At 46.5% G+C, this 72,089-nt stretch overlaps 1 protein-coding gene across 1 annotated transcript; it reads right to left on the bottom strand.

The window, feature by feature from the left end:
• Window positions 1-3,230: 3,230 nt before the first annotated feature.
• MCM2 (minichromosome maintenance complex component 2) lies at window positions 3,231-51,824 on the bottom strand. Its single transcript, XM_069643374.1, has 16 exons — window positions 51,710-51,824; window positions 44,430-44,614; window positions 43,537-43,706; window positions 42,658-42,924; window positions 30,733-30,952; window positions 29,955-30,162; window positions 29,068-29,202; window positions 26,007-26,198; window positions 24,704-24,797; window positions 22,954-23,204; window positions 22,516-22,642; window positions 21,526-21,638; window positions 12,486-12,728; window positions 9,983-10,165; window positions 8,845-9,000; window positions 3,231-4,530 (listed from the first exon to the last, which is right to left on the bottom strand). The coding sequence occupies exons 1-16, from the start codon at window positions 51,713-51,715 to the stop codon at window positions 4,420-4,422; spliced, it is 2,661 nt and encodes an 886-aa protein (XP_069499475.1). The 5' UTR covers window positions 51,716-51,824; the 3' UTR covers window positions 3,231-4,419.
• Window positions 51,825-72,089: the final 20,265 nt, after the last annotated feature.

A 72,089-nucleotide genomic window follows, 5' to 3' on the forward strand; every position in this document is an offset into this window, starting at 1 on the left:
TCACTTGGATGGTTGAACATAGGTACAGTATTTTTGGTGCAGGTTCAATGGTTAAGGCACATAGGGTACAATGTTCCATGGTTACAGGGGAACAGCTGAGTGGGTGCGGTCTACTTGAATAGTTTGGTTTTCAATGCCTTTCTGAAAGCCATGAGGGAAGATTCTGTTCCAAGTTTGAGTGGTAATGAGTTCCAGGATTTTGGTGGTAATACTTCAAAACTGGAACCACTAGCTTTGGCTCTGTTAAGGCAGGAATTGTGAGTTGGTATGAGCAGGTGTCACGTTTAGGTTCGAATGTTTAAACTTGTGTATTCGTTCCAATAGGTAGGTGGTGCTGATTGAGATAGGCATCTGTGATTGATTGCTAGTGTCTTGAACAGTATGTGTACTTTGACCGGGAGCCAGTGGGCCTCTTGTCTTGCCCGAGAGATATGCTCTCTCCTGGGGATGCGGAGAGCTGCTCTAAGCGCATTGTTTTGTGCAATTTGTAATCTGTTAATGTTTGTGGTGGATGTGCACAGTAGGAAGACGTTCCAGTAGTGCAATTTTGCACCTACGGTAGCCCTAGCAATGTTGAGGCAGTTCTTGGCAGAGAGGTGGGGTTTTACTGCATTGAAAAAATAGATGGACGACGCCAGAGACATGGGCAAACCAGCACTTCTACTTCTCGACCTATCGCGGCCTTTGACCTCGTAGACCATGACGTCCTATGCCACCACCTCTCTGCCACCGCTAAATTCTCCCCTGAGGCCACAGCATGGATCACGTCCTTCCTACAAGACAGAACCATGCAAGTATTATCTAACTTAGCCTCTGCCTCACCCACCATCTATTCTCTGTGGTGTGCCCCCAAGGCTCCTGCCTCTCCCCCACTCTCTACAACATCTTCACACGGCCCCTCTTCCTCAACGCCATGGGCATCTCCTACACCAACTACGCTGACTATACCCAGATCCTCCTCACCCTCACTGGCAACTATGACACTGACTCACTGACCCTCAACAACCTCTACAACACCATCCAAGCCTGGATGGCAGACAATGGACTATGCCTCAACTCCGACAAGACCAAACTCCTACTGGTAGGCTCCCCGACACGCTACAAACCTAGCCAGAGCAATCACCGGCTCCAGGCTAGATTACTGCAATGTACTCTTCCTAGGAACTTCCAACAAAAACCTGGAAAGGCTACAAATCATACAGAACAATGCCCTCCGCGCTGCCCAAGATATCACGAAAAGAGAACACATCTGTGGCCAGAAAACTAGCCCACTGGCTACCAATAAGGGAAAGAATCATCTTCAAAGCTCTGACACCCACAAGTGCATCCACCTCACCGCCCGGTCTACCTCACAAAGAATCCACCCCGTCTCCTCAACAAGGCCAACCAGGTCACCATATACCAACATGCGTTTTGTGCCACTAGTAAAAAGAGCCAGAGCTGGAGGATCCAGCTTCCCTTATCTCGCACCATCACACTGGAATGCCCTATCTCCCACAATCCGAGGTGAGCCCTCCTCATTGCCTTCCGGAAAGCTATGAAAACCATCCTCTTCACATAAGGTCTCTCGCAGCACCATGTTTGTCAATAAACTGTCTAATGTAATAACCAAAGACGCATGAGCTGTAATGACTAAACGGTTTGTAGCTATCATAATGTGCCAACGACTGCTACCAATCCAGTACCCCCTGTAACTAAGTTCCTGCAAGTAACAGCGCCACAATGCCCCTGGGCTGTCTGCGCGCTATATAAATAATTTTAGTTGCAAGTGCTGCTGAGGATGAGATATAGCTGACCTGTCTATCCATAGACAAGGTTGAGTTTTTACAGCAGGCGAGACTGATTACAGTGTTCTCTATTTTGAAGTTGCCGTCTAGTTTTTTGAGGGTCTCCTTGGGGCCTACTAGTAGGATTTCTGTTTAGTCCCTATTGAGAGAGGCCATTTGCCGCCAGATAGCATATGTGTGTTGTAGGTTTTTGAGGTCCTGCTCAGAGACACCAGTCAGTGGGAGAAGAATTTGGGCATCATCGGCATAATTGGTGAACGTTATGCCAAATTCTTCTAGGTCATTGAACAGTTGTAAGGTGAAAAGGTTGTAGAGCGTTGGGGTGGTGCATGAGCCTTGTGGAACGCCACAGGCAATAGGGGACGGAGCGGCTGATGCCTGGTCTGAGAAGACCCTCATGGCTCGGACCTCGAGGAAGGATGTTATCCAGGTGGTGGCCTCATGGGAGAAGTGGGCAGAGTCTGTGAGGTGTTTCCATAAGATCTTGTGGTCAAACAAGTCTAACACTGCCGACTGGTCGAGGAGCAGAAGCACAGATTTGTCTTTGTCCACGTTTCCTAGTAGTTGATTTTTTAAAGTCAAGCAGGGCTGACTAAGTGCCATGCCGAGGACGAAAACCAGATTGCCTCTTTCCCAAGATGTTGTGCAATTCCAGAAAGGATTACATCTGCAGATATGCAGCCTGGTCAGGAATTTTCAACAGGAATGGCACAGTGGCGATAGGCCTATAGTAGTTTGGGGAATCCAGGTCCAGTGTGGGCTTTAACAGGGGCCGGACCCATGCTGCCTTGAGGGAAGAAGGTACCATGCCAGGAGTGAACAATGCATTAATAAAGGCTGTAATGAATGGAGCTAGTGTAATAGCACAGTCTTCGATTATGTTTGCTGGACATATGTCACCTTTGCATAGCAATGGTTTTATATGCTTCATGATTAGGATGACATCAGGAATGGTTACTTTTCTGAAGGTAATAGGTGACAGGGGCATAGAGTCAAGAAGGTTTGGGTGATCTGGTTCAGAAACTGTCTCTCGGGGGGCAGCCAAGTTATGCCAACTCTGTCCAAGAAACTAGTGTAGTTTCTCATTATTTGATATTGTTCCTCCAAGCACATCTTCCATTGAACGCTTCTCAACACCAAACTCTGTACCTTCCCCATGTACTAAAGCTTCTTCTAACCTGTACTGTAGGAAACCAAATTGTGAGCCCTTAATTTTCTAATTACCAGTTGCTCAGTCCTACTCCGTCAAAGTGTTAGTTCGCAAGTAATAGCTATGCAATACCAAAATTATCTCAGGCTGAGGCTATGCCATAAGTGAACAAAAATAAACCATTCAGAGATACACCGATTGCGTTAGGGATCTTGCAAAATCTCTGCTCAATTGACATTGAGCCAAGCACTCATTTGCAGCATCGAGTTGAACAGGAGAATAAAAGGAGACAGTTTCTGGTGAAAAAAGCATTTATTTCAATAGAAAACTACACAATAGCATCGTCTCATCATAAAAAAGTGGCAGTAAAATAGAAGCCCAAAACCATGTGTGGCAAGGAGAACCTCCCTCCTTAGAAAGCAAGCGTTTACTGATCCTAAATTTAAATCTACAGGAGGCCCCCCTTCACATCACACCCCTCCACTTATTCCATTCAACATTTCACAGCATTTCCACACACAGTGCTGGTCTCGGCCGCGTACTGCACAGTACACAGAAACCTTGTGAGGTCTTTTAAGAATAAATCCTTATTTTATGTACAGACAAAAATTCACGTTCGTCAAGATTACTTTTCTGAAAACTCATCTGTAACCATTTTGGAAAATGGTTTAATAACCAACAGGCAAGCATAGCTGTAGGAGGCAAGAACGTTTAAGTATTCTGCTTACTAATTAAATTCACTCCATGACTGCAGAAGTTCAACAAAATTGATATATGCAGAATTAGAATATGGAGTATCGCTTACAAATAAGTGGTAGCTCATGAAGGAAATTGGCTCCAAGTAACTTATTAAGTTAATCCCCAGCACTGATTTTTGGTCCATAGAATACAATGTGCAGTCCTGAAAATGTAATTGTTAAACATCCATTTGCAAACAAGTTAATGAGTCTTAAAACATTAAACCCCAGTGCGATTTTACAAGCATCTCTTTTCTGCATAAATACATATTGGAGTAAACGTCAACACATAAGCCTGATTTCGAAACCTAGCACCCTTTTCGAGGGTGGTAGTGAACACTAAAAGCAGGGCGGTGAAATGGGGTGAAAATGCCCACACTATTTAGGAAAGTCATATACGAAGATCTCCATTGCCCAACAAGTGCTTCCATTCTTACTCCTTCCAACGCCAAGTACTTAATTGGTTAATGTTTCTCAGAAACAGTAATGGCACCAAAATGGGAGGCAGAGTAAAGAAAGTAGCAGAACTCTCAACCCCCTCCCAATTTAATACCAACCAAAAGTTTGAGAACGAAGCCCTTTCTTCCAGTAGGCAGCCAGAGAATTCATAAATTCCCTACCACCACTAGTGCCAAGCAGCCTAAGGTGGTGGTGGTTTCCAGGCACTTGGGCAATGTTCAGTAGTCTGCAATGTCCACAGCAAACCATTAAGGCAACGGCAGTGATATCCAGGTCTTCTAGGCCCTTAGAACTGCTGAACGATGAGTTTCTTTTTCAGGTCATGGCTGAACCGGTTCATCTTAAACATCTCGCTATCGTAGAACGCAGACAGGTTGTGAATGTTAATTTGGCGAGCCTAGACCGCAAAAACAAAAATGTGTTTACCAAAACGCACATGGAGTCACTTGCAAGACAGCGCCGCAGGTCTCAAGACTAAAACTAGAGCTTTCATCTCCAGCTTTGCTTCTAGGCACATTCCCCAGTATAACAAATTTACCACAATGCAAAAATTCGGCAAAAACAAGATTGAATGTGAGCCCACCGGCATTAACTTCCCCACGCCACCAGGCTGAATACATCCCCACCATGACCACCCTGCTTAATTGCCTTTAAGTATTAACACTAGAATGGATAATTGCATCCCATCTCCAGGTCTGCAACCTTTGGGTGTCCAGATGTTTTGGACTACAACTCTTAACAGCCCTAGTCAGCGTAGTCAATTGTAAGGGACCATGGAAATTGTAGTCCAAAACATCTGGAGAGCCGCAGGTTGCAGACACCCGTCTAATGCTAGGGATCACCTTTTAATGCATGTTTCCTAACTTGGCTGTGCCTACAAAGTAAAACTAGTATTAATATGTTCAGCTGTAAATATTTTGGGGATGTATAAGGTGTAAACATTTTTTTTTTTAAAATACTACCCAGAGCTCCAGCTGTGACCAGAAGTAACATGATGAAGTCAAACGACAGCTATCACGTCACTACTACACAACACGCTTGTATGGTGAGAATATCCTGCGGCCGAAATGGGGTGCTTAAAATTCACCCCGCCCTAGGAGCCAAATGGGCCATCATACTACAGCATATACTGCTGTAGTGGCAGGGCTGCTTGCCTAGAAGTCTTTGTACAAAGTCTAAGACCCAGGAAAATCAGGGGGAAAGCAAATGGTTTCCAGGTCTCACAAGTAGGACGGAACCACAAAAAGGCAACTGTCTTAACAGTGCACTTCTCGCTTTGTGTGCTGCGTCTCATTACTTCGCTTTCTATGGACTGGCATGTTCCTAAAATCTTCTACTTGCTTAGTTTTTTTTTTATTTTTTAATTTATTGACTTTAGTTTGAAAAAATAAACAAAACTTTGTGTCACGAATTTTTCATCATTACATTCCAATTTCCTGAGAGAACGAAAACAGAAGAAAAAAAATGGAGCAGAGAAAGGAAGAGGAAAAAAAGAACGTGGACGTAGAGACAAGGAGTGTAGGAGTGGAAATAGGCGTGTCTAATAGAAGTTAAAGTAGAACTCCACTCTTCTCTCTTGAATTCTCTGCCAATGTTCCAGTCATCAATATCGACGTCGTTTAGTTCTGAATTCTCAAATCCTCTATTCCTTTCTCCTCACCGGATCCTCCCATTTGAGTTTGATGCTTCACGTACCAATTTCACCCAGCTTCACTGAACATGGGAGGAGTGTAGGAGTGGAAATAGGCGTGTCTAATAGAAGTTAAAGTAGAACTCCACTCTTCTCTCTTGAATTCTCTGCCAATGTTCCAGTCATCAATATCGACGTCGTTTAGTTCTGAATTCTCAAATCCTCTATTCCTTTCTCCTCACCGGATCCTCCCATTTGAGTTTGATGCTTCACGTACCAATTTCACCCAGCTTCACTGAACATGGGAGGATCATGTCAACAGAATTAATGATTGAGCACGTTAAGTTGGTATTAGTTCCGGATATTACATAGCTCCACCAGCCATGTTTCCATTCTTTGGCGCAAAACGCGCTAAGTGCAATGAACGCTGGTTGGCAATGTTTGGGCATTCAATTATCAAATGTTTCAATGATTCAGCCTCTGTCAAGCAGGATCGACAGATTTCACTCTGTCGCCGGATCTTTCCTTTTCATCAGGATCTCACGAGTGTGGTAAAGATTAAGTCGCAGTCTTAGGAATTGGTTGCTGTGGTATTGTGATGGAAGTCTGGTAAGATACTTAGGTAAATCTCCTAATTTTAGCGAAGACATAGACAAGTCAATGGCTGTCGACAATAAAACTTGTATTGGTATTAATGATCCAATTCCATTGGTTAACTTTCGCTAATTGTGGAGTATTCATTACCAGTGACATGGTTATGTCTGCCACTGCTAGAGTTAATAGTTTCTCTTCCCAGCTGTTTAGCAAAAGCGCTGATGGATCTGAGCTTTTATTGTTTAAAATCAAATAAGGTTTTGCTCCAGGTGTTATCCTCATTTTACTGAGCAAACTTATTGACTTCCACAGAACTACAGAGTGTAAGGAATTAAGTCCCAGCTCGTGACGAATTCCTACCATTGAGGCACACTGTGGTAATTTAAGCACTTTGCGCCAAAATTTGCCTTCCAATTGGGCCCAAAATTTTGCATCAATATTCCAGCTCGTTTCACTGCCAAAACATACTATTGGGCCCACTTTTTGGGAGTAGAAAGTGATTATTGGCTGTAATGAGAACTTCCCTTATGTAGCGTGTAGTTTTGCTCCTTGTAGAGCTAGAATTCTCATTCGCCAAGATACTTAATTTGTCCTGCTCCACTCTCTTATCGAGATATTGAACACAACTCCCAGGTAACGGATTGTATTTGCTTTACACAGGTCTTCGTTGTTTAATTTCCACGTACATTTTTTGGGCTTGGCGTTTGTTTTTGGACCCAATCCAATGACCTCGATTTATTAACATTTATAGTCCTCTGATTTGCCGATGGATATATTTGCAGAGAAGACAACAATCTTTGAAGTCCAATTTCCGTGCTGTCTAATACGACATCATCAGCATATATTAAGTGGCTTATCTGGTTTCCGTTTATTTTTTGGGGGAAACACCTTGTTTGCGGCTGCTGGAAGGTCGGCTATAAACAGTTTCAATAATAGAGCAACAAGGGAACAGCCTTGTTTCACCCCCTTTGTGGTTTGTATTTCCTCTGTTAAGTCCCCTTCCATGTTTAGGCGTACTCGAATGCTGGTGTTTGCATAAAGTGCTATTAGTGGAGCCAAAAGTTGCTAAGGACAGCCCCAGTTTTTCTATTTCTTCCAGAGGAGTTGGTGGTTAATACTGTCGAATGCTTGTTTTAAAATCGACAAATGCCAAAAACAGTCTCTTCTTCTGTTTTAAAGCATTCAGTTTGGCCATGTTCAATAGCACTAAATTTAATTCCACTCCAACGCCTTTGGTTAAAGCCTGTTTGTCTGCTGTCAGATATTAGTGCATCTTCAGCCCATAAAGCATTTTTTTTTGGGATAAAAGTGGCAAATAAAATGTCCCCATGGTATCTAACAACGCAATAGGGCGATAGTTCTCTGGATCATCACGGTTTCCTTTTTAAAAATTGGTACTACCACCGCGCTAGTCCAGGAGACAGGGATCTTTCTCATGGCAATGTGGTCAAAAAATATTTTAATAAATTTTGCCCAATTTTGTTTGCTTTGAGCATTAGGTTTGAGATGCCATCTGGTCCAGCGGCTCGTGAAGTCAATTTCTGAATCGCTGATAAAATGTCTTCCACTGTTTCAATGACATTCCAGCTTTCTGATACTACCAAAGGGTTAGATAACTTCATACTAACATGGTTGTTGAATACTGCTGTGAAATGGTTTACCCAACTGGCAGTGTTTACTCCATTCGATAGTATGCTTGTCTGGTTTAATTTGCCAGTATAATTTGCTAGATGTTACGGCTATCTTTTTGAATTAATAAAACAAAGCATCAGTTCAGCTTGTTCTTGTGTTCGTATATGATTGAATGACTTCAGCCAATTGCGCTGTCGTCTTCCCTTCAGCAACGACTTTTCATTAGGTCCACCTTCTTTCTTCATCTGCTTCAGATCTTGTTGCAGCGGTTTCTTTGAATCATCTAATACTGGACTGAATTGATGCCTATTTGAGACACTTCTTGCTTTTGGTTTGTTTGTATAAGTACTTCTTTAATAATGATATATATTCCACTTCTGTGTTTGGATATACCCAGTTAACTTGTCGATCTGCTTGCTGTTTATTCGTAGTCGATTTTAGGCATTGTTAACGCCTAGTGGAAATATATATCTGTGCAGCTGCTTTTTGTGAGGGATCTCCCACGACAGCACTAGCGGATTGTGGTCGCTTCTAGTTGTCTTCGTTATTGCTAGATTTGCAATGTGGGGATGAAGATTTTCAGAAGCCCATATACAATCAAGGGTTTTTGACGTATACCCTATGTGCCACGTGTCTGCTGCGGGGATGTCACCATCGATACACCGTTCAACATTACGCAGTGCCTCAACATCAATCTACTCCTTGCTAAAAACAAAATGGGAACTCATAAATCAAGACCGCACAACAGAATTGCTTTAGTGCTCCGGCACCAGGTAGTGCATGTGTGCATGCACGCAGGGCTCAGGTGAGCGGGGCAGTAATGCTGTACATGCAACTATACACCACAAGCCTCACCTTATCCACCAGATCCTTCTCCGGTACTTCTATGCTGTCCTGCTGGGCTCCGTAGCGGTTCCGCTGGTACGTCACCTGTTCAGCCACCAGCTGCTTCAGGACGAAGAGCAGCAGTTCATTGTTGTCTCGTCGGAAAGCCAGGTAACGGGAAAATGTCTGCATTGGAGGAAAAAGTAGGGTTGTCAAGCTACGTCAACCATTTCAAGCTTTGCTAAAATAAGAGACTTGGTGATCCGATTCCCCGCTGTTTTCTCCCTAGGTTGCTTCTAGATGCATTGCTGAAAAAATGCCCAGCCTCCTGCTGCCATTAGCTTCCCACTCCCTGGTGTTACCGATTCCCTCACCATGTTCTTCCCCCTAGGATTGCAAAGCGCTCCGTTGCTTCCCGAAACTGGGTCCCTGCTCTATAAACACCCAAACATTACAAAGATACAGCCAGGTAGCACATGCCACCTGGAAAGCAAATCCCAAAGCAGAAAAGGTACAACAGTGACAAGTCAACTTGTAAGAGGAGTGATATGAAATGTACAGAAATGGTAATTCATGTGATTATTCCAATAGGATCCAGAATCAGTAACTTATTTAGAGAGAACAATGAGGCTGGCTGGCCTTCTGCGATCAAATAAAACGCATGAAGACCACGGGGCCAGCGACAGATGAAGGAACGACCAGTAACCAGGTTAGGGCACGTGCAGGTAACAGGCCACCTAGGACCGAACCTATCAAAGGTTTACGTACATGGAGCTCGACCGTCTTTGGTAGCCAAGAGGTATGGGGAGGCAAAACCCCCTGTTCAAATCTGGCCACTCCCATGCATGTGGCAGCAAACTTAAGTCCAAATTATTACTACAGGACAAGCACAAATTGCATAAGTGAAAGCTTATCAAAAAAAGCTTATCAAAAAAGCGTAATATTACAAGTCTACTTCTGAAGAACAGCTTACGATTTAAGCTGGCACAGCTCCTGTCTGGAATCCATACATGCGATTTTGCACTGCAGGGTCACAATTACCATTAACGGCCCCATGTTGCCAAAGAATGGCAGGAAGGTGAGAGAATACCCTCTACCCCTTCAATTACCGCTATTCAGGAGTACATGAATGGAGTCTGCCAACAGGCCACCAGCTGTTCCAACCTACCTTCCTCATACTCCTCATGACGCTGAACTTCTGGGTGTCGATGAAGCTCTCCAACATGACACGGATGGCCATGTTGACGTCGTCCTCCACCACGTAGTCGCGCAGGTGCATGCGGGCGTGCGCCTCGGCCATCCGGATCATGGATTCTATGTGGCGCACTGTGATGGGGATACTGCCTGTAGCCTAAGGAGAGAGAGAGAGTGTGAGAGAGAGAGAGATCACACACCACGCCAAGTGGCAGGACATTGCGTTTGCATGTAGCGCAAAGCCCGCTTTGTAGCAACAGATCACTATACATGCTTGCGAGAGAACAAGAGGGATACATTTATAACACAACCTCAGATCTGGTAACCCCGGAACAGAGGATTCCAAGTCACTCCCAGGAATCTCTAAACAGCAGTGTGTTCAGTTCTCTTATGAACTGCAGAGCACTTGGCGCGGGGCCGATTTGAAGTGGTATGGTAATCCACAGGGCTGGTGGGGAGTGGGGGCTAGCAGGGCGAGAGACTCTTGCCTGGTCCGCTGGACATCATGTTGGAAAGTAACCTTGTCGGGCTCCAGATACATTTAGGCGCATATATCCCAGTTATTAATTACATGTCCTCCAGCCCGCACACACATGCAGCAGAAGCCCCCCAATTTAACAGGATTGTGATATGAACACTGCAGCAATACAAATGTTGCACATCCACAGAATGTAAGTAAAATTAGATAGTCTACAAGCCAGTTGGTTTAAACTAATCGGCTATGGTACGAGTAGCAATGACGGGGTGCTGCCCAACCAATAGCAACAGAACACACCACCAAGCTACGTGAACAATTTTTAAACAAAGCACCACGTGTAAGCAGAGTAATCACTACTACACAGATTTAGTGCCAATTTTTTCGCAAATCCTTTTTATACCTGCCTTTTCTTCCAACATCTCAATGAGTGAAAACAATACATGAGTGATACAAAGCGATGGCTTAAGCTGCCGAGGTGTCCAGCTGTGCAAACTTCCGCCCCAAGTCCAACTACAACGATGCTGTTGCACACAGATGTCTAAACTGGACTAGGGGTTGGGAAAGGGACAGGCTCTTTCACCCTAGAGGTCAAGCTAGCTCCAGGCGAAACTAACGCCACCCTCTTCTCTCCCTCCCCCCCCAAAAACTTCAGCACAGAACCACTAACCCTGTTCGTGAGGATCCACTCCATTGAGCGAAGAACCAATCTAAAACCCAAATACTCAGGTCATCGGCAGAGTCTAAGGCAATGGCCCTCATTACAACACCGGCGCTAAACCATGGCGCTATTAGCACCATGGTTGGTGCCGGTGTTGTAACGGGTCCGCCATAGTTCAATGGGGAATTACCACCCCATTCCAAGGTTGGAGGGGCAGTAATTCCCCATTGAACCATGGCCCTTACCCATTTTCGCTTAATGGGACTGGGGAAGGCGCTAAGTACGGTACCGCAAATTGCAGTACCGTACTTAGCACCAAGGTCCCTTTGCGGGTCCCTACTTTAACAGCTGGTGTAGACCAGCCGTTAATGTCGGGTCCCGCAAAGGCACCTCGTAAGGCGCCAAGTGGTTAACGGTGCCGCAGCCTTTTACGGCGCCGTTAACCACTTAGCGCCAGGGTAGTAATGAGGCCCAATATCTTTTCGCAACACCTTAAAAAAGAAAGCACAACAAACATGCAGTCTGTAAGGTTCGGTGCTCAAGAAGGATACATTATTCAGAGGCAATTCTTTGTCCAGCATTAAAACCATCCGCTTGAAAAATGCACTCCTAGATGTACTGACTTGGATCAATGAAATTCTTTCGCGACCATTAGCTTTAGTAGGCTTGCAGCAAAACCAGGTCTTTCAACTTATAAGACGGCTTCATTCTTAGCAAAGATAAAATGAGGCAATGGCTTCCCTCTACAGGTTTATCAGCTGACTGGGTAAATTGGGGACAGTGACTGGTAGAAGAGGCACACTGCACCGATTTCTACAAAAGAAAGAATCTTTTTTGTCACATTAATACTAACGCAGTGCAATATCCCTTGTTTTTGCTAATTAGGCTGTAGAACATCTTATCAAAATGATTGAGGATACAAAATATCGGTCAGGGAACACACTGCCCAGAGACTGTTGCAGTAAAATAAAAAATAAATATCAAAACAAATCGACTAAACCCATCTTATGCATCACAATAATCGCTTAGAAGTCCTTTGAGACAGAGGTGAGGGTTGGGAGGGGTTGTGATTAGCAGTAAAGACAGTCAAAATAATATGCAAAGAGTACTCCCTTCTGCTTACACCCACACCAATAAGGATATTTGGTAGTAATAATAGATTAAGAATCAAATGTGAGCAACATGACATTTTTCAATAGGATGTAAGTGGAGACACTACCCCAACCACAGGGCCAGGCTGTTTGATAGCGCACATCACATGCTCCATCTCAGAAGCACGTAGGGTGTAGTGCTAGTGGGGGTAGCTCTCCGGTCCCCCAGAGCCCTCACTGGGCTTCTTACCATGGATTCCTTCCTGAGGTCACTGTACATCCGGGCCACCTTGTCCTGGTCCATTTGGTTGAGCTTGGGGCGAACCTTCTCTTTGGCATATATAATGTATTTCTTCAGCATCTCCTGGGGGATGGGCTCGACCCCGTACGTATTGGGTAGGACCATCTCCTCGCCTCCGGCGTTCACAGCCTCCTTGCTGCTGGGGTGGTGCTTGATGTGGCTGCCGACGACAAACCGAGCCAACATCTCGTCCTAAGGAGAAATAAAGTAAAAATGGGTAAAAATAAAAGAACTGAACATGGAAACAAAGTGGCAGGGCACGCAAGTGTGTGCATGTATGCTCTACATCGAACTGACTCCAATTTGAAACTTAATTCACCACAAAATGGTAGAAACTCCAGGGTGGTTCTTAATTGCTGGAACGCTACACTTTAACAACTTGTAAAGAATACATCTTTCAAGAAGTCTTAGTTGACAACATTTGATGCACCAAGCAGGATGTCATTTAGGGGTAGCCAAGGTTCCCCAGCTCCTGCTCCTAGTCAGCAGCTCTGGGCCCCTGCAATGTCACATAACCCCCCCCCCCTGCGACTAAGATATGAGCGAAGAACAAACCGCCTGACCCCATGTTTTGTATTTGTATTTATTTATTTGTATTGCGCAGCCTGCCCACGGGCATCAGGGCGCATGTTTAGAAAGGTTACAAGTGAATGTTACAGCAGGCAGTTAGAGGTTACATTTATATAAACATATATATATAGTTATGTACAAACATATATAATGATGAACAACATTTACAAGGGTAATAAGCAAGTGAGCATGTGAACACTTTAGGGCAAGCGCACTTAACATTGCACACGTCACTTAGAACTTATGTGCACCAAATTCATTGCATTTGTACAATACCTCGCTTGTATACATCAGTAAGGACCGCAAAAGAATCCTCTTCAAGGAGCAGCTCCTCCCCAGGAACTAGGTCTACACACCATCTAACCCGAGATGGATAGCTCTCGCCCCACCCCTCCAGTTTCTTCCACTGGTTGCTTGAAGATGCCTTCCTGCTTACTTGCCTGCCCTCCTGCTCTGCTGTTTGTTCCCCCTCTCCTTTGCATCTCTACAAGTCATGCAGGGAAGTACACAGCGAGGGAAGCACAGCGCAGTTTCTTTCCGAAGCTTGCTGCGTGCTCAATAAATACCGCAATAATCTCACACCACTTATTACAATCTCTAAATTTGGGCAAGAATACACCTTGGGTTCGGTTTCCTAATTCGGTCAAAAGAAAGCTATGGTAAATAGAGCATTTCAAAGCATTAAAAATTACACTGCACTATAGTAAGAGCCCATAGCTTAGATGCCAACAACGTTTTATTCAAATCGGTCTTAAATCCTGGAAAAGGCGTCAGCTAATATGTTGGTATGCCAGGGTAATTTGGATGGGAATTGCTTGGTTGTGAAGAGCTCTACAGAACCATTAACATAGCACATGCCAGCCATTGGCTAGATGCAGGGTCACTTGATCCGTAACAAAGTTACACGGACAAATGCAGATAAACAAAATCTAGAGCTTTAGAATCACTTTACATCGAGGGAATAGTGCATCCCCCACAGTGATATGCCGACATGCAGAGCGGCAACCAAATCCACACGTTCAAGGCATTGGTTGTACCGAAGCCTTGCATGACGGCATTGGGATCGATGACTGTTCTCAAAATCTTTCAGATCACCAGGGAAGGAGTTACAAATGGCACATGAGGTACCTTTGCCATACCCCTGACATTTTGCTGAATAGATATTACGTTAAAGGATATTTATACCGCGCACTATCACCACCAGAGCGGTCCCTGGTGCAATGGCGGATCTGAAAGGTAAACAAGGTCGGGTTGGTTAGTAGGTGTGCCCCCAATGATCTTTGTCTGAATGCCAGCAAGACGCGAATCCTCATCTGCACACCTTAACCATCCTTTCCCCTCACCGTCTGGCCGGCCTCCCTTGGCCCTCCTCCTACCCTCGCCTGCCCCTGCCTACGAGGCTAAGAACCTCGGGTCATCTTTTACTCCTTACTTTCCTTCCCCACCCACATCTCTGATGTCTCTAAAAAGTCAAACTTCCCACTGCACCTCAGAGGTACTCTGCCTTTCCTCTACTTCCCCCAGATGCTCAGTGTCGCCCAAGCTCTGGTTCGCTCTAGGTTGGAGCAGGGGTGTTGCTAAGTCTGGAAAAATCTGGGGCTACACTAAGGTCAGGACTGCGAGGACTCGGGGCTAGCTAGCATTTTGGTTAGCCCGAGCTTTTATTCGGGGCTACAACCAAAAGAGCCGGGGCTATAGCACCCTAAGCCCTCTCCCCCCAGAAACGCCCCTGGGTTGGACTATTTTAACAGCCTCTTTCTAAATCTACCTGCCTCTACTCTCTGCCCTCTGCAACTAATCCAGAACAGGACTGCGAGACTTGTCCTTGGCCTCAAGCCCTGGGATCGTATCTCTCCAGCTCTGAAATCTTTCCATTGGCTCCCAGTGGATGCAAGGATTACATTCAAAACCCTCTGCATGGTCCACAAGGCTTTTCTAGGTCCAAAATATCTTGAGCTATACCTCTGCATACACCTCCCCTCTCGAGCACTTCGCTCCTCTACCTCCAACTCCTTAGGGTCAGTCGTTTTTAAAAAACGAGCCGGCGGTAGATCTGTGTCTTCGGCTGTGGTCTCCTCTTGAACAGCATCCCTGCCACTCAAACTTGAGAACCATCACTGGTTCCGGAAGCACCTCAAGACCTTCCTCTTCTGCCTTCGCCCCCACCTCTCCCTTGCTGATCTGTTCTCTCTTGACACCATGCACCTGGCCACCCTCGTCCTCCGGGCCCAGGTACCTGCTCACCCTGCCACCCTCCCGCACTTCCTCTGGGCCACCCCTTGCACTGGGGTCTGTTATCTGTACCCATACAGCCTCTGCCCCCCTCCTTTTCTTCCTGCACTTATCAGACCTACCCTGTCTGCTGTCTTAAACCCAGCACTTGCCACTTGCTGGCTGCACTACCATTGCTTGTTGCTTTTATTTATTATTTATGTTTCCCCTTTGCTCCGCACTTTCCACTTCTCCCCCCCCTCCATGCACAACTGCACGTTCTCAATGTCGTTTGACAATTGATGTAGTGCATGAGTATACAAGCGGAGGTGCAGGGTGGAGTGAGGGAGAAGGAGGGGAACAAAACAATCGACTATCAAAAAGGTCATGACGATTCAGAATAGTGTGGGGGGAGTGGGAGAAGAACAAGGAGGGAAGGGGGAGACATACAAGCTGCTATCAAAAGTCACGGGACAAATGAGTAAGTGCTAATGGACATTAAAAAAAGGGGGCGGAAGAGAGGGCAGGTGGCTGCAAAAGACTATTGAGGTCGTGCCAGAGATTTACAGGAGGGAAAAGGAGGTGAGGCGGTCACTGGGGTATAGGGGCACAAAGACATGGCGGGGTGGATGGGGGCACAAAGTCACATGGAGGGCACAAAGGTGGTCATAGGGGGTGGCAAAATGCAGCGTACTGTGGTGGACAGGGGTAGCCAGGGCCTTTGATACAGTAGTATTCGGAAGGGTAGCTGGTTACTGCCTTGCTCTGCCCAGGTCGGTACAATAATATCAACAAACGAATGAGCAAGGTCAGGTCGATCTCTCCTGAAGAGTAACCACTGCTACACTCTGAGTGGGTAACCCCTTGTGTGGGTGGTCACAGAATTCTCATGAAACTGTTCTTCTCAAAAGGGTTTTATTTTGAAGTGCAGTGGTGTAGTAATACACTGGTATTTTTCAAAAACTTAGGCCCTTCACATTTGAGGACATACAAAGTGTAGTACCTAAGCACAAAGGATCAAGTAGTCAATATTTGAGACATCTACTTGTACAGTTTGTTCATTCTCTATAGGTTCCTTGGGAAGGAAGCTCAGAGAATTCAGTGGAATCAGACAGGTAAGGGGCCCATAGTGTGTGGGCACAATCAAGAGTTGAACAACATATAATACATGTCAACACAAGTGTTTCGGCCATTTTGTGTGGAGCTAGGTGAGCTCTAGTGGTGTAGGCCTTCATCAGGACATGAGTGTCTTTACAAGTGGAGGGTCCTATGTGGTCTGTCGGAGTGAAACAGACAAAGAACGTGTCAGGATGTACGTGGTCAGCAAAAGATCTAGCAGAGAGAAAAAGAGAAACACAGAAGAAATACCAACAAAACCTCACCCCATATATCACATAAGCATGCATCCTAGAGAAGTGGATCCTTCCACCTCTGAATCTGAACCACAAATCTCCACAGATTCGGTAAGCACCGGCATCCGCCTTACATAGTATTCATAACTTCTCTCTGCTAGATCTTTTGCTGACCACGTACATCCTGACACGTTCGTCTGTTTCACTCCTACAGACCACATAGGACCCTCCACTCGTAAAGACACTCATGTCCTGATGAAGGCCTACACCACTAAAGCTCACCTAGCTCCACACAAAATGGCCGAAACACTTGTGTTGACATGTATTATGTTGTTGTTCAACTCTTGATTGTGCACACACTCTATGGGCCCTACCTGTAGGATTCCACTGAATTCTCTAAGCTTCCTTCCCAAGGAACCTATAGAGAATGAACAAACTGTACAAGTAGAGGTCTCAAATATTGACTACTTGATCATTCGTACTTCGGTACTACACTTGGTCTGTCCTCAAATGTGAATGTCCTATGTTTTTGAAAAATACCAGTGTATTACTACACCAATGCACTTCAAAATAAAACCCTTTTGTGCAGAAGAACAGTTTCATGAGAATTCTGTGATCACCCACACAAGGGGTTACCCACTCAGGGTGTAGCAGTGGTTACTCTTCAGCAGAGTTGGACCTCACCCTGCTCATTCGTTTGTTGATAGGGCCTTTGATACAGGCCTTAGATCGAAGCGCTGTCTCCCGCTTCCCGTTGTAATCGATTGGCTAAAGATGGTAAGCTTAGCCAAAGGGAGCGGGAGCCAGCCAAGCCTTAGGGAAAGAGGGGGGGCAGCGGCACAGTGGAGCGGCCATTTTAGAGGGCCAGACAGACAATGAGGCAGAAACACTGTTCAAACAGGCAAAAAGTCTAACACATTGAAGCTGCACCTTCCAAACGAACGAAGTGCGTGCCTTTTCCATTTTGCAGAAAGTAAGAGTTAGTGGCAAAGAAGTTTCGAAATTGAAAAAAGCTTCATCAAGGAACAGGCTAACCAACGACAGGGCACATGGATCAGAGCCCATAGATGCTCACCCTGCTGCCGGCAGTCCGATCAGCTGAGAACAGATCATCTCACGCCGCTGTTGCTGATGAAGATGTCGTAGTTTCGTGGTTTTTAGTTCGATTAGCGATTTTTGTCAGTTTGCGTTTTCTTCGAACCAGATGTTGAAGTCTCCAAGGATTATCAGATGTTCATGATGGGTGGATATGTTGGTGATGGCTTCTATGAAGTTGACGAAAGTTGCATTGTACGTCGGTGGTCTGTAAATCACTATGAATTTATGTTTGTTTTTGGGTTTATTTCCAAGTGAAGGACCATGGACTAATAGTTTGAAGTTTTGTGGTTCGTCTGTTTTTATTTTCAGGAGTTACTTGAATGCTATTGCAAGGCTGCCTCCTTTTTTCCCCTGTTCTGTTTAACTGTGTGCACTTGAAGTTGTCGGGTAGGCAGTGGTGCAGTGCGATTTTGTAGTATCCAACCAGGTTTCTGTGATGAATAGGATGTTGACGCAGTCGTCACAGAGCAGGTCATATCTGTGGCGTGTATTGACATTGATCTTGCGTTGATTAGGTTGCAGTGGTTTTTTTGGCTTGGTTTTGTCTTGATTTTGGTGTTGTCTTGCTGTTGCATTGGTTTGTTCCCATGTTGCTCTCAGGGTTCTTGTTTTCTTCAAGTTCCTCTTGTAGTTGAGGGAGGTGTCCTCATGCTTATGTGATATATGGGGTGAGGTTTTGTTGGTATTTCTTCTGTGTTTCTCTTTTTCTGTGCAGCTCCGTTATGTTGTTGATCCATCTCAACGTTGGCCGAAATGACTTGTTTCCGTGGAGTTATTGTTCACAAGGTATGGTGTTGGGTATAGAGATTTTTCTCTTGTTTTGGCGTTTGTCCTGTTGATTCCGTTGATGCTGCCGTGTGCTTGTCTTTCCGAGACGCGTCCTTCTAAAAAGGCTAATGTAGCCCGTTAGTACAGATTCACAAGCCGCAGGCGGTTCTTTCTGTGTTAATACCAATTTGATTGCAGTGGTTCGGGACAATAAACGAATCCTAGTAGAGACACTGCTGGGACCCTTTGGTCCCGCTTCCAGGCTACACCAACTGCTACCGGAGGCTGCTTGACTCCTGGCCATGAACATTCACCCACTTATTTATATGGCATTTATAATGCGCATATACGCCAAGTGTTTCGAGGCGCAACAAGGGTGCGAGAACAGGGAGGTAAAAAACGATCCTACTAGGGCTTGCGACATTCGGATTGTGCAAAAGCAGTAACGAGAAGTGCAGGGGAGGAGGGCAGCAGGGCCAGTGAGAAAAGAGATTGCCAGGGAAGAGGTCAAGTGGACAGAGCCAGGGGAAAGCAGAGTGCAGGGGAAGGAAGGGTTACAAGGCTGCAGCCCCAGTCAGGCTAGTGCAGGGGCCTGGAAAGTGCAGATTGGGGGGGGGGGGCAAGTGCAGGGGTAGACCTGAAAAGGAGGGGCCTGGTGCCCTGTAATACTGTGAAGGAAACAGGCAGCCAGTCAAGAGGCAGAAGGGACATGATCAGGGGAGAGGGAAGGAAAAAGAAAAGGAAGGTCTTGAGAAGATTCTGGAACTTCGAGGTTAGGCTGAGAGAGGCAGGAAGGCCATTCCAGAGGGAGGCACCTGCAGAAGAGAGGGACCTACCCACCACTCTGCTTGGAAAAGCGCCTGATCTGCAGAGAGTTAAAGCTAGACGACCAAAGGGCTCCAAGTAGGGAAATATTTAGGGAGAGAGTTGGATGTGGAAGGGTTCCCGCCCCAGAAAGCCTGGTCAATGAAGCAGAGGGTCTTGGACTTGCTCCTTGCAGCAACCGTGAGCAAGTGGAAAGATTCTAGGGCTGGAGAGATGCAGTCCCTGTGCTTGAGGCAAAGGATGCGTCTCAGTCCGATTCCGGATTAGTTGAAGGGGGCAAAGGGAGGAGTTAGGCCGATTGAGGAAGCAGTAGTCCAGCCTGGAGAGGACCAGAGCTCTGGAGACAGAGTTTCTGGAGAAGATGAGGAAAGGGAGAATGCCTCCGAGGAGGTGCAGCTGAAAGTGAGCCTTCTTGGCAAGGTCCATGATGTGAAGAAAGAAGTAAAAAGGAGTTGAAGATGAAACCAAGGTTTTTTGCCTCATAGGAGGGTGAGGGGAAGAGGCCCATAGAACGGGGCCAGAGTGAGCAGGGGTACCAATGAGAAGCATCTTGGTCTTACTGGAATTAAAGCAGAGATTGTTAGCAGTGCACCATGCCTGAATAGTAGACAGGCAGAGAGAAGAGGAAGAAGAGAATGGAAGCTTGAAGGAGAGCTGCGTGAAATCTGCATAGCACTAGATGTTAGGAGAGAAGGTGGAGATCAAGTTGGTTAGAGGGGCCAGTTAAAGTTGAGAAGGCGGGAGGATAGAGCCCTGGTGGGGAGAAAAGGGCCAAGTTGAACCTGGAAAGGTCGGTCTGAAAGGAAGGTGGTCAACCAGTCCAGAGCCAGGTCTGTGATGCCATGGGTATCACTGAGACGATGTATCAGGGTGGCATGATTGATGGTATCAAAGGCAGAGGAAAGGTCAAGAAAGAGGAGAACGGAAGGAGAGCTGGAATCGAGGTTAGAGAGCAAGTCTTAACGGGTGTTCAGGAGTGCAGTTTCCGTGCTTCTGGCTGCTTTGAAACCAGACTGGTGGTCGTGGAGACAACCCATTCAGTGTGGTGGATAAGCTGGGAGATGGCCAGCTTCTCCAGGAGTTTTTACTTGACATTAACTTTGTTTGAGAATGTTTTAAAAAGGGAGCATTACACCCAAACTACACTACATTTAAATGGGCCAAAACAGCGAACAGAAGTTAAAGTCGGCCTTCATGTGGACTGATCAATAGTATTCATCCATCATTTGATATGAGTGACATTCACTCTCTTGGTGATGATATAGTCAGTAAAAAAAGGTTTATAGACATTTACAGCTAGGTAAGTGATGCTGAAACATGTAGATGTGTCAAGATCCAATAGTAGAGAACATGGGAGTATGCGAGTGGGCTTAAATCACACCAATTATTTATATACAGTCCTCAACCGCTACATTTCTTTATCTCACACGTTGCATAAATAATCTAGCAAGCTGGTGTATGGAGTGGAAAGCACCAGGAACAGGGACAATATTTTCAATGTGAAATTGTTTAAAACATTCAATATGTAATACTGGGGGTGATTTGTTCCAACAAGTTACATTTGTGGCATCTATGTACTGGCACCTTCCCCCCAAAGTAGCTCCTGCTCATCGAACCCTTAATTTTAATCACCGTACAGACACATGCGTCCCTTTTGATGGCATGGCTAATATCTGCTTGAATCCTAGTATAATTTCAGAGTTCAACATGTTAAACACCTAGGAGAAGCTGCAGAAGCTGAAATCAAGTCACTTCAGCTTTGCATCCAGCATGCATAGAACAGTCTTGTTTGGCCATGCTCATCTCAGGAGGTCAATCACTGCCATTAGGAATGAGTTACCATAAGATGAAACCAATCTTCTGTACATCTTCATCCAATGGATGTCCAATGACAGGCCCTACAAAGGTCCCCTTTGCCAAACAAAAATGAAGAAAAATACTGCTTTAAAGTCAGCATTGCCCTCCCAAAATAACTGGCAGTGAAAGAAGCCGCTCTCTTCTAGTCGCTATAATTGCCTTAATAAAATGTCCACCTATGGGCAGTAGTATAGTGTTCTTTATGAATCTTTAAGTAGCCAGATTGGCTGTACAGATACGCAGGCTGCTTTCTACTTGTAAGTTACCAGCGAGAGACTGCACATTGCTAGGATCCGCGAATCACATACCTGCACTGGGTCCACCGTGTCCCTCACCACGCACAGAACGTCAAATCGAGACACTATGGGCTCCGTGAGGTCAACATTCTCCGAAAAGGTCAGGGATGGGTCATAACGTCCACCTAGGAGAATAAATTGTTTGACATTAGTAACACTGCTCTGAAAAAATGCACCCCAAATATTGAAACCGGGGGTGCACAGATAAGATTGCTAAAGCACATGATCATTTATATCGCGCCTATACACACACGTGTTTCATGGTGTGGAAGTGAACGAAAAAGGTGATTTAACTTCAGGAAATGCACAAAGGGACCACTATTAAACTTGAGGGTCCCTTTTACGCCAATGTTCCCCAGCCCTCTCTTGTCCAGAATACCAGTGTACCAATTCCATTTGTCCGAATCTCAAGTCCTTTTTTTCCCCTTCTTGGAATTCTGGGATTTGCAATCAAATTTAAAATGCAAAAGACAAGCTTCAGTATTCCAAGAATACAAAAGAAAAGGACGCATGACTTCCTTATACATGAAGGCTCGGCAAAGCCTCAAGGCGCACGTAGCTGGCAACCAGAATGCCAAGACTTGATTGGCCAGTCCTTCGATGGAATTTACGATGGCCGATCAGTGAGCTCCTTTGACAGGTCGATGTAGCTCCTTTGAGTGCCGAGGCAAGCATGGAAATCAAACCGTATTACAGGGCATACAACCAAGACTGATTTAAAAGAAAACATGTCTACCTTCTAAAAACATATTTTCAGTCTTGCCTGCTGTTACCTTAACAAGCACATCAACAGTGGACCAACCTAAACAAGCCACTCAACTCCATCAGAGGAGAACAGAGGGGTCAGCCAGTCAGTCCACCATCGCCTTTCTGAGTTGAAGTCAAGATTGTCCGAGTCAATTTTAGTTCTCATTGCGGACACAGCTCAAAAGTAACCATTCCTGAATGGTTACATGCATGCCACTGGCAGCTGCAAAACATCTCGGCACCTTTGGCACTTACCAATTGGGTTAGCAGCTGCAATGATGGTACAGCGAGCCTGCAGCGATGTGACTATGCCTGCCTTGGAAATGGATATACTTTGCTGTTCCATGGCTTCGTGGATGCTGGTTCGGTCCTGGTCGTTCATCTGCAAGAGGAACAGAAGATGCTCAGGAGGAGGTGCAATAGGAGCAGACCGAAGATAGTAGGCAATTGCTCTAAAGGCACCTAGAACGGTTCCATGTGATTTTAACAAATGAAATTACTGAGAATAAAGTTAACTTTAATAACGCCAAAAATAGAGATTTTTAAATGTGAGGGTGTCCCCTCTCTTAAAACCCCCTAACCCCATACTTAAAAAAACAAAAACGATTTTCGTTGCTAATGCATTGTTTTTAATTCATTATAATTCCTGGATACCCACTAGAACAAATACAATTAAATCAGCCAGTGCCTTACCTTATCAAACTCATCAATCAAGCAAACCCCTCGATCTGCCAGCACCAGTGCTCCTGCCTCCAGGGTCCACTCCTTCGTGACTGGGTGTCTCTGGACATAAGCCGTCAGACCGACAGCAGAGGCACCCTGGCCAGTAGTGAACACAGCACGACTTGACACTTTCTCCACGTATTTCAGGAACTGGGACTTGGCTGTGCCAGGATCGCCGCATAGCAGCACGTTAAGATCTCCTCGGACCTTGTGCTTGCCACCTGTGAAGGAGAGTCTGGCAAGTTAGTGGATACGCTTCAGGTCGTGGGGTGGGGAATTCACCAGAGGTGGGTAATTTCAAATATTAATGGATTCATTGAGCGAATCAATTAGTTGGCACAAATGAACAAACTGTCATGGCAGTCAGCGGGCTAAACCCCTCTATGCATGCTTCATGAGGTACGAATAGGATCACCCCTTCGCAATACCATCAATCGAGAGTTCAAATCTTCATTGATCCAACAATGGCTGTGACACAGACTTTCAAACATAATTGCCACACCAGCAAGCGAGGACCAGTTTGCGAAGGAGCCACATTTTACAAGTATATAATTCCATTAGTCTGTGGCAGAATTAACATGCCTTCCTACTTTTAGGGACTTCCTCAACCCGTGGGATAAGGAAAAGCACAGACAACCCAAGCTAAACAGCCAAAGCATTCAGAATATTCACAATGATCATAATAGTGGCAGCAGACCCTAGAGGAACCTCAAAACAACGAGACTCCGGGGCACATAAAAGGAGCGATGTGCGCAATTCACATGCTCTGAACTAAATATTTACCAGCGGATGAACAAAAGCCAGGACACTCACCTTCATCTACCAGAGACAGAGTACAACAACTGCAACTTCACCAAAAGAAGGCCACCAGACGAGGTGTTCTCCTTCAAACCATGGGACTCATCACACCCACCTTGAAATGGCTCCAGGTTCACGCCAAAGACTCTCTGGACCCCCCATAAAAGCCCCTCTAGAGATCAGAAGCCACCTCACGCCCAACACTAAGAAACCAGTCCCCTTTGAGATATCTCAGATCAGCTTCAACAAACCTTCAACATTCCGCAGAAATTGACATAATGGTCACTTCCCAGGCAGGCCACGGACCCAGAATTTGGCAATGTTCCCCCACCTCGCTCATCCCATCAACTTGAAAATCCAAACCGTCTCACTACGAAACTCCAAAATATACAGCACTATAAGGCACAGCAAAACCTGTACCCTAGTAGTGGCCTACCGTGGAAAGGTTGGATGTCAAAGGAAAAGTTAAACCATATTGCTGGAAACCAGAGCTAAACCCTACAAAACAAATCTGAGTATTAAATAAGCGCTGTGCGTGGCTCTACCACTACTCAAAACAAAAATCACCAACTGAAAGTTGAAGACCAAATGGCAAGTAAATGGCAAATTGTAAACATCTGGATGTTAATTCCAACCTTTCACACGCAGGTGACAAATCAAAGGAATAGACATGGTCTGCCAACTACGTAAGCAACCAACTATGGAACTGGTAAACTGGGTGAAAGTTAACCTGGGACCAAACCATAGTTTAGTCTTGAGGCGCAAGTTCTGACTAAGGTCCCAGATAAAACACTTGAAAAACCAACAAAACCCAAACTGATAACTAGCAACAATTCGTATGCAGGCACTAGAGGGGAGGGAAGAGAGGAGGGGGGGGGGGAGAGAGAAAAAAAATAAAATAGGAGAGGATGTGCATACACACCTGGATTTTTGGCTTCTCCCCCAAACAAGGCCAGCGATAGACCCCGCTTGATGTCTTCATGGCCATAAATGGATGGAGCAATGCTGGCAAAAATCTGCAAGTTAAGAGAAGTCTTAGTCCACTAAAGATCATGGTTAGCGATTTCACAAAGTTTAACAAAGTAGAAAATGTGAAGTGGCTGAAATAGGTAAAATTGACCAGAAAAAGAAGCAAGCCTGTTAAATGTGGGGCATCACCCATAATGCCAAGAAGCCGATAAATCGTAAATCCTTGGCCAAGTTATTATGCTGACCGAGAATGTAAAGTGTGCACCAAGTCATCTGTTATGAACCTTTCAGATTAAGCACCCATGCGCGTTTATTCATGAGGTCCTCTTAGTAGATTTAGCATGAATAAAAGAATGTACTAAGGGACAGGGAGTGGGGAAAGAAAACATCTAAAAACCTACAACCCTCTTGAAGTTTTAGACTACGACTCCTATGAACCATGACCATGCACCATGTTGGCTACAGCTCATGGGAGTTATAGGCACTTGGTGTGCTTCGGTCGATTGCTTCGGTCGATTTATATAGCAACATTTTTTTTTAAGTGGGGGGGGTTTGGGGTTTTGAAATGCTGAATGCTCTGTGTAGAACAGTTACGGACTAATTGGTATAAAACTTTATTCCGCAGGCTCAATGACTGGACCTAAATGTGGGAATAAATCGGTGTTTTATGACTAGTGTTAACAGTTGAGATGCTTCCACTGTATGCCATGTATAGATATTAACCAATTGTAACTAATCTGCGAGTCTAATAAACTGATCAGTGCTGAAAAAGTGCATGATGGCACCAGTGTTTGCTAATCACACACATTGATAGGATTCCTTGCACTACATGGACATACTTTGTGATCCTTCACAGTTTCTAAAAGACTTGCATGAATGTTAAGTGTTCTGGAATCATCAGATTTACAGAAAAACAGCCAAATTACCTGCCATCAAATGTTGGTTTTCCTTCTACTTTGACACGTGCCCCTTGCCTTGAGCTGAATCTTACTTAGTCCATAGCACTATCAAACCTTACGCCCTGAGAAATACGGAACTCATAAGGTTTTCTCATGTAAGATGCTTAATTATCAAGACTAAAATACCAATCCCTTGCAGCAGATGGTGTCTTTTACAAGCAAAGTATGAGCAAAGAAGAAGTGGTGTACCTACCAAAAGCTAAAAACGTGCTGAGACGCATTGCTGAATGTATCCTACATCCCACACACCAGACAGCCATGCCATCCCTACACATTCAAATGCTCAAGTGAACCCACCCTTTCTCCAATCCGCTCGTCCTTTGAGAGCGCCACAATGCTCTTAACATCCTCATCAGTGAGCTCGCCAACAGCCAGCTTGTCGTCCCTCTTGGTGATGTGGTTGGCCATGATCACAGTAGCAAACACCGGGAAGCCATTTGCGGTGTTCAGTGAGCCATCATAGTTGTTGTGGTAAATGCCAGTCAACTCCTTAAAAGTGAGAAAAGAAACATTAACATGAACCTTTGTACTAATAGTATTGAGGGCAAGGATGGCAATGCACTCAAATTACAAATGTTTGGTGACTATTACATAATGGCAATAATCACTTACAAACAAGCAGCCTTTCTAGCAAGTCTATAAGACTTAAGCACTGTCATGACAGAGGCTTTGCTTCACCGGCTGAGCAATAACAAAATGAAAGACAAAATGAAAGAAACAATCATGTTCCCATAGCCAACCACACAACAGCACAATGTTATCTTTTAGGAACTTAAGGGGTAAAATAATTCTTGCTTGAAATGAAGACTAACATTTATGAACAGGTCTACAGCAAAATGGGAGTGGTCTGTCACAATATGTGGTGGCCAAGAATTCAATTCTAGTCCTTTCTGGTGCAAGTCGTTGGGCATATGTGATATTGAATAAACAGTCTACACTACACAACTCTGAGCAAGTGGATCTGCAAAGAACAGGTTACATATTGCATTGGCGAGTAGTCCAAATTGGCAGGTGTTTAGTTGAGGAGAAGTGGAGTGCAGGCTGGGTGACTACCCCTTGGTTAGCTGGCTATGGCTGTATTTATCCAAACTGGCATCCTATGGGATGCACGATATGCTTAGCACGGCGTGGCTCCGGGAAAGAAATCTATACTAGAAAATGAAACCATGATACTAAGTAAAGAAAAAGTGAAAGAAGTGCATGTTGGTGAGTAAAGAAAGCCAGTCGCCTTGCGATGGGACTGCTCATTTCACAAATCGGTTGTTAAACACACGCGTGAGCAGGAAATATGGCATTGGCATTAGAGTATATGGCATGTGCAAGGGAAGGTAAACCAGGTGATAGGTGGTCAGGTGGTGGAGGAGATGCATGCTAGTTTCAAGAGGCCAAAAGAAGAAAGACGGTGGTGGTTGGTAGAATTACATTTTTGGAGGAGACCGATGCTGAGGTAGTGACAGTAATGTTTTGTGTAGAAGGTATCCTTAAACACTCCAAAGTTTTTGCCTAGGTGGAAGGAGACTGATACACAGGTGGCATGATTGTTGGCATAAACTAAAATGTAGTCAAAATAAAGAGGAAACCTTTAAGAGGGGTTCCCCTGCCTCAACTAAGGAACTATGGGTTCGGTCAGAATGTCGAAGCTAAGAGTCGACCTTCGTGTGCCAAAATGCCCACTTCCGTCCTTCACACTTGGAAATAACTAAGTGGTAGTGGATATTCTTGATCCAGAAGAATGGATCCCTTCTTCTGGACAATGGACTACAGTGGACTCCCTTCCATGGGTCTCAGTTCCTTTCCAAAAAGCAAAACAAAGTTCCAACTTGTGATGCTGTACATTTCCCAGTTCCAACTCAAACATCATCCCTTATTGCCCATAGCTTTCTTCACTATTGGGTTCCTGGAGAATACTTCACTGTGCCAGGGGAATGACTCCCGTCCCGGGTTCTCTTCTGCTCGACTTCATGATACACAACAACAGGGTGGTATGGCTTCCTTCACCTGGTCTCTCTTGGCTTCATTGTAGTGGGGGGTGGGGGATTACTCCCTTCCCCATGCCCTTCTCAGGCCCTTTACCACAGTTCTCGAAGGCTAGGGGACTGCCTCCTTTCCCCAAGGCCCTACTCAAGCTTGTCCAGACCCGTGTTGGCGGACCTGGTTTACTTCCTTGCCAGGTACTGCAACGAGGAAAAGTGATTGTGATGCTCTTCCTATGTGGGTGTGGGTCCCAGACCCCGGTTGGCAGACCTGGTCCACTTCCTTGGAAGGTATTGTGACGACTTTCCATTGCCAGCACCAGACCAATCCTGCTCTTTATATCTCATTGGTGATAGACCTGGTTCACTATCCTGTCAGGTACTGTTGTGTCTCAGATTATTTAAGGCCGTCTCTCAAGTTATGTATGGGTCCCTAACACTGGTTTCCACACTTCTCTTTCCCTCTTTCCCTCCTTCCCCCTCAGCCCCAGACAGCCTTTGCACCTTTTGAGTCTCCGTCTGGTCTTGTTCGCCGGTTGCAAGCACTTGTGTGCACTCTCTCTCCTTGCACCACCACAGCTCTGCAGTGTTTGGTGCTGGGTGGGTGACAAGTCTCCCCACGACCGCGCAGTCCGACTGCTCATCTCCGGACAACTGCTCCACCACCTGTATACAGCAGAGCAGGTAGGGACATCTCGTCTCCCGTGCCCTGGTCAGCGGCTACCTCTCTGCTCCACACCAGACATCCTTCAGGGTCATGCATCCTCCTGGGGCCAATAGGAATGTGTAAACCACTAGACTGCTCAGTGGTGTTTCGAGGAGTGCTCTTCCCGCCTCTGCACCTACTCATCGTCCCAGCATTTCCCTTGGATCTCTCTACGGTTGACCCGCCTCCTCTTGGCCTCAGTGCTGCTACTACGTGTACATGACATGTACATGGAATGGCATGGTAAAGGAGGTTTGGTGAGGGGGTTTGATGTGAAATACATCACATTCTGCTTGGATAGTGGTCCGTAGATCTTTAAGGGTACCACCCCCAGGGGGACTATCGGGCAGCAGCCTCACCTTCCTAGCCTCATGGGAAGGGGCTCCCTCTTGGGGTGAAGTGACAATACCCAGGGATTCGTCAGTGTTTATCCAATCACAATTAAAACATTGAAGAGGCGATTGAATTTTGTGAGCGATCAGGAAACTGAGGAGTTAAGTAGTGGAGAAATCTTCCTGGAGTCAGATGTGCAGTTGCTAGTTGCCGCCATAACCAGCTATAATGCGTTAAGCCAATTGTGCCCATCCTGCCCCACAACCAATAAACACAGATTTGCTCTTGATAAACACTCCAAACTGTATTTTCATGGCTATGTTATTCACAAGTGCTGCCAACTTACAATTTCGTCTCCTGGCTTACAGCTGTCCACCAAGTCTGAAAGCAGAATAGCGTCTTTGGAGCGGGGCAGTCTGCCAGCAGCCACCTTGCCAGGGCTCTCCTGGATGGTAATACGCTGGTAGTTCTGATACACAGTCTAAGTGAATAAATTGCAACATTAAAGGTGTAGCCATTGATACAAAAAAGGTAATTTAACCTAGTAACAAAATTGGTGGCACAGAAAATCTCTAGGTTAGATAGTCATATTGTTCCCCCAGTTTTCTTTAGGAACCCACAGAATTAGCAAGGACAGGCTGGCCTGCAAAACTAAATTGCATGACAAAAAAAAATTATAGGATGGAATTTCCCATAAAAAGACTGAAAATGTACTTAATAGTACACGCGCGACTTGCCGCAGCTGTGCCATGGCGCACAAACACTATGGTGGACATCATGAACATCGAGTAGCTAGTGAACTGAAGTCGTGCCATGGGCATATAGAACCAATCTATGCTCAGACAAAAGAACACCACAAGTCTGCTTGTCTAACGTACACCAGCAGAAGGAGAGATTAAGTAACATTTAATTATACGCTTGGGAAAAGCCTACAAAGATGTCATCACATTGGCCTTCTACAAGTCTGATGCCACTTATGTACGATTAGGCAATGTAAAGAAACAGGCAGAATGCCCTATTTTTGTTTAGGGAGCGCCTTGCAATATAAGATTAACACGGCATGATCAGCGCTGAAGTCATTTGGTTAAAAATCAGTTGTATGGGATGAAACATGCATACGTTTTAAAGCTCACCATTTGCTAAGTACTTCGAATAGCTGACAAAATGGGCATAAAACTAACCTGCAAGCTTTTAAGTAGCTCATTTATTATAAGAATTCTCAAACAGCCTTACCTCCTCCATGTTAATTTCAAAGGGCCCAAGAGACTGGCACTCTGGACAGGAACCCGGCTTCACCTCCTGATTCTGAGACTGGAAAAAGGGCCCCAAAATGAAGTTGCATTTGGAGCAGTTGTACTTCACCATGCTGAGCTGTGGCAAAACGCCTGTGCAGCTAGTAAGAACACCGCTTGTACGGATTAACTGATTCAGGTGGAGCTGCCTGGACAAAGTAGTAACAGGAACAAGTGTGTAGTACAGGTATTACAAATTCCGATAAGCAATTTACCATAAACACTCAGGCACATCTCAAGAAAAGCTCTTGCAGACATGCTGCTTGAAACAAAACTACACGTCAACGGTTCCCTGGGGTAGTGTATTAGATAAATGCAAACATTTGACAACATCAGGGCCTAGTGTGTGCTGAGCTTTGAGTAGCAGCTAGTGAAAATACAGAAAGAAAAAAACAAAACCTCGAATTTTAAGAGGCAGCATGAAGAGAAATTAATATTAAACATCCAAAGAGTGTCAATGAACAGCAAGACAGATCTAGGTACGTTTTATATTAGGGAACAAGGAGAGCCGGGATTAACCAAAGATTTTACATTTTGGTTTAAAAAAACTTTTATAATGCCAAAAAGCTATTACTTGAGATTCCATTTTTTGCCCCTCAATATATTTACATTCTTTAGACCTATGTGAGCGGGGGAAGCCAGTCATGAATACCCCAACCAAAGGACATTTGCAAATTCAATGCGTAATGCAGCCCATAAATTCCTTGTTTTTCCCTTACCTCAAGGACCGCAACTCCTCCACCAGAGGCAAGTGTGATATGCGCACGTGAATCTCCCTGGCAATGCGATCGTACTTCGGGAATTTGGCGAGTACCACTTCCTTGGCGGCTTCATCGAAGATCTTCAGCATCTCAGCGGGTGCTTCGGGGAGGAAGTAGGCCAAGACATGCTCACGAGCAGCTAGGTCTTCATAGTTAACCACCAGGCTTTCCTTATTGTCTACAAAGAGCAAATGTTACACTTAGCTTTGAAATACAATGTGAAGGTGGGCACCACAATGGTTGGGTCCTTTAATATAAATAAAGTTCATTTAAGAAAATTGTGTAATATTTTAACCTGGAGCTGCCAGTCTATAAGTGATCCTGTGGCATCCGGATCGCACTAAACAAATTGCAAGAAAAAGTAAGGTAATAATACCGTACTTAAGACTGGTGCTTCTCAGTTGACCTTAAATAAGGTTGCTCAATCATATATAGCTCTTGCGTAAAATAGTTCAAATGTCAAACAAAATATATTTCCAAATGGTACAAAGTTTTCCAAGAGAAATGTTTAATTCACATTTCTTGGTTTTATATTTCTTGATTAGTTCAGATATTACGAGGCAACTCAAAATCGATAGGTCAATTATTCACAATAGTACATATGCCAATGCATTTCGGTCTGAGACCATCTTCAGGGCTGTACTGAAGTGAGTGTAGAATCTACACAATGTTAACATCAAACATTCATCGCAATACACATAAATATAATCGATAATTCAAAATAAAGCAAAGCACATACCCCAAATAGATCCAAATAGATGTTGAACATGTAGGAGAAAAATAAGTATGGAAAATATGTCAACACACGTCATATCTCTAACCAATCATAGTTGTTTACCATCTTTGTATCCCGTGCCCTGTACCTGCTGATTGTGAGTTGTCCTCTCCTGTGTATGCGTTCGTAGAACGTCTCCAATATTCCTGTTAATTGTCAGAGGGGAAGTATGTATTACTATTACTATCGCTATATCCAAATATTTAACTATTTGAGCCGAAGTGGTTAAATGGGCTCTTACCTGCACACGTATGTTTCGCGCGCGGGACCGATCGCGCTCGCTGTACAAGCGAAAGTGAACTGTGCGCGGCCAATAATGCTTTTAAGGGTAGTCATGGGAACCTGGGCGGGGCGTCGAGCCGCAGCAATGTTGCTGCTGCACGTACGCCTGTACGCCTCGGGACCCACCGCCCTACAGGAGCGCAGGGGGGCGGGACTTTTGCCATGACTACAAAGTGTGTGTATGTAGTGTGTTGCTAATGATGGAATTAACTTGTGTGGATAGGGGAGGAGAGGTGTGGACAAAGCCTAAGCAATTAGTTAAAACAATCCACGTGACTTCGTTCTATATCCGTGTACTTGTTCTGCGAATGTCAACAAACGTAGGTATTAAATTAGGTTAGAACCTGGGTATATGGAGTGGATCATGTGACCCATACATGCATTTCTAAATATTTTAAACTGTTTCATAATGTGCAATTAGTGCATGTTCATGTAAGTACAAGAATACCAGAATACATCATCAAAATCAATCACACATTTACAATGTGTCCTCAGTTGTGTCTGGATCTCAGTCCATAGCGCTTCTCTATCCAGGAAAATAAAATAAAAAATAAAAACCATATTCCTGAAAAAACCGTGAATCTGGCTTTTTTAGAGAAAACACATAATTAATCTCTTCATTAATTCCCTTCGGTGTAAGGGAACTTAGTCTGTCTATCCAGAACGTTTCTCGTTGATCAATTCTTTTTTGTAGATCCTCATGTCTTTCTCTTCTTTGGACTCTTTCCAGGACTACAAATTTGATCTGTGCCAGATTGTGTTGTTTACTCTGCCAGTGTCTTGCTACTGCAGAGCTTGCAGTCTTGTTCCTGATACAAGATCTGTGTTCGTTCCACCTGATCTTTGCTGTGCGTTGTGTTTGTCAGACGTAGTATAAACCACAAGGACATTTAATTCCATATATGATTCCTGCCGTGTCACATGTGGCATAGCATTTCAGTTTAATTTTTTCTCCAGTATATGGATGATTTATGGTTTGTCCTTTCATGATATATCCACAGTTGCTGCAGTTAAGGCATGGAAATGTACCTATGCGGTCTGTGCTTCTCTTCTTTTGTGGGGGTCTGGTGTGGACTAATCTGTCTTTCAAATTGGAACTTCTCTGGTAAGCAAATGTAGGGGGTTCTTTAAATAGGTGTTCTACCCTCTTGTCACATGTTACAGTGTTCCAATTTTTCTTTATGATTGACTTAATCCGATTGCTTTGGCGTGAATATTTCGATACAAACACCAGTGGGGGACAGATATCTTGTTTGTGTATTTTGGGTTTGAGTAGTTCTTCTCTATCCTGTGTAACCGTGCGTATTTCTGCTGATGTAACTTCCTCTGTTGAATAACCGCGGGCCAGAAATTTCTTACCCATCTCTTTTACAGCTCTTTCGTATTCACTCTGGTTACTCACAATCCTTTTCACTCGAAGCAATTGACTGTAAGGTAAATTCTTGATCAGACTGGGTTGATGAAAACTAAGTCTGTGTAACAGACTGTTCCTATCTGTGCTTTTCCGATAGATAGTAGTTTGATATTCTGTTCTGTGACAGTGATCTCAACGTCTAGAAAAGGAACAAGTTACTTACCTGTAACTGTTGTTCTCCAGCATGGGTCTGGCATGGATTCACATGCTCATGAATATTCCCCGTCGTCAGGCTGGGAATCCTCGGTAAAGAAAAAACCAGTATCAGTTTCGTTTCTGATCTGTCTTTCGTAGTAATAACCAATCACTGGTCTCTGCGTCATACTGACCACAGCCAATGACTGCCCTCTACCTAAGCACCGCCTCTGGCAGCCATCTTCAGATTTGGAAGCACGTAAAGTGGCAGTATGACCAAGTGAAGAGCCGCAGAGGGGTAGGCGGGAGGGTTCGCATGTGAATCCATGCCAGACCCATGCTGGAGAACAACAGTTACAGGTAAGTAACTTGTTCCTTCTCCAGCATGGGGTCTGGCATGGATTCACATGCTCATGAATAAAGAATACATAGCAGTACACACATGCACAACCACGGGAGGTGGCAAAGGCTCAACATTAAGCATTACATCAAACTCAACATTAAGCATCTTACCTCCTCACCAGGCTCACCTCAGGCGAACAGGTTGCGCAGCACTGCTTGGCCGACCCTGGACTCCTCCCTGGAATCCCGGTCGACGCAGTAGAATTTCGTGAAGGTGTGCGTCGACCTCCACGTAGCAGCCCTGCATATGTCCAGCAGGGGCACACCAGAAAGGAACGCCGTGGTAGCTGCGATCGCTCTGGTGGAATGGGCTCTCGGACGGCCAGGCAGCGGTCGGTTTGCCAACCGATGACAGTACATGATACAGCCGGAGAGCCATCTGGAAATGGAAGCCTTCGAGAGAGCCTTCCCCTGATTGACAGGTCCAAAGTTCAAAGAGTTGTGACGTCTTCCGAAAACACTTCGTGCGGTCCACGTAGAACTTCAGCGCTCTAGCCACATCCAGCGAGTGCAAAGTCCTCTCAGCCGGCGACGAAGGCGACGGGAAGAACACAGGCAACACCAAGGGTTCGTTGAGATGGAAGTCCGACGGTACCTTGGGCATGAAGGAGGGGTGCGTCCTGAGCACTACCCTCGTGTCGTGGAAAGTCAAGTACGGGGCCTTGCAGGAAAGGGCTTGGATCTCTCCCACTCGTCGTGCGGAGGTGATGGCCACAAGAAAAGCTGTTTTCCACGATAGAAACTTCAACGGGGCCGAGTGCAGAGGCTCGAACGGAGGTCCCATGAGCTTGGTCAGCACCACGTTGAGCTCCCACGCCGGGGCCGGAGCCTTCACCGGCGGGAACGATCTGAACAGTCCCTTCATGAACTCTTTCACCAGACGATGAGACCACAAGGACGTCCGCCCCGTGGTTCTGGTGTATCGGGAGATCGCAGCAAGATGAATCTTGATGGACGCGTGTGCCAGACCAGCTTTGGCCAGCGTCAGCAGGTACGGCAGTACTTGGGGAGCCGTAATCCGTAGAGGGTTAATCTTCTGTGCGTGGCACCAGACAGAGAACCTCTTCCATTTGTGTCCGTAGCATTTAAGAGTCGAGGACGCCCTGGCCTTTGCAAGAACCTCTCTGCAATCGGCCGGTATGTCGTATCCTCCAAACTCTAGCGCTGCAGGAGCCAGGCCTGCAAGTTCAGCGACTTCGGTTTGTGGTGGAGGATGGCGCCTCCTTCCCTGGAGAGTAGATCCGCGTCCGCCGGCAGCTTGATCGGCGGGGACGCTGACAAGTCCAGCAAGTCCGGGAACCATATCTGCCTCGGCCACGCAGGTGCGACGAGGATCATCCTGCACCGTGACCTCTTGAGCTGGTTGACGAGCCGGATTAGCAGAGGCAAGGGAGGGAACGCGTAGAGGAACAGGCCCTCCCAGGGGAACGAGAAAGCATCGCCCATGCTCCTCGTCTGGGGAAACCTGCTGGCGAACCTCCGGCACTTGGTGTTCGTCGCCGTCGCAAACAGGTCGATCTGGGGTGTGCCCCACCGTCGGAAGAGGCGATCCACCAGATCCTGCCGTAGTTCCCACTCGTGGCACGAGCGCAGCTCCCTGCTGAGTGAGTCGGCGATGGTGTTTTTTATCCCTGCCAGATGAAACGGCACCAGAAAAATCCCTTGGGCGACGGCCCAATGCCACAGGTCCTGCGCCTCCTTGGACAGCGCTGGGGACCTGGTTCCGCCCCGTTTCCTGATGTAAAACATGGTGGTGGTGTTGTCGGTGAAGATCCTCACCACCTTGCCCTTGAGGGACGGAAGGAAGGACCAGAGGGCCCAAAACACTGCACGGAGCTCCAGGACGTTGATATGCAGGGACTTCTCCGTCGGGAGCCAGAGTCCCCTTGCGTGCAGATTTTCGGTGTGCGCTCCCCACCCTTCCAGGGAGGCATCCGTGGTCACAGTCTCCTGGTGGGCTGGGGTCTGGAAGTCCATGCCCGCCGTCAGATGCGCGCGGGTGCCCCACCACCGTATCGCTCGTCGGAAACTCTCGTCGAGCTTGATCCTTTCCTCGAAGCTGCCCGTCGTCTGGATCCAGCGCGCATCCAGGAATTCTTGCAACGGGCGCATCCGGAGCCTGCACATGGGAATGAGGTAGATGCAGGAAGACATCATCCCGAGGAGGGACTTGATGGACCTCACTTTGGCCGCGTCGGCCACCAACATCCGTTGCACCTTGCCCAAGATGGTCCTGGTCCTCTCCTCCGACGGGGAGGCCAGAAGGGACACTGTGTCGAGCCTCGCTCCCAGAAACAGTGCGACTTGCGCGGGCACCAGGTGGGATTTGGCGTAGTTCACGGAGAATCCCAGGTCCTTGAGGAGTTGGACGGTCCTTGCCGTGTGGACCACGGCGAGCTCCCTCGTCTTGGCGCGGATGAGCCAGTCGTCCAGGTAGGGGTAGACGTGAATCCCCTCGCGGCGCAGCTGCGCCGCCACCGGTCCGAGGCACTTGGTGAATACCCTGGGTGCCGACCGTAGTCCGAAGGGAAGGGCTTTGAACTGGTAATGACGCCCCTGGACCACGAACCTGAGGAATTTTCGGTGCCCCTTTAGGATGGGAATGTGGAAGTAGGCATCCTCCAAATCCAACGATGATAGGAAGTCTCCTTCCTCCAGCTGACCCAGGACGTGCTGGAGGGTGACCATCCGAACTTCTGCGCCTTGATGAACTTGTTCAGACGTCGCAGGTCTAGGATGGGGCGCCATCCTCCCGTCGTCTTCTTCACGAGGAAGTATCTCGAGTAGACTCCGGAGCCCCGAAGCCTCTTTGGGACGAGTTCGATGGCGCCCTTTCTGAGCATCGCCTTTACCTCCAGGAGAAGTTGAGGGACGTGAAGTTCTTTCCTGGCCACGGGGGGGACGCGCGGGCACCTTCTTTGAAACTCGAGCGCGTGGCCCCGGGCCAGGGCGTCCAGCACCCAACGGTCGGTGGAGATGGACTCCCACACGCTGACGAAGCCCGCCAGCCGGCCTCCCACCGGGGTGCTTCGGTGGGGGCCCGACCCCACGGCCGGTTCAATCCTGCTTGGACGCGGCCTTGCCGCCTTGACCTCCTTGGCGACGACGGCGGGGTCCGCTAGACTTGCCTCGTCCTCTGTAGGCCTCTTGCGACGACGAGCGGGCCGCTTGACGGTAGGAAGCGAAACCGCCGCCGGAACCTTTGGAGGCGCCCTTGCCTCCGCCGCTCCGAAAGGGCGTCCGTCGTTGCTGCAGAACTCCAAGGGCCCGGGCCGTCTCAGTATCCGCCTTGATGGCCTGAAGGGAATCGTCCACTGTCTTCCCAAACAGGTTGTTCCCGTCGAAGGGCATGTCCAGGACTCTGGTCTGGACGTCCTGCCGGAAGTCCGTAGCTTTGAGCCATCCACGACGTCGAAGGCAAACGCAGTTGCCCAGCTGGCGGAACCCAGTGTCGGCGATGTCCGTCGCCACGGTGATGGCGTGGTCCGAGGCCACCTCACCTTCCTGCAGGATCTCCAGGGCCTCCGCCCTTGTCGTCCGGCAGAAAATCCAGCAGGGGAGCTATCTTGTACCACAGCTCCCTGTCGTAGCGAGCCACGATAGCCAAGGCGTTGGCCGCTTTAATCGTCGTCGCTGCCGACGAGATGACTCTACGTCCCATAGCATCCAATTTCTTTCCCTCGCCGTCCGGCGGGGAAGTCGATGTGGAGGCCGCACCCCCCACCCCGCTTTCTTCCTGGCTGCCGCGGAGACGACGGAATCCGGGGTAGGCTGCGCCCGGAGGCATAGGGGGGCCGTGTCCGGGACCCGGTACTTTTTCTCGTACCGGTCTCTTCTAGCTGGCGTCGTGGAAGGGTTCTTGAGGAGGGAAAGGCCCTCATCCCAAATGTCGTCCAACAGAGGCACTGCGAGGACAGTCTTCCTCTTGGCCTCGCGCCGCTGATAAAGGAAGCCTTCCTTTTTCTTCTCCTCAGGGCAGAGTTGGAAAAGCTCGGAAGCCCTGGAGATCATGGAGTGGAAAGATCCGATCTCGTCGGGCGGAGAAGCCCTGGTGGGAGGCGACGACGGAATATCCTCGTCGTATGCCTCGTCGTCCGTACCCGTCGCTGCCGTGTCAGTCCCCGTATCATCCCCTCGGGTGGACGGGGAGGAGGGCTGGACGGGGCGCGACGGTTGAAAAGGAGGTGGTGGATGGATCCTTCTTTTCTTGGTAGGGGGAACACCAGAAGGTCCTGGTTCTGGATCCCCCGACGGGAGAGGTTCCTCCGTCGGTAACGGTAGCCTCGTCCTTATCTCGGAGCATAAGGACTGTATGGCCAACAAAATGGCCGCCGAGTTGTCTTGCGGCGCTGGCAGAGGGGAATCCGACGGGCGAGCAGGGGCCCCGTCGGTATCCTCGACGATGTCGTCGTCACCTGCGTCGGGGTCCATTCCGACGGGCTGGCCTTCTTCCACGCCTAGGCCGTGGCTTAAGACCTCGATCAGCTCCTCTTCTGAGGTTGAGGCCGAATCTACGACGACGCCCTGCCCCCCCTTCTTCTTCCCCACAGAGGGTTTCACGGGGGTCCTATCGATGGGCACAAAAGAAGACTCCCTCCGAGGAGGCAGGGAGATTCTGGGCCCTGAGGTCGCCACCACTGGTGCAGCCTCCACAGGCTGAGCCAGGGCCGCCGCGACCGTTTCGATAGAGGGCTTGGTCGGATGGATCAAGGCCTTCACCACCTTAGGTGCGCTCACCGCCTTATCCTTGAGGGAGGGGGCACTGCCACGCTCCTCCTCTGCCTTAGAGCTCGACCGGGGCCTCTCCAGGAGCTTCGCCGGGTGCTCGGCCTTCCTCTTACCCGACCCAGAGCGTTGGCTCGTGGTTGATGGTGCCGGGGAGGGTGCGCCCTGCCTGGCGCCCGTAGAGCCCGACCGTTCGGCGCTCCCGGTGCCAGCGGACTCGCGGTGCTTGGCCTTATGTTGGGCCCCCGTCGCCGGGGCGCCCTCAAAGGTCTTAGAAGACCGCTCGGATTTCTTCTTCTTCTCGCCAGACGGGCTCTTACCCTCCAGCCAGTTGGCGAGACGTTGATGGCGGTCCTTCATGGTCCGTTCCGACATGTTGCCGCAAAACGCACAGTCCTTCTCCACGTGCGTCTTGTCCTCATGAAGGCAGTAAAGGCAGAAAGAGTGTTCGTCCTCCTTAAAGACGTTCTGCAGCTGGCATCCAGGGCAGACCCTGAACAGCTTTCCGGGCGTCGAGCTTCCCTTCTCCTGGGCCATCTCCGAGACCGGGCCTGAGAAGCTTCTGGAGTCCTCCGAAGTGTAGCTCGACGAAATCTTCACCCTTGAGGGGCGCAGACGAATCCGACACGGGTCCCCGTTGATCGGATGTAGGATCGGTGGAGCTTGAGGCTCTTTTGGCCGAAAGAATCGAAGTTTTTGTGAAAAAAGCGCGGAAAATAGCACTAACGCTCGAGAGCAATAGCACGAGGATCCCAACACATGAACGTGCGGTAAAAATCTGAAGATGGCTGCCAGAGGCGGTGCTTAGGTAGAGGGCAGTCATTGGCTGTGGTCAGTATGACGCAGAGACCAGTGATTGGTTATTACTACGAAAGACAGATCAGAAACGAAACTGATACTGGTTTTTTCTTTACCGAGGATTCCCAGCCTGACGACGGGGAATATTCATGAGCATGTGAATCCATGCCAGACCCCATGCTGGAGAATGAATGGATTCACGTGAATATTCGTATGTGAACTGTATCCGTGGGTCTATGTTGTTGATGTATCCAAAAAATTCTAATAGGTGTGATTCTGTGCTCTTCCAGATGCCGAAAATGTCATCTATGTACCGGATCCAGGTGATAAGGTCTTGATTCCATAAGTTGTTTGTCAGGACATGTTCTGTTTTGAACTTGTGCATGAAGGAGTTTGCATATGAAGGGGCCATGGTTGCTCCCATGGCAGTGCCTGCAACCTGTAGGTAAAATTCGTCTTTAAATTGGAAGTATGAATTGTTACTAATGAATTCCAACAGTCCCATGATGAACTCTTTTTGTGCAGCTATTTCTCCTTCCCTCAGGAGCATCCACTCCACCGCTTCTCTACCCATGTCATGGGGAATCGATGTGTATAAGCTTTTGACGTCTACCGTGAAGCAGTATCAATATCAATTTAAAGACGAATTTTACCTACAGGTTGCAGGCACTGCCATGGGAGCAACCATGGCCCCTTCATATGCAAACTCCTTCATGCACAAGTTCAAAACAGAACATGTCCTGACAAACAACTTATGGAATCAAGACCTTATCACCTGGATCCGGTACATAGATGACATTTTCGGCATCTGGAAGAGCACAGAATCACACCTATTAGAATTTTTTGGATACATCAACAACATAGACCCACGGATACAGTTCACATACGAATATTCACGTGAATCCATTCATTTTCTAGACGTTGAGATCACTGTCACAGAAACAGAATATCAAACTACTATCTATCGGAAAAGCACAGATAGGAACAGTCTGTTACACAGACTTAGTTTTCATCAACCCAGTCTGATCAAGAATTTACCTTACAGTCAATTGCTTCGAGTGAAAAGGATTGTGAGTAACCAGAGTGAATACGAAAGAGCTGTAAAAGAGATGGGTAAGAAATTTCTGGCCCGCGGTTATTCAACAGAGGAAGTTACATCAGCAGAAATACGCACGGTTACACAGGATAGAGAAGAACTACTCAAACCCAAAATACACAAACAAGATATCTGTCCCCCACTGGTGTTTGTATCGAAATATTCACGCCAAAGCAATCGGATTAAGTCAATCATAAAGAAAAATTGGAACACTGTAACATGTGACAAGAGGGTAGAACACCTATTTAAAGAACCCCCTACATTTGCTTACCAGAGAAGCTCCAATTTGAAAGACAGATTAGTCCACACCAGACCCCCACAAAAGAAGAGAAGCACAGACCGCATAGGTACATTTCCATGCCTTAACTGCAGCAACTGTGGATATATCATGAAAGGACAAACCATAAATCATCCATATACTGGAGAAAAAATTAAACTGAAATGCTATGCCACATGTGACACGGCAGGAATCATATGGAATTAAATGTCCTTGTGGTTTATACTACGTCGGACAAACAACGCACAGCAAAGATCAGGTGGAACGAACACAGATCTTGTATCAGGAACAAGACTGCAAGCTCTGCAGTAGCAAGACACTGGCAGAGTAAACAACACAATCTGGCACAGATCAAATTTGTAGTCCTGGAAAGAGTCCAAAGAAGAGAAAGACATGAGGATCTACAAAAAAGAATTGATCAACGAGAAACGTTCTGGATAGACAGACTAAGTTCCCTTACACCGAAGGGAATTAATGAAGAGATTAATTATATGTGTTTTCTCTAAAAAAGCCAGATTCACGGTTTTTTCAGGAATATGGTTTTTATTTTTTATTTTATTTTATTTTCCTGGATAGAGAAGCGCTATGGACTGAGATCCAGACACAACTGAGGACACATTGTAAATGTGTGATTGAACTTGATGATGTATTCTGGTATTCTTGTACTTACATGAACATGCACTAATTGCACATTATGAAACAGTTTAAAATATTTAGAAATGCATGTATGGGTCACATGATCCACTCCATATAACCAGGTTCTAACCTAATTTAATACCTACGTTTGTTGACATTCACAGAACAAGTACACGGATATAGAACGAAGTCACGTGGATTGTTTTAACTAATTGCTTAGGCTTTGTCCACACCTCTCCTCCCCTATCCACACAAGTTAATTCCATCATTAGCAACACACTACATACACACACCTTGTAGTCATGGCAAAAGTCCCCCCCCCTGCGCTCCTGTAGGGCGGTGGGTCCCGAGGCGTACAGGCGTACGTGCAGCAGCAACATTGCTGCGGCTCGACGCCCCGCCCAGGTTCCCATGACTACCCTTAAAAGCATTATTGGCCGCGCACAGTTCACTTTCGCTTGTACAGCGAGCGCGATCGGTCCCGCACGCGAAACATACGTGTGCAGGTAAGAGCCCATTTAACCACTTCGGCTCAAATAGTTACATATTTGGATATAGCGATAGTAATAGTAATACATACTTCCCCTCTGACAATTAACAGGAATATTGGAGACGTTCTACGAACACATACACAGGAGAGGACAACTCACAACCAGCAGGTACAGGGCACGGGATACAAAGATGGTAAACAACTATGATTGGTTAGAGATATGACGTGTGTTGACATATTTTCCATACTTATTTTTCTCCTACATGTTCAACATCTATTTGGATCTATTTGGGGTATGTGCTTTGCTTTATTTTGAATTATCGATTATATTTATGTGTATTGCGATGAATGTTTGATGTTAACATTGTGTAGATTCTACACTCACTTCAGTACAGCCCTGAAGATGGTCTCAGACCGAAATGCATTGGCATATGTACTATTGTGAATAATTGACCTATCGATTTTGAGTTGCCTCGTAATATCTGAACTAATCAAGAAATATAAAACCAAGAAATGTGAATTAAACATTTCTCTTGGAAAACTTTGTACCATTTGGAAATATATTTTGTTTGACATTTGAACTATTTTACGCAAGAGCTATATATGATTGAGCAACCTTATTTAAGGTCAACTGAGAAGCACCAGTCTTAAGTACGGTATTATTACCTTACTTTTTCTTGCAACACTTAGCTTTGATACCACCAGTCAGTCATGGTAATATGGAAGGGTAATTGAAGGCACAACAACACGGCTGATATTCCATACAGATCTGATTATCAAGGATCTAATCTACCAACAGACTGCACCACAACATCAAATTCGGCATCAAAAGTCAGAATGTTTTGTGGAGTACCTTTGCACATGTCATTGATCTTCTCCTTGAACACATTGTGTCCGTTTTCATCAACGTGGGTTCTCAGGAAATTCTTAAAGCGGTGGTAGATCTCAAGTCTTGTCGCTGCCATAACCACCCACTCCCTAACAGAGTGCCCCTTCATGTCTTCTAGGTTCTCGATACTCTCAATCATTTCCTCGTCCTCCTCCTCTGCAGTGCCCTCCGCAGCTCGTTCAGCCATCCTTCGCTTACGTGCAGGCCGGTCCTCATCCTCGTCTTCGCTGTCTATTGAAGAAAAGCAAAAAAAAGCTCAAAATCACTATACAGGGCCAAGGAAACTGCATCGCGCACCACCAAACCTCTCCTTGTGTATTTGACTATGTAGGTAGGTAAATAGAACCAACCAAGCAGAAACTTGTTAATGGACTTATGATGTACCATGTATCCAAGCGTATGGAGATGTAATGGCAGTCTAGCCTTAATGTTGCCTTTAAAACAGCAAATATGGTTACTAGTATGGTAATGGAACTAAAGGCAAGCCTGAAAAGAAATTACTCACTCTCCCAATAAGTCCGACCCAAAATGGTCCCACTCCCAAGTAATAACACTTGGCCAAACATTGAAAATCTCATTAGATTATTTTCTGACTATACAAATGATCAACAATTAATCTACGAGCCACCAAGCTTTCAGTTAAAACCAAGCTTTCAGTTAAAAGCAATCAACTGGGCGCAGGAATTGAAACAGGGATGCCTCTATAATTTAGTGAGATATTGCAGAAGTGCTTGACCATCAAGCTCTTTGGACACTAAATGGGGTTAAAGCGGTCACTGGCAAAGAACAATGTATTCTTTCAGTAACAGGAATTTAGTTCAGTTGCTACGTGGGTGTACCTACCATATAGAAGCCCCCTTCGCATACGACCCAATCCATGCCCCATGTCCCGATCTCTGTGCCGCATAGCCTGCTCAGCAGCATCGCGCTGGCTCGCTGTCAGGTCTTCCATATCTTCATCATCGAGACCTTCGGCCTCGTAAATATCCAGCTCTGGGATAGGGCGGTAATCCCTGTACACAAAGGTAGAACATACATAATTCTCTATTAGCACACAATAGAGGGGGCGGGAAGTAGTGAGGAGGAAACAATAATCGCCAGGCAAAGTGGGAGAAATGTACTACTGGTTTAGGTCCCAGGATAATGTGTGCTCTACTCTGCAGCCTATAGGGTAAAATGGGACAGGCGTCAAAACTAGTTGCAGTGGTTAAAAAGTTCATGATAAAGCTTTACATGGGGGTTACACAGGATTTGCACAACCAGCAGGGATCAAAATAAGGATTTTATTGGGAGCCAAAAGAAGGTATTAGGTAACCAGAATCACAAAATAAGATTGAACTACCTGTGGGAGACAAGTAGCTGGGATACAGCAATTACAAATATAACTCATGATAAACTAATGCTCAGTCCATTACATAAACCCATTATGCTTTTATTGTTTTCTAGACCTGCCCATATGCTAATTCACACAATCGCAAACAGAGTTAAGGTCACCTAGGTATGTTTGCAGGGCCTGGGGAGTCAGAAGTAGCTCCTGGTAGCTGTTGGTGTCAAGCCAAACAGGAGCTAAATAGCTGCCAGCAATTTGGAACCCTGAATTAGTCATTTATACATTTAAAAAATGATTCTTCTAACTTTGAAGCTTACTGTGTATTCTAAAATGTATCATGAGAAATGAACTGGCTGATTAAAACAGCTGCATGACAATTGTGTTTGAACTACTCAAAATGTTGTACCTTTCCATGCCATCTCCAATCAATTCCTCTCCATCTTCCTCCTCGTCGGGGAGAACATCTCCCAGGATACCTTCAGATTCATCTTCAAACGGTGGCAGGTCACGGCCAGGACTGGAAGTGAGGGCATCCCCGCGCCGGGAGACACGGCTGGGGCTGGTCGCCACATTGAAGGACTCTGATGAATCCTAGAGAAGGAAAGTGGCAGTCGCCAATGTTACCAATATGGACCACTGACACCACGAGATGTACTGCTGCGTTTACCCAGAATGCAGCGACAATACATGTTTCCAGTACAACATTTGAAGACTACTGGTTCTAATGAAATCACAGGTCAGCTGGAAACAAGTGATCCATTGGTAAAGACCTATCCAATTCCTGATACTAGAATCCAGGGACAAGTGCCAATCAGGAGGCAGGGAACTACTAGATGGTAGTAACGGATCCCCTGTCAACGCCGTCAGTATTTTCATATCAGATTGGACCCAATGCATTCTTCCTATCACACCCATCTCTCTTACATTCCCATACCTGCCTTAACTCCCGCCAAAGACATATATAAAAAAAAAGATTTTAAAAAACCTACAAAGGTCAGTCCCTTTTCGAAGAGAATGAGTGTGATCTTGGCGCAAATCTGAAATTTCTTTGTCTACTCTTGCCTATAGCCATTTACACCTCAGCGGCGAGCATTACTGGCTGGTAAAAGCATGGGACCTGCAAAAAGGCCCTCGCGGTGCTCAGGTGCAAGGGCCTTTACCAACCAGTAATGGCGACCTCAGGTACATATTGCTAACCATGTAACATTAAAAAGAATGTATAAAGGTAACATTTTCGAACAGGTCAAAAACGACTGAAATATAAAATTATTAAGTCAATAAGACATGCTGGCGTGAAGCACTATTTAAATCAGTCGACTGTAGATTAAACCAGTTAAAAAAGCAGTTTCCTTAGTTGTGATTTCATGGTCTGATTAAATTCGAAAAGAGGCTATTGACAAGGTACACCCAAGAAGGGAGGAACACGAAATACATTGACTAATAACGTGAATCTAGGAAGAGGAGTCAAACATTGGATATTCGTTTTGAAAAAATCCAAGTCATCTCTGGTCCTATGCCAGCCCGAAAACAAGGAGTACACGTTCACAAAATCATTTGTTCTCCAAAACCCAGCTTTTTAACTTCAGACATGTTTTAATAAATGTCAACATGGTAGTGCTTGTGGACAATCATGGGTGGATGCACATCAGTAGAATAGAGCATGCCACCAGCAACAACACAATATACATTCAGAAACGAGACACTTGAAAGTCATGCCAGGAGAGATGTGGGGTTCAAGCAAGCAAGAAATCCCCCACAATACACCATCCTGCCTTCACATACATACTCTTCCCTCAAACAGTCCCATGCATGCTGCGTACACCCCTCTCAAAGCCACACAGCCATGCACCATGCATAGCCTTGCACCCACCTGGTAGACCATTTCATGTCAATCGCTACCCTGCTCCCCGATAGCCACAATACCCGTCGCAACTCAATACTCCCTTCCAGTTGCAGGCTTGTAATCTCAAAAAAGTCACACGACTGCCTTGCAGCCTCGTGTGCAGTTAAGATGGATTTCTAAAAATCAGCCCCTGGCGGGGAGGTTTGGGAGGCCATCCTATATACAGTGAACAGAGAAGACAGAGGTTAGCCAAAACCCAATCCAGGTAGGTGAGCGAGCAGTCAAGGCTTAGTCCCAGTGTGAAAGTGGGCCAGGGCTACAATTAGTCCACACAGAACACCACCATTAATTCTAGTCAGACATTAAGTTATTAAACCTTTAGTTACACAAAGCATAAAATAAAAGAGGAATGTATTGTCAATCAAAACAATACAGAAAATATATACACATTCACCAGTAGAACAGAATTGCACAGGAATTAGTTACAAGTGCAATACGAGCGAGAAGTCTGGTGCAAGAAGAAAACTGGTGGCACCAATACAAGAACAGCTTCACTCGCTAATGAGTCCAACCCTAAAATGATGTAGGGTCTTGAGCCCAAAACTCACAAGCTCCAGATTATAACTTCAAGTGAGTTTACGTCAAAATGATGCAGTGTGTTGGTGCTTAAAAGTTATACAAGCATTTTCCCAAAATCAAATAAGTGCCCCCACTATACCAATCCCACATCAAGTCCTAGGGAAGGATCCTTAAACCAGGTTTAACAAATAGAGGCTAGGTCAGAAGGAGTTGGGGACATGGGCTTTTCACCCAATGCTATTGTATGGAGAGGCGTGGGCAGAAACTGGTATCTTAACTTGCCCCCTCATACCGACTCAAAGACTTTTTTCCAGACACCACTGCAGGCATTCTGGAATTCGCTGGGGGCAATCTTCAGCCCTTGGTTCAGAGTTCACTTCCGGTGTTGGGATATAGTTTGTCAGTCACGGTGAACAGGAATCCATTCGAGACCGCTTCCAGTAGAAGACCTAAAACGAGGAGACCCGAAGACCTCTGCGGGGCAGACCGGCTCAAGACACCCCAAGACTAGAGAAGACGTGTTCCAGCGGTGGTCACTGCGGTCAGACGGTAACAGGTTATCGTACAGCAGTAAACTCAGACGCAGACCTAGCACAGCTTCCCTTGACGTGAGATGACTGAAATCGCAACAGGTGACATATCATAAGCTGAGGATCTCAAGTTCCATGGCACGAGTTGAACAGCGACCGCTGCAGCACAGTAACCCAGGAGTGAGATAGTCGTCCAGAGTGGTCCAGAGACACTTCCAAAGGCTACCAAGGCACGATTCCTCAACCACGGGCCAAGACGTTGTTCCCACTAGTCCAAGGGTTGAGGCACCAAATAGGGACTTCTGGGATTGAGCAGGGCTCCACAGGGCCAATCACTGGAGTCAATACGGGTCAGCAGCAGGGGGTCGCCTTCCGTAGAAGTCTTGGTTTCAACGATAAGTCGAACAGTTGCAGGAGCCCTTCCTCCCCACCCTCAATTCAGTCTAGGAGCAAGCCCAAAGCCACAAACAGCCCAGGGTTGTCAAATCATGGACAACCACTAGTCATCACATCTGCCCAGCAACAGACTTTCGGGATGCCAGAGGATTTGACAGGGACCAGATAGTACCAACCCCCTCCTCTCGCTCTCACAGCCAAACCCCATGAAAGCAGCTTTCCCACGGGTTACCATATATTGCATTTCCTGACAGAGGAGGCAGGAAGAAGGCCAAACCATAATAATATGGACCAAGTACAAGCGCAAATCCTGTGGTACAGACATCTTAGGAATGTAGCCACTTTAGCAGCCATTTGCAGTAAATACAAAAGCTCAAAAATCACAGCTGCCACCAGCGTGTCTTAGGAACTTTATCAAAGTAACCAAAAAGCAATTAGGTAAAACGTTATAAGGATACCAAGTATCCTAGCTTCACTTCACTGTAAGTGGATTAATGCAATTGTAAAATGAAAAATTCCAAAAGAGAAATTCTCTCAGTACTAAGTCCGAGAAACTAGTCATTTTACCCATAAGAATGAACAAAAACAGGTAAAGGAAGTATAGCAGAAAGTTACTAACCTCCAAGGTTAGGGCATAGTTCAAACTAAGCAAAAAGTCCCAAAGCAAACTATGAAGCGAAAGGTGCAAAAAGAAAATCTTGCCTAACACCTGCCTTAGCCCATCTCAAGTCATGAACGCTCTTCTCGCAGCCTCTTTCCCAGTCATAGTTCTGACCTACCATTCCCCTCCAGTGCCCCATACAATTAATGGGGTATATTGGTACAGTGATCCCCTTCCGTTTGAAGGACTTCCACCAGGTAGATTTCTTTGCAACTCACCCGTTTTATATATTTTTATTGGCTTGTCCCTTCTCTATGTCCTACTTTGTTCACACCCTCAAAAACTGAATCACTCACTCGTGTTCTCTTTATGCTATTGTACAGGCACCCTTCTGGGGAATACCGCCGCCATCTGTAAATGTGTAAAAGTAATTGCTGATCAATATTGACTATTAGCTATTCGCTTGCGCTGCCAAAGGTGCTCAAAGCAAAGAGGCATTCTCCTTGATCTCTCTGGCACCTCCAACACAGCCGTACCTCCTGCTGCCAGACTTGCGTCTTTGCTTCCCGGGCATCATCCTCGCATTTTCTGGAGCAGTGAGGAGACTCTTTACAAATCCCTCATCCTCTACACCACATTGAAAATCATCTCCTATCAGGCACTTGGTGTTAGTAAGCAAAGAGTATTCTTTGTTCAGTCCTGAGTTGTAATCTCACATAACCTACCTTCCTCTCTGAAACCCATTGCCAAATGGCACTGAGTTGCCAGGTACATAATTCCACTAAAAGAATTCTCCGGCCACCAATATCACACCTCTTTTCCCTCATCCATTATCCCTATTCCAGCCCTCAAGTGTCAAAATCTTGACGAGAAGGGGTACGCGACTTAAGACCCAAACGCACTTCATCGACTCCTATTGCTACTCCTGAACATACGCAAAATACATCCCCATATCACCCTTCACACAAGTAAAATTACTTAGTCATCCCAGTCCTCAGCGAGCTGGATATCCGTCCCCCTAGAATCACTCCCTACTCCTTTGCTGCCGTCAGCAAGGTAAGGTGCTTGTTAACCCTACACTCTGCAAAAATCCACGATGCTTACCTAGTTGCACATGCCAACTTCACACAAGTAATCATATCTCCATCCAGGAACTCCCTATATAGCAGAGTGAATGAGCCAGAGGCAGCAGGTGGGTGGTGGGGTTGGGTTGAGGAAACCTTTGGATCTTAGTGTGAGGAGGGCTAGCAGGGGAGATGGATTCAGCCAACGGATGGGTATGATAGCCCAAAGATGAGTGAGCTTAGAAACAACGAATTTTAATAGGTAGCGATTTTGCACGATTACTTGTGTGAAGTTGGCACTACTGACTTCAAGATCACTTTAGAATGACCTCTCCAAAGGAGCTTGACATTGTTTTAGGGTTAAATCCTCACTTTCCACAAACCACTGTCACCAAAGGATTACACCCCATATCTAATTTTTGCATTGTGCTGTCAGCTACCTCATTCTTCCAGCTTCGTGCCCATCAATAGCTAGATATATGCTGCCCAGAATCCACCACTTAAGACCATCCAAAACTTGCACGCTAGTTCCAGCAACATGCCCCCAACATTTCTATTGAAGGGGGGGCTTGGTAACAATGTCTTACTCAAGGGAGGAGGCTTAGCATAAAACACTTTGAATACCAATGCCCCAACAGTGAACATGAAAACGGCATGGGGTGGGGGGCTTCTGTCCAGGCAACCAACCTATGCCACACCATACCCAGGCGAACATGCACCTTGGAAAACAGGAGGCTCAGAAAGCCCATTGAAGTAGGACTGTTCACCAATCCACATGATATACGTGTTCCCAAAGGAGTCAGTATAAATCAGGGGTCTGCAACCTGTGGGCTCTCCAGATGTTTTGGATAACTACCACAATTGCGCAACATGGACTTTGCTGCCCATGGTTCATGGGAATTTTATCTGGAAAGCCAAAGGCTGCAGACCTCTGCTATAACTCAAACTTCACCACCACTACATGGGTCTTGAGTATTTCCCCTGAGCAAAAAAAAGACATTATAGCTCCAGAGGCCAGATTCCATCAGTTCAGTTTCCGCCACGCACTCTCCACAATGAGTAGCACCAACCCCTGAGCACAAGTCTGGGCCAAAGACAACCATAAACACAGACTGTTACAATCCACACCATCTCATCTAACTTCTGTTCTCTGACATACGACACCAGATCTCGAGTACCCTCATATTCCCGTTGTTACACCCACCCAAAAGGCCGAACCCCACCAGATCGGTCTCACTACAAGCACATAACAAGACCTGTCCAAGACCAGGCAGGGAAATTGGAATACATCTCTTTGCTACCACTCGCCCCCAATAAAAAGAGAAAAACTGCAGGCTTCACGAAACACCACCAATCCAGGACTCAGTTCCCCCACTCCAGTCACATCCACCAATACACTTTTGCCTTATACCCTGCTCACGTACCTGCCTACATTTTGCAAAATTTGGAGGATGTCATTGGATGCCCACTGCCTTGCCCCTCCCCTGCCCAGACTACGGCCACATTTTTTTTAAAAAACAAAAATCAACGTCAAATGACACCAATCTTAACGAGATTCACGCACATCTGACCATTCATTGATGGGATTGGCTGCCAACAGACTGATGGTAGCCAATCACATCCCGGTAGCAGGTAATGTCCCTATACAGAACGTCCCCATATATAATGTTACCAGGAAAAGCCATTGGCAACATTGTATATGGTGACTGGTCACGGGGATGTTCCCTGCTCCCCTAGTAAAATAAAAAATATGGGGTTGCAAGGGTGTCCCCCACATTTTCAATGTAATAATGTCTCTGCAAAAAACTGCAACATTTTTGCCAGGAGACATTTTTGGCAGGGACATTACATGGAACCGCTCTCCCAGTATCCCTGCACAGAGAGTGAACAAAGCAGCTCACCGACACTTGGGTTGCCTCTACGATCATACAGGGACCACAGAACCATACCAGCATACATCACTTGGATACTTTCAGCCTGTCCCCATTAATACCCGATTTCAACCTACCACTGTAGTCCTAATATCAACCATCCCCCTTATCAGTTCTCTTCCTTGGCATGGCCGTGCGCCCCTTTACAGTCTGACTAGGCATGTAAACATAAGCAGTATCAGGGGGGTGCCCGAGCAACTGCCCCCATGTTGAGAGTTAGTCTTCTAAATTATTACGTTCTGGGCTTAAAAGGAGCAAAATGGCAGCGCTCGCCTTACAAGCTGCGTTTGCTGGAGCCCTTCCAGCCGTCATTTCCCTCTGGGTACACAGAAGTGTTATCACCTCGTTGACTTTTGACGCCGTTTCTCCACGTCAGCCACTTGGTGATAAAGACGGGTCTTTTCGTGGGGCATTTAGTGTTTCAGCTCCCTGCTGCTAGATATCACCCCTATTGTATTTGTCTCCATTATAATGTCTGCACCCCCAGGTGCCTCGTACCATTTTATGCTCTCAGCGAAGGGGGGGGGGGCATCATCACATTGAAATAAGCCCCCAGACCCCACACATCTTGAAGTTGAGCCGGGCCTAGCTCTAAAACATCTGCATCCCCTTTCATCTGCGCCCCTCCCCCAATTAAAACTTTCGTTATAGCCATTCATCCCAAAATGGCAGCTTCACAACTAATCCTCCCGGAGGCAGTGCCCCACCCTGACCCTCCTCCCACCGGCCCCGTTTCACTCACAGCCATGTTCGGTGATCTTTAGAAGATGCAAAAGCTGCAACCCGTGTCCTTTCCGTGCTCCGCGCTCAGCCCTGCAGCCTCAACAACCAAGATTTCGCGCGAAAGGGACCACGTGATCACAAAGCCCGCGAAAGCTCATACATATCAAGTAGGTTACTTTGCATATTCATGACGGCGTATTTTACCGTCGCCCCACGGCAGAGGCGTGCGCATGCGAACACAGCAAATAGCCTAGCGACATTCATGTCTATGCCAGGCAAAATGCACTAATATCAACGGCGTTACTCTGGGAACGTTGAGACGTCGTGACGTGTTGCCTGGCCCAAACATGGACCTCAAACCATGCACGTTGTTCTTGCCCTCTGCTGAACAGTAGACGGAAGCTTTTGCCAAGAGAATAAGGTTGTGTGTGTCCCCTGCAGGTGGAATCATTTAAATTCAGCCACGTCTGAATTATCATCAACACTATCTTGTCTTTTTTTATTAATGGAACATTATATTGTTGAGCAAATACGGTTTTTGCATTTATTCAACACGTGTACTTTAATATACTGGTCTGTATCCAGAGGAATGCCGTTTAACAATGTTTGTATTATTATGTTACATATTTTTCTAATCAAAATCATGATTATACAACCAAACTGTATAATATTAGCAATAATGGCTAATCTTGCCATTAAAATAGGGTTGTTGTTGTGTTGTGGATGAATTCTAGTAGTAGGTGTTATAAAGAGCTTCCTTGCATGACAACTGCCATATGAATAATGTTAACGCTAAGGTTACCATATGTCCGTGAGACAGCCACAGGAGCCCTGTCAGACCAGTGTCCATAAAAGTTTCCCAGACTCTTGCTGATGCTTGTCATTACCTCCACGTTCACTCTTCCTCGTCCCAGTACTTACTTCTTACTTCATGAGGCCAATGACTCTGACACAGGACCTTCTTCTATTTCTTTTGCATAACTCCTCCCCTTAACTCTCAGCTTCCAGTTTAACATATTCAAGCCAGAGCATGGGACCCTCGTCCCCTGTAGGGAGGAAGAGGTGCGGTGTCAGTACGGTGACGAGGAAGAGTAGGACTAGGAGTAACGAAGATTACCGGTAAGTAATCAGAGCAAGACCCACAGACTCGCATTACGCTCTACTCAACTCTTTTTTTTCTCGAACAGCCAAACCCTTACTTTGACTTTACACAAAATGTCAAATGAACTACAACATCCATGAAAACAGAAATGTGAAGTTTATCTCTACTTGGTTTATCTTTCCACATGATCTCAACAGTCCAATCACGTACCGAAGTATATTATGGGAAGGGGTCTCTTGTATGTGCCAGTGCTGCTGGGGCCTGAGCGTATGCTTGGTCAACCATCTGCTATACCTCGGGCTTTGCCCAATGCTAGTGTGAAGACGTTATATGCTTGTCGGCTTTTGTATGGTGCTTTGGTTCACAAGACACTGTACTGAAGAGTACCTTGAAGTGATGTGTTGGGTCTTTCCTTTGCTTCTGTAACAGCAGAATATCCCCATACACTTGTAGTATTGTTCTCTGGATAGGCTGGGGTCGGGTTTGTGTAACATGGATCTCCCTCCTTCCTTCACTTCACCCTCCTCACGTGGGTTTGTGTTGCCTGCCTCCAGTTGCCTGCTTGCTCCCCTCACCTTGGAGGCGTGACGGTGTGCTGATGTGCACCTTTCTCTTCCCCCGCCAGGACCAGTGGCGTGCTAATGTGCTCCTTCCTCGTCTTCTACCAGGAGCAGCAGTGTGCACACGCTCTTCAGGAGTGGGTCACTAGAGACGGGGCAGCGCAGGGGCACATATACTTCATGGGCCTAGCAAGGCTCGTGACCAGCTATGGGGAACGTTAGCAGTGAACGGCGCCACGTTCTACAGCGCCAGAGAGGCACAATGTGTTGTTTACTGGGGGTGCCAGCTTTTCTTTTCCGCATACGCTGACAGCGGGCCTGAATACGGAGGTCTGTGCTCTGGCAGGCACTGGGCTGGCACGCTGTGTGAGGCGCATGCAGGTGGAAGTGTATGCCTTCCTCGCCAGTGTACTATCTTGTCTCATGGGCGAAGCTCACACAGGCACACAATAACGGAGCCCACTTTAAGGAAGGCATGGTATCAAAGACAGACACAAGTGATCACAGTCCAAGGGTGTTTATTAAACTGTAAAAATGAGTGAGATTAACGCCTGATCTAAACCTAAATCTAAGATGGCAGCAAGCTACGACCATCAAAAAATAATAATACAGTCCAAGTTTAGTCTAGTCAAATAAAAAGGGCCTATACTAAAAAACAATATTGCCACTCTTTACCGCTATGCTACAAATCTAGTGTGGGATAATGTACACAAAAAAAGAAAGAAGTGTTCACAAAATAATACAACAGGGTGTTATGGCCGGGGTCTCCCTTCCCCACGTTTTTAGCACGGGACTCGAGCACAGCACACTCCTGGGCTTTTCTGGTACTAGGTTAGTTTCTTTCCTCGATATCGGGGCCTTCTGTGACCAAGTCACTTTCATGCAAAGTCTTGTGTTTCATAGGGCCCACTATGCTATAAACAACAAAACAAAAAGTTCCTTCTGGTAGCATTCACGTCAGGCGATTACGCTTTACCCTTGGATCCCCCTCAGTCCAGGCTCCGATCCTTCTCTTCAACGTTAGCCTCCTTCAATTGGGCTCAGACCAACCACTCACTGTGGACAACCCTCAGTCGGGTTCCAACTTAACATCACATGGTTCATGGGTGTATTACTCTTCAGCTTACTTCGCAGTCATCCATCAGTCGGGTTCACATTTGCCCCAGTAACTCTATGTCATAATCTCATCAGAAAGCAAGGTTCCCTTCCCCTACCTTTCTCTCTGCATCCCTCCACCGGGTACACATTTGCCACAGTTCACAGTTAAACAAAAAGTCATTATAGACCCCTTAGGTTCTTCCCTTTACCTAAGTCTGGGTCTCAGCCCCCAGTCAGGCTTTCCCTTAAGCCCCCAGTCAGGCTCTCTCTAAAGCCCCCAGTCAGGCTTTCTCTAAATCCCCCAGTCAGGCTTCGCACAGTTCATTCAGCATAATGTTATTCGTAGGCATCCTTCAGTTGGGTTCACGTTTGCCTCCACAACGTGTCAAAGAATTTTGACTGTATAAGGGGTTTGGTTTGACCCACGTATGACCACTTTGACACCTCACGCCAGCCTGCCCTAAGGCCTCTTGGTACTTGTTGTTTCACCAGTTTTAGTTCATTACTGTTAGGAAAGATTTCATATTTGTATGTAATTTTCCTTCCATGTGTCAACCCCCAAACTTTTTGCTGCTGTTTTAACACCCTGAACTAAACTTTGCCAGAGAAGCACAGCCCTAAACTGCACTCCTCTGGGCTTTCGCTCACTTTTAATGGGGAAACTGACATGCCCTTAAGACAGTCAGTACTGGGAGACTTAGTTTCCCTTAGTCCTTTCCTCATGTTGCAGCTTTTGTGCAACATGTAACAAGTGTGCAAAGTAACTTACCTTACAGCACGCTTGGGTCTCTAGTCATTCCAAAGGCCCTAGAAACTCTCGCTGGACTTTTTCTGAACTGTGCAGATGTGTCATAGACAGGACTGGTGGCAGCTATCGTTTTCTTATATTTTTAACCCTTTCTTGCCATGTTAACCGTGTTTACCGCATTTGGCAAGAATAGGTGGCCTGGCTCCAAAATGGCCACACCATGAGGTTCTTTGTCCTGTCCTTTGGCCATCTTGCCCCTTCACCTTCCCCAGGTCGAGTCGACCCGGGTCAGTCCTTATTTGGGCATGCACTTTCCCGTGAAACCCAATGCTTTTGCGGGCTTCTGCATGTCTTGTGTGTGTGCCTCCAGGATGTGGGCTGGGATGTCTGTTCCTAATACACATCCTGGGTGCCAGAGAATCTGGAGTGTCCTGAATGCCTGGGACCACTGTGGTCTGTGATTGGTTCATGTATGGAGTGAGTGTTTGTGAGCAGATCTCCCATTGAGTCCTCTCCGTTTTGGCACAAAGGGAACTTTGGATAAGGGGAGGCTGAAAACACCACTACCATGTCGATCTCCTGAGTTCACCCGAACAAAGGATAAGGAGCCAAGTATCCTGCAACAAGAAGCCGAGTCGAGGAACCACTGGAAGGTTTGGCACCCTGAGCACGCTGTCGTCCTGTGGGACCCGTCTGCCTCTGATCGTCCTAGAAGGTCTGCGAAGACGATTCAACCCATTGGAATAGTGGGATCAACTATTCTCGGCACCTTCAACAAACCCTGCAAGTAAGCCTCTTCGGAAGTGTCCCTGGGCCAACCAGTGGGCTGACCAGCTTACACGGGACGTTTGCTCTGATACCGCCGCGGTTTCGAGGAGGCCCTCGAAAATTGGTATACTGCTTGCTCTGTGTACACGGCACCCTCACACTGAATTTGGTACACTTGGCATTCCCAGGTCTGAAGTGAGACGAGTGCGCCCTGACCAGAGTAAACGCGGTTATCGTGTTGCCCTGCTGTGGCAACAACCTGTGCAAGTTCCCTGCATTTGTGACCCCCTTGACCCCAAAGCCTGCTGCAGTGGAATTGGGTTGATTCCTCCACCCGGAGCGGAGAAATCGCTGCTGTCCCGTTTGGGAATCCCCACTGTATCTCGGAAACTACACGGTGTCGAGACGTCCTGATTGTCGCATTCGAGGCTGCCAGCGAAGTGGACTGTACTGGCGGAATTTACTTCTGCCTGTGTCGGGGACCGGTGAGTAGTCCTTACCCCAACCGGTGTCCCCTAGCGTAGGAGCCCATTTTTACACAGAAAGTGGCCCCTTAGGGCCCCTTTCCTTTCCGCAGCTATTGCGAAATAGCAACTCCATCCCGCACTCTCAAACTGCCTCTGCCCTCAAGTGGAGGTCCTGCTTGAATAGTGGGAACTTGTTCCTCATCGCCTTATCCACCTTCATGAGCTGCTAGAGACCCTTGAAGAGACCCTATTTTGTCCATTGGTACAAGCGCGTGTATGTACTATTGAGCATAAGGCTCCTCTCTTCGTAGGGCTTGGACTGCCTCTTAGTTAGGTGTATTCTTGATGTTGAACTGGGTCTAACGATTACTTGCACTGCCTGTTTTCCTCCCCTTCTAGGTGGTCTACATATTTAGTGCTTTTTAACCCGTTAGACCCTTTTGGTCTTGTATATATATTGTATTGATTGTGATGTATTGGTTTACTCTAGTGTTACTGTGCTTCTTTGCTATAGTGTATGTTACAAAGGCCTTGTAATAAATGTGTCTATATTTTTAATATAACACCTGTCTGGAGTCATTTGTAAGTGTCCTTGCTTTGTGTGCTCATTGAGGTCTTTCAGTCACCCTCACCCCTCTGGAGACTTAGTCTTGACCGCCTGCCATAGCTCCCTGATTGGTCTGGCTTGTCCAGAGGTTACCCTGTTCCAAGAAACGAGGTTGGCCTTCTGAACCTCTGCCTCTCCAGGTCAGAGTTCAGAAATCCTTCTTAACAATGACACCCTCTTTGTTCAGGAGAGGGGTAACAGCAAGAGTCCTTCAAATGAGTACCCACGTGGTGCCGGACCACTCTGGTTCTGGTACCAATTTCACTCACAAAAGACCTCTTGTCTATTATCTTCTTTCTTCATATAAAATGTTGCCACTGCAACCTTGAGCCTAACACAGTCTGATCCACTATCAGTTTCTTCCAACTCACCAACTGTGCTGAACTCGTTGACGTTTCTTTTGCCACTGGAGTCAAGGACGGTACCTGGATGTCAACCGCTTCTCTCCGCCCTTGCTAGCAGTGCGGGAGGGTCCCATGTTCCTCTGACATCCGTCACACCACTCGCCAGCTGCAATCCCCGAACTTATGTTCCCTTTCTCAGAGGCTTTACGGGTCTGGGTTCAAAAGGCCAAGGGTAATTCCCTCCTGGTCGTCCTTTCAGATCTCCCCACCTGTTTCCTCCATTTGAACTGCCATCCCGGAATGGCTGCTTCCTCGTGCATTCAGCCTTGCTCAAAGTGTGCTCTTGTGCTCTGCCTTTTACCCCTGTGGGGAAGGGAAAGAGCAGTCAGGTGTGTGTAGATATCTGCAATTGCCTGACTCTGCCTGACCCTTGTGCTGGGACATGTCAGGTAAACGGCTTTGGAGTTAGTCTGTTGTCTTTCACAGTGTGAGAAAGTGTTTGTGTCGGAAAAGAGGAGGGGGGGTAGAGTTTCTAAGTATCCTACAGGGTAGGATGGGGTAAAGGTGTCATAAGGAAGGGGAAACCATGTCTTACCCTATGGTGTCCCACTTCCACTCCCCAGAGACCCCTCATCCAGGTGATCCTCCTGCACTGGTCCACCCCCAGGAACTGGATCCAATAGCGATGGCCGTGTCCTGGCCACCTGGATGACAGATCCCTGGGGACTAGCAAGTGAGACACCTTCAGGTTTCTCGCACCATACAGGGATAGGGTCTGGCACGAACTGCTGTTTATAGTTGACCCCTCCTACTTCATTAGCTCTGGTCACATGACTGTGGGCTGCTCCATGTGTCTTGACATCACATGCTGTCCGTGATGAGACACTACACTGATATTTACCAGTGGTTACCAATGTTTGGGGACATTTCCTCCCATTGGTCAGGAGAAAGGGTCAAGGAGTGAGCTACAAGTATTACCTCATGTGCCAGCCTCTATTATCATCATCTTCTCCAACAGACTGGTGCCTTTCTTTTCTGCTCGGCCCACATTTCTGCTTTTTCACTTCTACAATCACATATAGAGCATTCTAATGCTCTCTATAGAGGCCTGGTTCCCAGTGGAAACAACTCAGAATTCTTCAGAATTCTGATTCCAATCTTGCTTTTGGCACTTCTCAGACCTCCAATTCTCTCATTGATCTGCATTGGCTGCTGATTAAGCAAAAGGGCATCTCAAAACTCTGTGTCCATCATTCCATATTCAGATTGTTTCTAAATGGATAGGCGCAACGTTTACTCCCCAACTAGAAGCCTCCACTTATCCCATCTGAGATGTCTGGCTGGTCCTAGATTAAATTATGCCAGTAACTGTGGGCTCTCCTTTTCCATTCTTGACCATTCACTCCGGAACCTGAGCTACATCTTTGTTTATGCTACCTTGTTTTTCTACGCAAACTTAAAACCTGTTTATTATGTCAGCATTTGATTGTTAACTATCACCCTCTCTCTGAACGCAGCGCCAAGAAACCAACTGTGGTGTACATGCACCTTACAAAAGGCAATAGAATAGAACAGCATACAGTAAAATCGAAGGGCTGCCACTAATGGCAGGCAGCATAGTGGCAGACATAATGTGCATGCACGAAGCAACTACAGGTGCACCAGTCTCCTCTCAGTCTTAGCAGTTTATAGAGTGGGTCCAGTTCCAGCTGGCTAGACTCTCAACCAGCCCCCAGAGAGCCAAATGTTTAGAGCAGCATGGTCAGGAAGCCCAGCCCCTTATTGTCCTAAACATCATCTTTATCCCAACCTCTGTATTCAAGGCTTCTGCCTTCTAATTCTGTAACTTCAGCACAAACCATCACCATTTACGGTCCACGGATCCTGTATGCAAGTTTTAAAACACCAACAACATGAGCCTTCTCTTTGGGCAAGTGACATTTTTGGATAGCAGAGAGGGGCCATATAAAAGAAATGACTACATTCTATGAAATTCAAATATTCTGTTTCAAATGCATTGCAGCATTCACCAATTTCAGTATGAAACTTTCCCTGCCTATGTCCATCTTCTAAAGCTAGCATCACTGTTGTTCAGCCACCCTGCCTGTGGGCAAGGGATAGTCATATTGTGGCCCTAGGGCCCACCCTCTGCTCTGGTCAAGGCGAGCCCAGATAATAAATCCCATAGTGTAGACAGAGCTGGAAGCACCCCAGGCAGACCGAAACATGCACCAGGAAAAATTGAGATTGGTAGATTACTGCGTATTACATTTCCTCGCAGGAGAATTTGGCATGTTTTCCGCAACGCATTTTGCTGCATATATATGTGAGGGTGGGTTTAGGGGAATATTGAAGGTAGGGCTTTTAAGGGATGGGCAGAAGAGGGTCTTACCCTGCATATACACGGCGAAATGAACCTGACAAGCCAAATAATGTGAAGAAATCTCCTATGAGGAAATGTATTTGACCAAATCAACTTAATCCAAAAGATCTACTTCTTCTGCTTACTGGAACAACGTTGCAACATTGTGAGACTAGTGATATTGGGATTTATACATTTATCCCTGGCAATAAATACTACCAGAGGAATTATTTGTTACAGTTTTAGCTTTCCCATGGTTCACATGATCAACAAAGTCTCCTTGGGTAGCGCCCTGCCAGACTGCTCTGCCACTGGGCCCAGACCACCTTACAAAACAAACGCTTATTTAACTTTAAATCAGGTTCGGAAACTGAGGTGATTCAGATCATCACAGGAGCCAAACCTTCCCGATGCCGGTGGGATGTCTGCCAAGCTGCTGTCATCAAGGACTGTGCCGAACCCCTTGCACCCTTAATTTCTACCCTCATCAACGCTTCATTCCCCTCAAGTACTGTGCCCACCAGTCTAAAGAAGGGTTGGGTCCGTCCTCTGTTAATAAAAACAACTCTAGACTTAGCGCTTTAGTTAATTGGACTGGGATAGCTATCGCCACTGCCCCCTTCCTTCTTAAAATCCTGGAGCATGCGGCACACCTAAAATCCAGTTACACCTGGAGTCCAATATCCTCCTAGGTTTGCACCAATCTGGTTTCCAACAAGGCTATGGTACCAAATCTGCCTTGCTCGATCTAAAAAAACAATTGGACGAGATAAAGATGCCAGCAACACAGCCCTCCTCCTGCTTGACCTGTCTGCAACCTTTGACCTTGTGGACCACCACATTCTTTGTTATCACCTTGCCTCAGCATCTCATTTCTCTCCCAAAGATATCTCCTGGATCTCCTACTTTCTGTCTGACAAATCTATGAGTGTTTGCAGCTAATGCTGCAGCCTCCCTTCCCCTGTCACTTGTGGTGTCCCTCAAGGATCGTGCCGCCCCCGCCACCCTCTACAATATTCTTAGAAAATCCTTATTTGACTTGCTAGATGACCCTGGCATATCCTACACCAACTACACTCATGAATCCTTCTCCCTCTCACTGAAATCTGCGCTACCGTCTCCATCACTTTGCATTCAGTCTACCAAACCATCCAGGCCTGGAGGCCTCCCACCTTCTCTGTCTTAAAGATGACGAGACTTAAATCCTCCATGGTGGCTCACAAATCTCACTCAGCAAACTTGACCAAACCTAAAAAAATCTTTCACCATCAAGGGTATCACCACCCGTCTATCCAGTAATGTCAAGACTCTGGGAGTATACCTAGATGCAGGTCAAGGATATTGCCTCCTCTGCAGCACACACTACCAAATTAATTAATGCCTGCACACCCTTTCTAACTACTGACAGCTGCCTCACCATTGCCTGGGCGCTCATTGGCTCAAGATTAAATTATTGCAATGCCTTAATTACAGGCCTCTCCCCGCACAACATTAATAATCTCCAGATCATTCAAAATGATGCACTCAGAGCCGCACTAATCACCCCGAGCCGTGAGCATATTACAGCCACCTGAAGAAGTATCCACTGGCTACCTATTCAAGAGCGCATTATCTTCAAAACATTAGCCATCATTCACAAATGTCTTTCACACACTGCCCCTCAGCATTTATCCCCAAACGTACAAAAGCACATTCATCAAGACCTACCCCATCTTCCTACTCTCACCAATTTATCACTCCAAGATTCAGGGTAAAGAGATCAAGGGATGAGCTTCCCGGTCATCTCCTCCAAGAACTGGAACTCTCTGCCCCTGACACTGTTCTGAACAATCATGCTGGACCTTCCAAAAAATACTTAACACACTACTCTTCGCTCTGAGTGCGCCCCTCGTCTGAGCCAGTCCTTTGTCTTTGTAATTAATCTATATGCTTTTCACTTGCTACTACTGTCTATAACCAAGGCCTTGATGCCTCTGGGTTTATTGCACTTAAAAACATGAAAAAACGAAATAATTAAATAAACGAATATAGCCCCTGCATGGCCAACTAGGAGACAGTCCAACCCCTATTACAAAAGTGCAAACCATGTTCCCAAGCACCTCACATGGGGAGGGAATTGGTTTAAAAAAAGTAGCCAGTGCAGTGAGTCTGTCACACCAGGGGCGAGTGACTGTGGTAGAAGAGTAGCAGATAATGGGATGTGTGGCAAATCCTTGGACGTTTTCAATTCTCCCCGAGGGGGAGCCCCTTCCCATGAGGCCAGGGAAGTGAGGCCGCAACCCGATAGTCCACCTGTGGGTGGTACACAACGGGAGGATCTCATGGGGAGAGACGCCCCTTCTAAGGACAAGGACGACCATCTAGGGAGAACGCAGTATAACAACCCTCTCCCAACACCTTAATCACACCCCTACTATTTAGACCACTGCACCTTACCCAATACTCCCATGCATCTCTACAAACCTGAAAATTCAGCATCTACTAATGGTAAATACAGGTATTGTGCAGTGGCTGAAAAGGTGATAAATCTAAAAGTACTGACACAAGCTGGTTCAAGAGAGGCATAACGATTACCAGAGAGCCACTAACAGCAAGGACTGTTACACAAGGGCAGGACAAGCCCTATGATTAGGACAATGAAGGACTCAGTATCAACTACCATGGAACGAGGAGTCTGCATCAGCTACCCGGGAAGTTCAAACCAGGTAAAGGGAGCAGAAATGCGAAACGTAGCTGATGTTGAAGCAGCACACGAGCTAGCAGGAGATCGACTCCTACCAGGAACGCAGAATGAGTGGCAGTCCACCACCTGTTATGAGGTGCACCACTGGGTCCAAACATGTACTGTTCCGGAGTGGGGAGTGAGAGGTGCTGATGCCGAAACAGCAGGGCTTGAGGAGTCGCTGGAGAAAGCAGCCGGTCAGATCAAAAGGGAACCAGAGAGGCTGGCAAGAAGAACCACAAACCTTGGAAGAGCCGGCGACGCGTCCCGTTTGGGAAACAGTTAAGAGGAAACGCTGGATACCCAGCGAGGTGGAGTGGAGAGCCAAGCATAGCCTCAGAGATGGAATCCCTCGTCCCAGTGGGAACGGAAATACCACTGACCTCCAGAGAAGGGTCTGGGACCCGCATGCATACCTAGAGAGAGGTAGAGGGAGTCTCCTTCATGCTGGCGGTCAAGCAGAGCCACTGACCACCAGGGAAGGTTGTGCACCCGAAAACCAAAATCTAATGCAAGTCTTCTTCATGGCAGTACCTGGAAGGGAAACAACCCAGGTCTGCCAAATCAACGTAATAAGGCGATACGGGTCTGGGACCCGCACAAACAAGGGAAGGCCAGTGTATGTTATCTTCCCCTGAGCAGTACCTGTTAGGGGAGTGAACCAGGTCTGCCAGAACAAACTAGTAGAGAGCTGAACTGTGAAACTAAATGTACATAAAGCCTGAGAAAGGGGAAGGGAGTCATGCCCCCTGGTGTTGTGAACTGGGAAATAAAGCCCGAGGAATACCAGGGGAAGGGACACATTCACCTTGGTATGGTGAACTGTAAGAGCAAAGCCAAGGAAAGCCAGGAGAAGGGTATCATTCTCCTGGTAGTTGAGCCTCCTAGGAGGATCAAACCAGTGATCCAGTGTAAGAGAGTATTTCCCCTGGGAGTCATTCCCCCTGTGTTACGCTCACCTGGTCTCCACAGGGGCGCCGAACGGGACTGGCAGATCTGATGTTAAATGGTTTCACGTCTCTCCTCTGTATCCGTGACGTCACGAAGGTGCGCCTAAATGGTTAAATGAAACGTTACCCAACTGTTAGGCTGAACGCCCACACCCGCCTCCCATGGTCTTCTGAAACCCCCTCTGCTATGTCTCACCTTCGTTTTAAGAATGGCAGGCTCTCCGTCCTGCAACAGTATGCAGGGGTGCATAGAGTTCTAGGATCCAGTTACTTCACTGATCCTGTCGAGTTTCAGACAATGTTCATTCAATGGGTAAGTCTTTACCATCTATATGGTTCGCCAAAGAGTTCAAATTGCCCAAGTTTCACTTTGTTGTCTTTCCCTTGTAGGTTTCCCTTTGATGCAAAAGTACGTAGAACGCAGAGTTGTTTTCCAAGAAAAGGTAAGTTCACACCAGCGTTCTGTGATAAGTCTTTATATGCGCTATTGCTCTTCTGTGCGACTGACCTGCTGCTCTTGTATTGCAGGAGCTGTACCTCGGACCGCATGGTGAAGACTAGCGGGATCCCTAGTAGGAGCGGCCTTCAGGTAAGTATGATACTGCAATCAGTTGACTGTTTCAAGTGGCTTTTCCCCAATATGCGCTAACCTGATGTTTCTTCTTGCATCCCACAGGTGCGGCGACTCCGGAGCGGCGGGCGAAAGATGGGAGCGGTTGAGAGATGGAGGTTTGTTGGTTCGCCGGAAAGAGCAGCTCTCATGTAGGTATGAACGATGCGCTGGGTAGCGATGTGGAATCCTTCATCAGCGCGGCTAACCTGATGTCTTTTCCTTCCTTTGCAGGTTGCTCGAGAAGAAACTGGACTGGCGTTGTAGCAGACTGGCCTGAAGGTAACAGACATGGTGAGCGTTACGCTGCAGGAGTGCAGAATAACGCAAAGCGTGTTCTGTACTAAAGGCGTGGTTTATATAGCCTTCAGAAAGTAGTCCCAGCAACCTCACCCAAGCAAATTAGTTCCCTAGGCAAGTAGTCCCTTCAGCCTGCCTCAGATTGGTCCACACGTGCTTCACTTAGTTTGAAACTTGCCATGTTGGTGATGGCAGCATGAGCCTGACGCCAACGGCGCCAGAACCAATTGCAGGAGGCCCCTGAGAGAGTCTTTGGGGCTTAAAGGCCGTCATGGAAGTCAAAATCCTGGGCAGGTTGGTATGCACCTGATGTGTGGGGGTATGGACCGTGACACCCTGGGAGAACAAAATAGTGAGCCTTCTGATGCAGGGTGTTAGAGGATCTTCAAATCTTGTGCTTGTTTGTGAATTACTAAAACCAGGGGAAAGGAGTCATTCCCCCTAGTAGGAATCTTGTGCCAGAACTGTGCCAGCAAGTCCAGGAGTAGGGAGTTCTAATCCTGCACCAAGAACTTTGGTGCTACTTATTAGTTTTGTTTTAAGTGTAAGGGACAGAGATAGGGACATAGATAGGGACATTTTGACACATAACGGTGGACTCTTCAAGTTACTAAGACATCCTGACAGACCCGTTAGCACTTAGTTGAGGTAGGGAAACCCCTAATAGATATAGGGAAAGATTGTTTTTCTCTTTTTTTAATACCAAATAATAGTCTATAACAATGCCACAATCACAATGCCACCTGTGTGTCAGTCCCCTCCCCCTGCACCCTTACAGAGGCTAAGCAGGATCCTTGGAAGAGTAAGAGAAGGGATAGCAGATCCTGGTAGAGTCCTGCCCTGAAGACTCTAAGGGAGCAGATTGCTCAAAGAGGAAGAGATCCTTGGGGAGAAGAGTCTTGTGTTTTGTAAGGCGGTCAAAATGTGGCACAGAAAGGATGGGGGGGTAGATTGTGCAATATCATAGAAGAGGAGTAGGAGGACCTGGTTGGTTGGAGACAGGGAAGTAAATTGTTGTGTACAATACCCAGAGGGGTATCATGTTGGAGAGAGTGAGGGAAAGCATATGGAAGGGGGATCGAGACTCTGGTGCAATAGAGCACCTGTGAAAAGAAGGAGATCATTGAGAATGTTTTGGGTGGAGATGGATAGGAGATGCAATGGTTGAGAGAGACAAGCATAGAGGCTGTTTGGAATCAAACTAGGAATCATCAGGGGAGTGGGCTGGATGTTGGCCTCGGAGGAAGAAAAGAGAGATGTGGAACAGAATAAAGACACCATCTGGAAAGTGCAGGTTGGTCTACTAGGGAGGCAGATACAGGTAGACCATCTTAGATAATAGAGAAAGAAGAAAACATTTAGCAAGCACAGAGTGATTCTGGAGGTCCATGTTCAACCAGGGGAGTTCAAACGGGTGGACGGAGGAATGAGCGGCAACACTGCACCGTGGATCAGAGGGGAGAGAGTGGCAGTATACACTCAGGGCAATTGGGCGAAGACACCCAGGAAGAGCACCAAAATGAAAGGTGAATCGAAGTCTAGCGTAGGACTACATTTCTCTGTCAAACCTCACCAGTGCGCCCACGCCAAATGTCAAGCATCAACCCAGGTGTCCTGCCTACACTGCTAAATTAACTCCTGAAAGCTTTCAAAACCATCTTGCAAGTGGTGACTTTGGCCCACGTCTGGTGATAAGGGGCCACCACTCTGACAGGAGAAGGACCAGAGGAAAAGGCCTAGGAAGCTGTTTGTTTGTTTGTTTGTTTATATTGCGCACAGACCCAAGGGTATTCGGGCGCGAAGGCAGAAAGAGGGTTGTTCAACTTAGGTTACATGTTACAAATAAACAGGGGTACAGCTACGGTTACAATGCTGTAGACCTGTAGTGTCAAAAAATCACAGAAGTATGTACAGTGAGTTAACAAGAATGCAGATGTGACAGATAAATAGAGCAGAGCAAATATACAAAATATACATGAGATCCCAAATGACAGTAGGGCGAAGTTAGGCATCATGATCTTTTAGCCATTGGATCAGATTGGATCTGAATTGCTGGTAAGGGAGATCTTCCCTTAGAGCAGTTGGAAGGGAGTTCCACAGTTGTGCCGCTTTAACAGCGAAGCTACTCCCGCCAGATTTAGTGAGTTTGAATCTGGGTACTAACAAAAGGTTAGAGTTAGCTTTTCGTAAGGGGCTAGAGGCTTTTTGTCTGGTATGTAAGGTATTGCCGGGCTGCATGGTTGAGGAATTTGTGTGTAAGGGAAGCTGTTTTGAGTAGGATTTTGTCTTTAGTGGAAAGCCATTTGGTAGATCTCCTAAGGTCTGATATGTGGGCATTTTTAGGGAAGTTTAGGGTGGTAGACCTCCAAAACATGTGCTCGCCAGGATCTTTGCATGTGGCACCTGGTTTAATGTGCAGCTGAAGGGGTTGATCCAGGCATCCAATGAACTATTCACAGGAAGCCCCAAGATAGGAACAGACACCAACCCGTAGGAAAATCTATGCGAACAAAAATTTGCAAAGAAGGAAAATCACCCAATTTAAAAAGAAACGTGTGATCTGCGGCCGGCATACAGCATCTGAAAAATGACACGTGCAAGGGAGTTTATTATGTCTGTAGCCCATCTTGTGGGATGTTTTTACCCATGCATCCAAGCCCTAACATAAAACTGTGCATTACTGGCATTGAAAACATCATGATGGCCAGAACTCCCCAGAGAGTTGTACAGGGAAAACATGAAGAATAGGCTGCCACCCATTTTTTGCCTATGTTGTGAGCACAGGAGGGCACTGCCTAAAACCACCATTGGGCTACACACACAGTAGCCTGAAACCATTGGGAATGGTAATGCTGATTGCCAAAAGCAACCCAGAACTGTGGGGAATTAATTTTCTTAATGTCAAAAATGGATGCAATACTGGTGCTCACTACTATCAGAAAGCCGGCGTTTTAAAATCACCAGACATTTGTGTAAAACTGAACAGATGAACCCAAACCAGGCCAAGGAAAGACTTGCTAAGAGGTGGATACAATGTAAAACTCTATTCTGAAATGACTTGAAGGAAGTAATTATTTAATGTATATATAAAAAAATAGCTGGGGATGTCAGCAGCTTAAGTGAATTTGGGTTTAAAGCCACTAAAATCGAAATGTTTAGAATAAATGAGTGACCTACTTGTGAGTGTCACATAGGTTGCAATTGTTTATGTCATAGGGCCTCATTACACGGATGGCGGAGAACCATGGCGCTATTAGCACCATGGTTCATGCCGGTAAAATACCGGCACCGCCTTGGCGGAAAGGGGAATTACCGCGCCATTCCAAGGTTGGCAGGGCGGTAATTCCCCCTTCCACCATTGCCCTTCCCCATTTTTGCCCCATAGGGCTCAATGGGAATGGGGAAGGCGCTAATTACGGTACCGCAAATTGCGGTACCGTAATTAGCTCCCTGGGTCCCTTTGCGGGTTGGTTTTTAACGCCTGCAAAAAGCAGGCGTAAAATCCCCCAACCCGCAAAGGGACCTCGTAGTAAGGCGGTAAGGATTTACCGGTACCGGTATTTTACCGGTAAATCCTTACCGCCATCCGTGTAATGAGGCCCATAGTTTTGAACTTAGAATCAGCATTCTAGCTGCATGTGCAAACATTGTAAGTTGGATTTGAATGTAGAAAACTGGGAACTAAAGTGACATTTAGCTGAATTCTGCCTGACAACTACCCCCGACAGGAGTTGAACTGGCTCAACAACTCTTCCCAGGCCTGGCTGCATCCTGCTGACCCCACCAAAAGGAGATGACACCTCTCTGATTGAATTAGGGGAGTGGTACCTGCAGACTGCAGGAAGTTGAACAAAGCCCTGTCCTGGACTCAGGCAAATGTTATATTGGGGGGGTTGTAAAATGGCTTTCTCTTGGGAGAAACTGGGAGGGACAGTGCCTGTGAGAGCCAGCTGAGCTTGGGGGAAGTGGATAAACCAGAAATTCCACCATGTGCTTTGGAAAACCACACCCCTTTGGGGCCAGAGCATGATTTTAAAAAGATGGATAATTCATCGTGCGGACTTGTAAAAATTATATAAATAACATCATCATTTTTGTGATTTTTCTGTGCACATTTTAAGAGGTGTAAGGACCCTGTGGTATGTTCTTGGGGATAGTAGCGGAAAAAAAGGTTGTTATTCCAAATGTATGCATGTTATAAATCTGACACTTTATCATCTGAAAAACATATCCCTGGTGCACATTTGTGTAAAATCTGGAAAGATTTAGAGGTTGTTATCTGGATGAAAAGGGGAGAATTCTGTCATAAGTGGACACGACATCGTACAAAGACAGGGATTGGATGGTTTGGTGCTACAGAAAATATGTTAACTGGACCTATAATATTAGAAAAATGGTACATAGATAAATATGTATTTGGGTCAGAAATAGATTTGTGTGCAATTTGACAAGGGGAGGTTCCTCTGACCATAAAACCTACAGCATCACTCTGACACTCCATTTCTTTCCCCCAATCAAGGGAGAGAGGAAATCTTGGCCAACGATAAGTGAGAGGGGCAGGCTTAGCTAGGCCCAGGCACACACCCATTTCCAAAACACATAAAAGGAACATTGAAACCCAGGTAGAGACATTCACTTTCCACTTTCTTGCAGGACGCTTTGCCGGGAGACTTCAGACTTCACATCCAGAGATCCAGACTTCAAATCCATCAATCTTCAGAGACCAGAAATTAACTCCAGAATTTGTAGCAGAGAGGCCTGAATCCACAAGCTGAATCCTCTTCAGCAGGCCTCAAAACCAACCAAACTATTCAACAGCCGGGGCGAGCTGTTTGAATTCTTTGCCAAGAACTTTTGCAAGAACCTGTAGCAGTATCCAGAAAGCAGTGCTGTATCCGGAACCGCTAGCAGAACCGATAACAGAACCAGAGACCCAGAGACCAGATCGCTGTGAAGAACCGCGAGCAGAAGTCCAGCCAATCCTGACCCGATCAGTAACGAAGTCGCATTCCTGTCCAAAATCTAGTGTGAGCACCCAGCTAGCACTGTGCCAAAACCAATCTCTTAGTTTAAAATAATCTAATCCAAACTATTCTAGCCTATTAGAACTGCCTCCTAGAATCTTGTCATTCTGTCATCTTTAAAACTGTCAAATGTCATTCTGAGCTTTAAAATTTTAAATCCGAAAAAAATGACCTTTATTAAATCGGCCGTATCTCTGGAACCGTTTGCGCTAGGAGCAAGTGTTAACTGTCATATTAAAGCTACGATTCTAGGCTTTCCATCGAACCTAGAACCGACTTCCTACTCCTTATAGTGCCTCCGTAATTGCGCTCGACGCACGCGACTAAATTTGCCGCGATTTGACAATTTCAGCCACGTGTAAAAATATTTGCCCTTGCTTTCCTTGCTGAAATTCGTGTGCAACCTGACAATCATTCATAGAGCATTGCTAAAGTGATCCTGAACTAATACCAAGTAGCTGTCACCCACCCTGAACCTCTAGAGGGAATGAAAAGCAATTTTAGCACATTTCTCACTTCATTGCCACCACATTTAAAAGTATATTGCCTGTGTTTAAAACTCCTACCTGTTTTCCTCTAAGCTTGCTAGGGGGGAACTGAATTATATTTGATTGCATTCCTGAGAACTGTGTGCTTTCCTCCCATTTCTTTACCTTGCATAGAGGGGCGGGGGTGAATTGTCAAAAGTGATTACATTGTCTTTTGTTGAAGTCATATCAAGTTCATTTTCTGTACTGCATTTTCATTCATCATTGCATTGCATTGTCCTTGGAGCCATAAAAGCATTCTCAGCTACTTTATCCTCTCTATATCACTTCTAAGCCATCAAAAAGAGTGTACCACTGTAACATTATCCATTGTTGATCACTATCATCTTCACAAGTGTGCTATCAAACATGAATTTATTATAAAAGCGTGATATATATATTGTTTAAGTTTCAAATAAAGTTTTTAATTTGCAAAACAAACTTCCTTCTTGGCTCACTGGGGTCAGGGGGATTCTAAGAGAGGGGTGTTATATAAGGGTTGTCATCCAGAGTAAAGGAACTGGACATAAAAATATATCAATAAGGGTTTGCCTCAGCATCCCAGACTAGGCATTGACTTAGCTGTAGTGTTGAATTGAATCCGCTTACAAAGTGGGGGCTCGGTGCTGGGATATTCTGGGTTAGATTTACCACTTATGCAGCTTAATACAGTGTGCCAACTGACCGGATACACATATCCGGTTAGATCACCACACTGTTTTACACTGTGAAAGCACCTCTCAAAGGAACGCTCTAAGGAAACGGTCTGTTTTGCAAAATAAAATACAAACTTCTGTAAGTCAGTAAGGAACTCAAATTCCAGAATGACGACACTGGTAGACATCAAAATAGCCAGAGAGCACTTCTTACATAAGCTATTTGTGAGAGGTGAATGGACTGAGCAGGGCCAGGATGCGTGTTTGCAGGCAATCACAAAAGCGGTCACTGCAACTGGGTTAGATATCTGGAGAGATCAGGGTCCCTTACATGTGGCCCTGAGTGAACTATATATGGCTCCTAAAGCTAAAGATGAACACGACAAGATGGTTAGGATAGCGGCATATTTGTATCTATATATGGGTGCCATGCAGGACAAATGTGCTGAAGGCCAAGATCTGGCAAATAGGCAACAGATCGCGTTAGAGAAGGCCCAATCTGACCTGGTCTCTTCTGAGCAGAGGATGCACAGAAGCCAGGAGTCAGAAAATGAGAGGAGACAGTATCTCATTAAAATCAAAGAGGACATGTATATCCTGCAACAGGAAAAGTCTGACCAGGATACCAGATTTCTGGCCTTGCAGAAGGAGTACCAAGAAGGTTTGGACTCCCTATTGCAGAACCAGAAAAAGCTGGAGCAACAATTAGATTTCAATAGGGCATGTGCTGAGCAGGTAGTCACCCTGCAAAGCCACCTAGATAGGGAAAAGGCAGAGAGTAATAAACTGATCCTGAAAGACCTGGATACCCAGGCAGAGTTTGATCAGGAGCGCCAGAAAGCTGGTGCCCTTCAATGGCAAAGGGATGACCTGGCGGCACAGATGCAGACTCTTAGTCAGGAAAGGGACACCTTAGGCCAGGAAGTCTGCCATTTAAAAAGAAAAACTGAAGAAAATCACTTGGCCCTCCAGGGGCTGGGTGACCTCCAAAAAGAGCATCAGAACCTGTTAGAGCACACCAGGAGGGTGGAAGAGGCTCTGGCAAGAAAGGAGCAGACCAGTAGGGATGGGACCCAGGAGGTAACCCTCCTGCAGCAAAGACTGGCCCAGTACTCTAGGACCAATCAGGACGCACAGAGAGAGAATGAGGCTCTCTGCCAGCACAATGATAGGCTCCAGCAACAGGTAGCCATGCAGGAGAGACTGATAGAGTCTAGTAAGGCCTTAACTGAGGAACTGAAAGCGCAGGCTCTTGCATTGCAACAGGGAACAGGGGCTGATAGAGATGAGGTTCGCTGGGAAAGGGAAACGCCTGAGCATAACCTCAGGAGCCCTAGGACCAGAGGCCTTCATCTCTCCCATTACCTGGACTCTGCCACCCCCATGTCCCCTGGCGCACATGAGCACAGGGCCATAGGGATGGCAGATTACTATCCAGCCAAAAGGATGGGGCTCATAGGCCAGTACCACCCAGGAATGGATGGGCGGGCATCCGGGTATGGGCACCTACAGTGCAATTTAGTGGGGAACCCCAGGAGAGTAGGCCCACTAAGG

This window comes from Ambystoma mexicanum, chromosome 2p, assembly GCF_040938575.1.
Source record: "Ambystoma mexicanum isolate Mex_15411 chromosome 2p, UKY_AmexF1_1, whole genome shotgun sequence".
NCBI lineage: Eukaryota > Metazoa > Chordata > Amphibia > Caudata > Ambystomatidae > Ambystoma > Ambystoma mexicanum.

Bases quoted from the DNA above. Each gene is read 5' to 3' on its own strand.
- MCM2 (XM_069643374.1), bottom strand. The intron at 22,643-22,953 runs GTAAGGCACTGG...TTCCTCTTGCAG, and splicing joins TGATTGATGAGTTTGATAAG to ATGAACGACCAGGACCGAAC. The intron at 21,639-22,515 runs GTAAGTGCCAAA...TTATTCTCCTAG, and splicing joins TGCAGCTGCTAACCCAATTG to GTGGACGTTATGACCCATCC.